The 68,156-nt window shown below is 48.6% G+C and overlaps 1 protein-coding gene across 2 annotated transcripts; it reads right to left on the minus strand.

The window, feature by feature from the left end:
• Positions 1–231: 231 nt before the first annotated feature.
• LOC134346670 (pre-B-cell leukemia transcription factor 2-like) lies at positions 232–47,152 on the minus strand. 2 transcript variants are annotated; one of them, XM_063048166.1, is made up of 9 exons: positions 46,257–47,152; positions 45,955–46,028; positions 16,526–16,770; positions 15,384–15,574; positions 11,606–11,741; positions 10,006–10,054; positions 5,161–5,249; positions 4,213–4,296; positions 232–2,454 (listed from the first exon to the last, which is right to left on the minus strand). In XM_063048166.1, exons 1-9 carry the CDS (start codon positions 46,541–46,543, stop codon positions 2,362–2,364), a joined length of 1,248 nt encoding a protein of 415 aa, XP_062904236.1. In that variant the 5' UTR covers positions 46,544–47,152; the 3' UTR covers positions 232–2,361. The 2 variants fall into 2 exon arrangements, with proteins under 2 accessions (XP_062904236.1, XP_062904235.1); XM_063048165.1 differs by having other exon boundaries at positions 235–2,454; positions 9,898–10,054; positions 46,257–47,147.
• Between the last annotated feature and the right edge of the window lie 21,004 nt (positions 47,153–68,156).

The raw sequence follows: 68,156 nt of genomic DNA on the forward strand, positions 1-68,156 counted from the left end.
TAATCATGTACAAATACTTCTTTCTACAGTATATACACTGTGCCCGCGAGTTAGCACGACTAGTTCGCAGTGTTAAAAACGTCACTGTAAAACCCTAGTCATCAATGCGTGGCAGACAGAAAGAAAAAAAAGTATTAAAACACTGAGAGAGATAGACCTGGAGAAAAGGAGGTCTTCTCCCCGATTCCCCCGAAACCCGCGACGCTAAACCACCCTCCCGCCCGACCCCACCAAACGCAAAACGTATAAAGTGTTCACCTCAGAGGAGGAGAGATTGGCCGAGGATTCCCCTCAATAAACCATGGGGGTTGCTTTACCAGTGACACCAAGCAGATGGGAGGAGGGTGAGGGGCTTTGGAGAGAGGAGGCAACGTCCACTTCGGAAGGTTGGAATTTTTCCTTGAAATATGGAAGATCTGGTACCATTGACCTCAATGGAAGCAGGGTATTGGGAGGAAGGGGAATGGGTGAAGGTGATGCGTGCTTAGCTGATGCAAGCACTTGAGGGATTTCTGCCCCTCTTCTATTTCTCTTGGCTCCTCCAAGGGCTCCACACCTGCTTCCAACGCAACAGGCCTATTGAGCTACCAGCTCATGAAGCAGTCCTATCACCCTGCCCCCACCACCCCAAAAGTTTTCCCTGCCAGGTAATCTCCCTGCATTCATATCAATTCCACCCCTCAGCCACACTCTTGGAGGCAATTTTCAGATTCCATTAAACCTACTCTTTGGGATGTGGGAAGAAACCGGAGCAGCTGAGGGAAACCCAAGTATGTGCCAATGATGAGCAGGACCTGCGGAGAAACCGAGGCCCAGAGGATACCGTATGTTGGTGATAGAGTCAGTGGGACCTCAGCACTAACCCTACACACTTGCCTGCCACCCATTCCGCCTCTACCACTGGCTGCCATTCCTGTCAATCTTACAGATTATGCAAACAATTGGTTGATTCTCAGGTCTCAAGGAAGGGGAACTGCCAATGAGCAATATAGGTTGAGGAAACAAGCTTCTTTTGAGTGTTTCTGGCAGTTGCAGCAACAGGATGGGGCCGGAAACCTGGGCAGATGTGAGTTGGACAGGGACAGCCAGGGCACAACTGGTGCCCCGGTCCCTCCTTCAGGTGAGCACCCCACCCTGGGCCCAGGGTCATGGGGCGCTCCCAGCCCTCTGGCCTGGGTGAGTGTGACTGTGACTAGGGGGAGGGGGCCTCTATCATTCAGCTGGCAGGTCGCAGGCCTGGACCAACACAGGAAGCCACTCAGCCCATCAAGCTCTCATTAGCTCATAGAGGAACACCATCTTTCTTTCTCTTCCACTCTAATTTTCCCTGTAAACTGATCTCTCAGCATCTACCAATCCCGCACTGTTCACGATGGAGAGCACACAGAGGTTGTCAATCACACCACACACTCACCACACTGAAAAATAACACACACTCATACAGACCGAAAAAACACGCAGCACACACAGAGAAAAACACAGATAAACCCAGACCACATACATGCATAGAAAAATTACATATGCACACAGAAAACTCACCACACACATACAGAAAGCACACAAAAACACACACACACATACATACACCCTGAGGGAGAAGCAGAGAAAGTGTGGTGGGGTTGAGGGAGAGAGGAGTGGGGGAGAGGCAAGAGAGCATGGAAGAGTGTAGGGTGAGAGGGTGGCGGGACAGTAAGGGGAGAGAAGAGATCGCAGTAAGGACAGGGAGAGTGCAAGGGAAGAAAAACAAGGGGGGGGACAGTGGGTGGGGAGGGGGGGTGGAGGGGGAGACACTGAGCTGAGAGGTTGAACCATACCACACAAACTGTGCATGGGATAACCATAAATTGACTCTGTCCTACCTGGGCCAGGTCTACAGAAAACCTTCCCTCAAACTCCTCCCCCCAACAGAAAAGACAAAGGCCAAGGTGAGGTGCACCCACGTGTGCCTCCAATCTGCAAAGCCCACACTCGCATCCCACAGAACCACACACCTCATGTGTAACTGCACATCCCAGTGGAATGGTTGCCTTCCTGGACAACAGAGGGATGGGGCGATCCCACCAACGGTCCGTGTGTCATGAGCAACCATTTGTAGGTACAGGACAGGATGGAATGTGGGAGGGGTGGTGGTGAAGTGGCCCATCCTGGGAGTGACATCCCTCTATAAGGGTTATTCCTCCAACACCTGCCACCCTCTGTACACTGAGGTCCAAGGTTTTACAGTGAAACACACAAGGAGATAGGTTAGTATCAAGGTCACCCCAATGTCTGAAATCATCCTCTCATCTGTCCTCTTCTTTCTTATTGGTCAATGCTGGAGACAAGCCCATCGGATCAGGGAAAGGTCCGGTTTCTCAGAGATCAGTTGGAGGTATCGGAGTGCACGCTTCCAGGCCCTTCTGTGGGAGATGTTACAGAGGACGGGGTGGCTGCATCCTGCCAGCCTCCATTAGCCTGGAGTCAGAACGGAAGCAGAGTTAGATCCTGGGTGGCACAGGAGGAGGTCACAAAGCCTGCAGGGCCAAATTCCAAACACTACCACTGAATTCATGGTGACCCCCAACCCCTGACCAAGTCCCATCAATGGCAAACTGCAATCCAACCCCAAGGCTTGACCAAACCCTAGTCCAACTCCTGATCAAAACTTAAACCGCCAACTCCCCAAGACCCAACCCCTGTCCAAACCTCAAACTAAACCCTCATCAAACCCCAAAACAAAACTCCTGTCCAATCCCCAGTCCAACCCTAACCCCTGGACAAACCTTAAACCCAACCCCTAACTAAACTCCAAACCACAAACTCTGACCAAACCCCAAAAACCAATGCTGACTAAACTGAAAATCCAACCCCTGACCAAACCAAAACTCTAACCCCTTAACAAATTCCAATCCCACTCCTGACCAAAGTACAAATCCCACTTTGGCCTGAGCCAAGCCCCAAGGTGACTACACTTCAAGCCACCCCCTTCCCCCAGGATGCCATCTTCTCCACCACCTACCGAGGTCTCAACCCTTTTCCAACCATCCAATCCAACGAAAACGTTGGTCTCTCCCAACAGGTAATCTGCCCTGAACTCTGCACCATGTTCTGGCCTCTCAATGTGTCCTCTTGGACCGATCTTTTTAGCTCAAAGGGAGCAGCCTTTTCCTTTCCCCTCACAGTCCCAGCCCTAATGCTCTCCTAAAGGGCAGGGACCCATGCTCCAGCTGTAGCCTCACTGGTAGCTCACACAGTGTTAGCAATGACATTTTTCAGGGCAAGAACAAGATCGCCCATTGCTCATGCCAGTGGCATCAGGAGCCCAGTGCAAGGGCTGGGGGTGACCCCAAACCCACTGCCTTGTAACTCACACTGTGTCCTGCACACCCACCAGGCACCTCTCTGTAGCCAATGGTGTCAATGTCCCTGTTGCCATATGGGCAATCTGATGGAATAGCAAGATCCACAAGGACATTAGTCGGCATTTTTTGGTATTATTCACAGCATCAAATTATATGGTGAGAAGGCAGGTGTATGGGGTCAAGTGGGATCCAGGATCAGCTATGATGGGCCAAATGACCTAATAATGCTCCTATTTCTTATTGTCTTATGGACAGGCCAGGGTGACGGTGATCTGTGGGGTGTATATTGAGCAGCCATGGGCTTGTAGGAAGCAGAATTCTTTAAATCAGGGGCTATGGGATTATCCCGTGCACCTGAGGGTTTTGGTCCTGTGACCCAGCTGAGAGATAGTAGCCCAGTCAGAACAGGAACCCTCCAGATATCCGGACTAAGAGAACTTCTGTTATTTTTTCCCCTCATCTCCTAAGTTTCCTCCTTCCATTTCTGGAGTTCCTTCCTCTATCCCTCCACCTTTGTAGCTCGCTCCCTCCCTCATTGATGGAATTCCCTCTCTCCACATTGCCCACCTCCTTATTCCTTCCTACTCTTCCTCCAACCAACGGTTCATCTGAAAATAACCTTCCTTCACACAGGAGTCACCCAACATCACCCAGTCACTGCCCCTCACACCTCTTGTATATCCTGACACCCAGACCTCCCACCAACAGCCACCCCTCTCCCCCTCCCCCCACTGAGCTCACACTAGGCTATGGGTGGGCAAGACATGGAGGTGGTGGTGACTCCCACCCACACTCTGTGTTGCACCCTCAATCACTAGCCCGACCTCCCCTCCACCGTTCCGTCACCCTCCCCCAATTCCCTATGACTTACCCTCACGTCCCGTGGGCTGTACATCTGGTTGGCGGCCAATCCTTCCCCGTAGGGCTGGTTGAGGGAGTGATGGAGGGTCTCCACCTGCAGGAGGGAAGACTAACCCATAAGTGTCACCCCAAGAGTCCTCCCTCCTTTTCACCCCCACATCCCCAACCCCACTGCCACCCCTCCAGTACCCCAGCATCAGATGGGGCCTTGCCTTCTCTTCACAGCCCACTCCCTCCCTTCTGTCAGACTGGGAGCCCGGTGGGTGGAGTGGGCACAGACTGGGAGCCCGGTGGGTGGAGTGGGCACAGACTGGGAGCCCAGTGGGTAGAGTGGGCACAGACTGGGAGCCCAGTGGGTAGAGTGGGCACAGACTGGGAGCCTGGTGGGTAGAGTGGGCACAGACTGGGAGCCTGGTGGGTAGAGTGGGCACAGACTGGGAGCCTGGTGGGTAGAGTGGGCACAGCACTATGGTGAAAGGGTTCCGCCCATCCATAGGTCTCATCCTCACCCTCATCTCAAGGCTTCCACCCCAGGGTGCCTTGCCAGCAGGCCGCAGGAGGCTCACACCTGGGAAAGGATGGGACGTCCTTCCTTCTCCAGATCAGCTCAGGTCCTGGGGTGACTCGAGAGTCCACAAGGCCGCCAAATTGATTATGGGTGGGGGAAGGAATGAATTGGGGTGGGAGGGAGAGAGATGGAAGGAACGGGTACGATCAGGGATAGTAAGGAGGATGGAAGATGGGAGGAGGACAATCGTGATTATGAAGGACAGATTGAGGGTTGGATGGGGGTGCAATCGAGAGTGAGGTAGTGTCGAGGGAAGGAGATGGGACAATCATGAGAGGACGATAATCACAGGTGACATTTGCTGCAGACCGCACCCCTTCCCCCACCCCAGTAGAGCAGCTGCACCCATGAATCGCGAGACCTCACAGGGTGAGGCTGCGAGTTACTGACCTGTGCCCCTGGGTAGGAGTCTCCGTTTAACCCCTGCATCCCCATGAACATGTCTCCGGAGGCAGACAGATTGAATGAGCCAGAGGAACCTGGAGAGGGAGAGAAGGGGAGAACGAGAGCACTCGAGGTCAGCGGCAGATCTACACAGGGCACGGGACTGGAGCAGCCAGTGACAGAATATTGCAGCAATAACCCCATTTCCGGTAAGTACCCTCTTCCCTTCCCTACCCACCAGCTTCTGCAACAAGAGCAAAGCACCAGCAGTTCAATCCCAGAGCAATTCTCAGTGAAGTGAAGATCCTGTCACCGTGGTACCATGGACAAGTGCACACAGGGAAAAGTGGCCCCAGGCACAAGGACGCACTCAAAGGCAAAGGCAGACTGATACACACGGACACACAGAGCCACCCAGTCCTTGTTGACTATCAAGCACGCACTTACACAGCTCCCATTTTTATCCCCTGACATTCACAGCCAACAGCCCCACCACCAGATCCCACCTGTTATCCCACACCCAGGGTGACTCACACTGGCCAATTAACCCAGCTACCCGTTCATCTTTGGGATGAGGGGAGGAAACCTGAGCGGTCAGGTGAGCGGGGACAAGCCACACGGTCATGCAGACACCGTGCAAACTCTATGCAGGCACCATAGTTTCAGACGCTGGGTCTCTGGGGCAGCAAGGCACTGTGCTGACAACTGATGATGTCAAGGGCCAGAAGACGTGCAGGGACAGCGCACAGGAGTGCACCAGGGTCACACAAGGGCCGTCACTGTGAGGGCGCAATTTGCACACTGACCAATTGCTGGTTACTTTGGCGGAATTTGATTCAGAGAGGCAGTTGCAGCAGCCAGCTGAACAGTTGGGTAAGTTTTGGCCGAGGACCCGAACTCATTCTGTAGTAGTGGCTCATGGAGTGGTAACGACCACTGGTCTGAACAGAAGGACCTCACCCCAGCCCCCATGCTGATGCAATCTGCGGGGAGGAGAGCGGGACAAGCACAGGGTGGCCTTGAGCTGGGAGCTCCTGAGGGGCTGAATGGCCTCCTCTCACTCCCATCCCTTGCACTGGTGATGCAGTGTTCTGTGTTCGTCCGTATTTTCTGGAACTAACCAGCAGAAACATCAGTGGAACCAGGTTCATGAGGCAGGAAGCAGAACGAGAGTCTGAGGTTGGTGGAACCAGGTCATGTTAGGGTGAGACTGGGGGTGTGAAGTCCTTGCAATTTTGAGAGTCAGATTACATCTCCTGGAGCGGTGGGTAGCAGCCCACTCAGTCAGAAAACCAGGCTGAGGTGTTGGGAGGCAAGACTGACAACTGGACCAGAGCCTCCCACAGGTTCAAATTCCAAGCACAGCAGCCCCAATGTGGACCCCAGACCAGGGAAATGCTGAGAACCAGCTCCTAAACCTGAAATAGTGCAGCCATTCATAAAATGTGTGAATGCATAAGTTATTTTATCCTGGAGTAGCATAGTTTCTTTAAGCTGAAGCATACTCTGTTGCATTCAAACTGGTGTCGATGGGACCGTAGAGCCGTGTGGTGTGTGAGCCTCAGAATGCAATAAAACACCCTGCACCAACAGCTTAAACACAGACCATATCAACTGTTTTCAAGGTATAGGCACAAGATATTTTGCAGATGCTGGAAATCCGGAGCAACACACACAAAACGCTGGAAATCTCTGCGGGTCAGGCAGCATCCATGGAGAAGAATAAGCAGCCAATGTTTCGATGAAGGGTCTTGGTTCCAAATGTTGACTGTTTATTTTCTTCCACCGATGCTGCCTTACCTGTGGGGCTTCTGCAGCATTTTTTCAGTTGCTCAACCCTTTTTCAGTACCTTGCAAATAAACTTTTACCATTCTGTCGATATATATAATTGCAAAATCAAGGAATAATTTAGGAACAGCTCCTTCCCTTCCACCACCAGGTTCCTAAATGGACAATGAACCCGTGAACAACATCTCTCACTAGTTTTGCTCTCTTTTGAGAACAAAATTACTTATTAAAATTTTTTAAAAATTAAACATTTCCTACTGTAATTTATAGCATATTTTTATGTATTGCTGTCATGAAACCAAGATCATGACATATATAAGTGATAATAAACATGATTCTGATTATTACTCCATCTTAAGTGAACGACCCCCAAATTCTGAAATGGTGCCCCGTGGTTCTAGATAATAAACTTGCACAATATATCTCCTTTCAACTATCCCCCTCTCATCTCAAATGTCCCCTCTCATGTCTTCCAGTACTTGACATTTCTACCCAGGGAAAAGATTCAGTCCACCCTATAAACTCCCTTCATCCTCCAACATGCCAAAGAAAACAACCTAGGCGTGTGCAACCTCTCCTTTGAGCTCATACACTCAACTCCCAGACAAATTTCTTCAGCGCCTTTTCTAAAGCCAGTATATCCTCCAGTTAATCCAATGACTACAGACTCCCCAGAGTTGAGTGTGAAGCAACAAGGTCACCTCTGGTTCTTCTGAACTCCATCAAATGCTGGTTCAACCTGCTCAATCAGTCCACGTGAGGTGGCCTCTTCATTACAGGGAACCCTGATCCCTGACAACCCACGATCAGAGGCTGGACCGAAAGAAGGGTCATTCCAGCCCTTGGGGGACCACAGGAGCAGGGGTTAGCCACTTGGCCCCTCAAGCCTGACCCATCATTACTTAATCTACAGTTGATCAGACTGTAACATCAGCTTGATGCTCCCATCTAACTCCAAACATTTCACCTCTCGGTTCATTAAGAATCTGTCCAGCTCTGTTATAAAAGATATTCATGGATTCTGTTTCTTTGGGGAAGGCTGCTGAGGACTCTCAAAGAAAATGATGGCTCTCATTTCTGCCTGAAATGGGTAACCCCTTGCTTTTAAACTGTTAAGTGCCCATGATGCTGCCGTAGGCAAGTTTTTCATTACACCCCTGTACACGTTCTTGTACATTGACAAGTTTCAGATTTCCCCCACACCCACTCTATTGAGAATCCTTGGGATCTCAGCAAACAGATGACTGGAACACAGATCTCCCAATTGGAAAATCACTGCTAGTGTCCGGACACAAGTCCTGCACAAGAACCAGGGGAGCAGGTGGAGGGACATTTGGTTGGCCTGGGAATGGGACTGAGCTAATTCCTAGCAGAACCTGCATAGTCTGCCTTAAAGTCCTACAGCGATATAGCATAGAAACAGGCCCTTCGGCCCACTGAATCCATGCTGACCATCAATCACCCATTTACAGTAATCCCTTCATTCTCCTCACATTTGCATACCACCAGTACTACCAACCACTTACACACTCAAGTCAAATTTACAGTGGCCAATTAATCTATCCTTGGGACATGGGAAGAAACCGGAGCAGCAGGGGGAAACGCAGGCGGTCACAGGGAGAATGTGCAGACGCAGGCTCCACATGCAGGCGGTGCTCGAGGTCAGGATCGAACCTGGATCTCTGGAGCTGTGAGGCAGTGACTCTACCTACTGTGCCAATGTGCCGCTCTCTCGCCAGAAAGTTAAAACAAATAATTTTAACCACCTAGGATTCCACCTCCACCTCTGGATCACTACGTAACATCATCCTACGACATGCACACTCAGCAAAGCCAAGATGGATGTGTGATGCCCCTATGGTTAAATAGTAACCACTGGCCAGCCCCAGCCAGTGAAGCCACACACTGTACAGTGCTGAGCATTGGCCGGTCCACAGTGGGGATTCTGTTAACCGCAGGCTGGAAGAAGGTGTGAGACAGCCAGAGACAGGGCACCAGAGAGTGCATGGGCAAGAGAGAGAACCTGAGAGCGCGAGCGAGCGAGCAGGAGAGGCTAAAGTGGGGATCAAGGGAGCAAGACGAGCAGATGTACAGAAATCATACAGAAAGACAGAGTGAGCTCGACAGAGAACGGGAGAGATATAGAGCCAGAGAGCATGAACAAGAATGCATGAGTGTGGGAGTGGGAAGGGAATGATATGAAGAGGGAGGGAACTAGTCTGGGAGAATGAGGGGAGAGTAAGGGGGTGAAGAGGTAGAGTATATTTGGTGGAATGGTGGGGAGAATGATGGAGAATGAGGGGGATCATGATAATGAGGAGCATGATAATGGGAATAAAGGGAAACAATGTGTAGAACAGGGATTTCCAACCTGGGGTCCACAGATCCCTCCGTTAATGGTAGAGGTCCATTAACAGAGAACCCCTGAGGTAGAGAGTGAGGGTGGGGGGAGGGGGGGGAAGAAGAACAAGCATTTGAGCGAAAGGTCGAGGTGCAAGGGGAGAGCTCTCAACCAATGACTCAGTGACTTCAGGGACTCATTGTCTTGGGTGGGACAACAATGTACAGTCCCTCCTACGTTCCCTGAGCTCCACTGGGCCAGTTCAAAGCAGAGAGAACTACCCCAGCACCATCCCCAGGGGTCAGGAATAAGGGAATAGCATTGGAAGTGAGACAGGAATATATCCCAGAGGCCACGGAACCAAGCCCCAGAGTACCAGCAAGCCCCATTCCACAAGAGAAACACCAGGAAATACTCTCAGCAAGGAAACAAACATCAAACCCCAGGAATACCAGAAAAGCACATACGGACCGGCAGGTACGGTTAAAGATATTGCGGGAGGAATCCTTTCTTGTCTTAAACCAATTGGGTTATCCTTTTAATTTTTGCCCCACCCCTCCCCAATGACAGAGCCAATCAGTGCAGAGGAGATGTTGCTCAGTTAGCAGCCTACCTGCGGAGGTGGGAGTGGTGGGCGAGTTTGCTTGACTGTTCTGAGAGGCAGCAGTCGCATTGACGGCGGTCTTAACAGCGTAAATGTTAGCCTCCTCCTGGAACTTACCAATGTTCTTCTTATATCGAATGCGCTTGTTTCCAAACCAGTTGGACACCTGCAGGGAAAGACACGAGGTGAGACAGGGTAGCAAAGGGGGTTGGGCAATGGGAGAGAGGAGGGAGGGAGGAGGATGGATGGAGGGAGGGAGGGAGGAAGGATGGAGGATGGATGGAGGAGTGAGGATGGAGGAGTGAGGGGGATGGAGGAGTGAGGATGGAGGGGGGATGGAGGAGTGAGGATGGAGGGGGGATGGAGGAGTGAGGATGGAGGGGGGATGGAGGAGTGAGGATGGAGGGGGGATGGAGGAGTGAGGATGGAGGGGGGATGGAGAAGTGAGGATGGAGGAAGGGGTGGGGATGATTAAAGAGAGGAAAGACTGAAAATGGAGGAGAGGGAAGGGGGATGGAGGATAAGGGAGGGCGGCGATGGGGGAGAGGGGAGGATGGCGGACAGGTGTTGAGCAATGGAGGGGAAGGCAGGGGTGATGGAGGTGAAATGGAAGAGGAAGATGAGAAGGGAGAAAGATCAATAAAGGAAGAGGGTGTAAAGGAACAGAGGGAGGAAATGATGGAATTGGAGAGAGAAGTTGGAGATAGGGAGGAAGGGGATGGGAAGAAGAAAGAGAAAGAGGAGATAATAGGAAGGAGGGGCGAGGCTGGAAGGGAGTAGGGGGAAGCACTTGGGGAGGGAGGAAGGTAACATTCCCAGGCCCTGATTACAGGACCCGGGAGCACTGCAGCCCCAGAGGTCTGCACTGACCTCAGCCACCCCATTTCTCCCGCCCCCACAGCGCTCTGGTTCTATGGGGCTGAGGCCCACAGGAAACTATTGAAAACTTTGGGTCGGCTTCCACCCTCCGAGGAAAAGCCTTCCCTCATCGACTCGTGCCAGACAAAGTAACCCTTTCCTATCTCCCCTCCAACGTTCAGGCCTTCCATTTACTCTCCTTATTCCATTGCCCTGAACCCCTGGATACTAGTTACTGCTGCCAGGTTTGATCTGCGGCTCTCAGACCCTCACCTTTGGTCCAAACCCAACCTCTCCCCTTTCTCGTCCCATGGAGAGCCCTTCCTGGTGCACCATCTCCCTCGCCCCCACCCGTGCCCTCTTGCCCAGTGCTGTCTGTGTGAATCTGTAGGTTAACTGGCCGTTGTAAATTGCCCCTAGTGTGGGGTGAGCGGTAGAATCTGGTGGATTTGATGAGGGAGTAAGTGGGGAGAGGGATGAGAATGCCTGATAGGCTAGTTTCGACTTGATGGGCAGAATAGCCTCCATCTAAGCTGTGAGAAATAGGAGCAATAAAACAGAATCTAAAACGCAACCAAAATGACAGGAGTTCCAGAAGTCCAGTGTTTCCTCCCCAATCCTGCTCTAACTCAGCAGCTGCTAGCTCTGTCAATCCCTTCTTGTAGTGGTCACCATTTGACCTAGCACCGATCATCTTGATGCACCTCACCTTGCCCTAGAGCAGGGAACGTCTGAATACCTCATGGGACCAACAGACCCTAGCATGGCCTAAAATCCCCTCCATGGCTAGCCCACCAGCAGGACACGCACACCGTATACCCAGAGAAGCTGAAACGGGCCTAACCTGGGATACACTGACCTGCGACACAGTGATGCCACACTTCTTAGCCAGTTCCTCCTTGGCCTCCTCGCTTGGGTACGGGTTACTGAGGTGGGAGTAGAAGTACTCATTCAAGATCTCCGTGGCCTGCTTGCTGAAGTTGCGCCGCTTTCTCCTGTGGAAAGAAGGTTTGGAGATTACTCCTGTGGGCTCAGACTGTGTCAGATAAGAAGGCCGCTCAGCCCATCTAGCTTGCCTGTATGATCTGGCACATCTACTCCAGACCTCAATTCCACCAGATCCCCCACTGCTCATTTCAGTGCTTTATCTGCCCCAACCAGTGACTCCTCCTGCACAACACGTCCCGGACAGAGATTCACTGACCTCTGCCAAAAGAAATTTCTACATGCACGGTTTTAATTGATTCTAGTTTAATAACAACATTCCCTTGCTTGAGATTGTCCTGCTGGTGGAAACAAAGAGCCACTGGATCCAGCATGAATCTAAAACAAGCTGGAAATCCAGCATGCGTTACTGTTTGTGGTACTAATCTCATCCCCCTCACTTCCCCTCCACGAGCTGTACAGAGGGCCCAGACCCTAGGCTGCCCACAAACTTAATTCTCCAAAATGAATTAATCAAATATACCCCTTAATCTTCCACAGGAAAGATGGCCATTGCTTGTCTAATCTCCCTTGGAGTTTTGTCTCACTCTGATCAGCCTCCACAGCAACATTACCACTGCACTCTTCACTCCGTCTGCCTCTCATGGTATCTTCTCCTCGCTTTGCCTGCCTCCACCTGTCATCCACCTGCTACTGCATTCAACTCTAACCCCCCCAACCTCCACAAGCTGCCCATCACCTAAAGTCTCAACCCTCATCACTCCACCAATCAACTTGTGCTCCTCTCCCAGTCCTTCCCCTCTTCTCTCTATACCAGCAATCTGTCCTCTCCGCTCTCATCCCTCATGCAAGATGTCCACCCGAAACGTTGGCAATTCCTCTTTCCTCTGCTGCTCAACCAGATGAATTCCTCCAGCGGATTGTTTGTTGTTCAGTCTGGTTAGTCTGCTCTAGTTGATCCAGGTGTGGGTACATGGGGCTAGGTAGTAAAAGAGGAATGTGTGGACTGTGTGGGCTAAAAGGCCTGCCTGCTTCTGTGCAGTAATGCTCAATGACACTTCTGACTTTTTGACTGTTTTAGATGCTTGTGTGATTTTCATCACACAACAACCCGCAGGCCCTTGTTTGCCACTGGTTCCAGCTACCCACACTCTAGAATATACTGTGCCCCACCCTTCAACACAGCCATGAGCTTGAAGACCTGCAGAGCCTCTCCCCAAGCAGGGGAGCCTTTCATGCACTCAGAATCACAGGACTGATCACGCTGATTGGCACTTCTCTAACTCTTCTGGGTAAGGCTAATTCTGGATCGGGCACCCAACTGGGATAATCAGGGGCCAACGCATTAACAAGCCAGACGGTATTTGGCAAAGAAGTTTCATTACTGTATGCCAGAAAGTGACAAATCATCTGGAAATCGACTAAGTAACCTCAGGGAATACTGAAATATACTAAATCATAGAGAATAATTGGAGAATAGCTGTGAGGGAAGCACATTGTTTTGGAGGGATATCATTGAAAATCAGGGTACTGTTGCATTATTGAGATGTGATTTCAGAATGGACACTTTTTTTAAGATGCACTGTATTACCACTGGTGGAACTACCACTGGAAAAGGGCAGCACATTCACTCCACTGTGGGACTCCAGAGAAAGGGTGTCAACCAAAAATGCCTACAGTCCATTTAATTAAAACCATAAGGCACAGGAGTAGAATCAGGCCATTTGGCCCAACGAGTCTGCTCCATTATTTCATTATGGCTGATCCATTTTTCCTCTCAGCTCCAATCTCCTGCCTTCTCCCCATATCGCATCATGCCTTGACCAATCAAGAATCTATCAACCTCTGCCTTAAATATACATAAAGACTTGGCTTCCACAGCTGCCTGTGGCAATGTATTCCACAGATTCACCACTCTCTGGCTAAAGAAATTCATCCTCATCCCCATTCTTACAGACACCCCTCTATTTTGAGGCAGTGTCCTCTGGTCTTAGACACTCCCACCATAGGAAACATCCTCTCCACATTCAGTCTTTCAAGGCCTTTCACCATTTGGTATGTTTCAATGAGGTCACCCCTCATTCTTCTGAATTCTAGTGAATATGGGCCTACAGCCAGCAAACACTCCTCATTTGACAAGCTGTTCAAAACTGAAATCATTTTCGTGAACCCCCTTTGAACCCTCTGCAGTTTCAGCACATCCTTTCTAAGGGATCCAAAACTGCTCACAATACTCCAAGTGAGGCCTAACCAGTGCCTTATAAAGTCTCAACATTACATCCTTGCTTTTATATTCAGTTCTCTTGAAATGAATGCTAACATTGCATTTGCCTTCCTCACCAAACTCAACCTGCAGATTAACCTTTAGGGAATCCTGCACATAGACTCCCAAGTCCCTTTGCTCCGCAATGTTTCGTATTTTTTCTGCATTTAGAAAATACTCAAACCCTTCATTTCTTCTACCAAAGTACATGGCCATATGCTTCCCAACACTGTATTCCATCTGCCACTTCTTCACCCTTTCTCTTAATCTCTCCAAGTCCTTCTGAAGCCTACTTCCTCAAAATTACCTGTCCCTCCACCTATCTTCATATCACCTGCAAACTCTGTAACAAATCCAGTATTCAAATCATTAACAATATAACGTAAAAAGAATCTGTCCCAACATAGACCTCTGTGGAACACCACTAGTCACCGGTAGCCAATCAGAAAAGGCTCCCTTTATTCCCACTCTTTTCCTCCTGCCAGTCAGCCACTGTTCTATCCATGCTAGAATCTTCCCTGTAATACCATGGGCTCGAGCTTGCTAAGCAACTTCATGTGTGGCACCTGTTCAAAGGCCTTCTGAAAATCCAAGTACACAACATCAATTGATTCTCCTTTGTCTATCCTGCTTGTTATTTCTTCAAAGAATTCCAACAGATTTGTCAGGCAAGATTTTCCCTTGAAGTAATCATGCTGACTACGGCCTATTTTATCATGTACCTCCAGGAACCCCGAAACCACATCCTTAACAATCGACTCCAACATCTTCCCAACCACCAAGGTCAGACTAACTGGCCTATAAGCACAATATGCTGGAGAAACTCAGCAGGCTAGGCCGCATCTATGGAAACACGTATAGTTGACGTTTCAGGCCGAGACCCTTCAGCAGGAACCATTCCAGAACCTAGTGATTTTTGAAAGATCATTAGTAATGCCTCTACAATCTCTTCAGCCACCTTTTTCAGAACCCTGCAGTATACACCATCTAGTCAAGGTGTCCTACCTACCTTCAGACCTTTCAGTTTCCCAAGAACTTTCTCTCTAGTTATAGTAATTTCACACACTCATGACCCCTGACTCGTGGAACTTCCACCATACTGCTAGTGTCTTTCACAGGGAAAACTGATGCAAAATACTTATTCAGTTCATCCACCATTTCCTTTTCCCACCTCGCCGGTATAATTTTCCAGTGGTCTGATATCCACTCTTGCTTCTTTTTTTACACTTCATGTATCTGAAGAAACTCCTCAGATGTTGCTTGACCTGCTGAGTTCTCAAATGTTTCATGTGTTGCTCCAGATTTAGAGCACCTGCAGACATGTGCATCTATTCTGGGCTATCCCAGCCTGGTTTCAGGACCCTAGCAGTTCAAACTCCTCACAACCCCAACAAGCCCCCCTCCCCCACCTGACCCCCCCGACACTGACCTGGCGTCGAGGAACCTTGACCTCAGGATCATGACCGCCTCGCATGTGCTCTGCTTTAGCTGCATCTGGATGGAGCTAAACTTCCGATGGATGATCCCGACCATCCTCTCGATCTCCTTAGGAGAGATCGGCCGTGTCCGACTCTGCTCCCGAAGGAGGTTCATCACATGCGTGGTAAATTCATTGCAGGCCTACGTATGGACAAAAGCCAGTGGAGAGTCAGGAGGAGTGGCCTGTGCTACAAGCGAGTGCGCAGCCCGGGAAAGACAGGGCTGAGGTGGTGGGGAGGGGGAGAGAGAGAGTTTCAAACACCCCTGATGAACACAGGGCAGATCCCCCGGAGAGGAAGGAGGGTGGAAATCTTCATAGGACAACAAGTAGAAAGAGAGGGGTTGTGCAAGAGAGAGGGTCAAAGGCACAAAGGATGTAGAGTGAGGAGGGAGAACAGGAAGAGGGTGGCTGGAAGAGAAAGAGGAGAGAGAGAAAACAAAAGTGAAAGGGAGAGAGTGAGAGACAAGAATGGAGAGGGCAGAGAGAAGACAAAGAAAACCATAAATGATCTCAAGCTCTCACTCAGAGTACAGAACCACAAAGGCACAGAATGAGGACAGGAAGGCTTCATTTCATCCCCTCCACATTTCAAAGTATTATTACCAATAATGTAAGAGGAGGCTTTACTGTGACCACGCTGTAGTGTCCCTTGTCCCAGGAGCATGTGATGCAATGGCATGGAAGGACTTCACTCTGTCCTCGCCCTGGGAGTGTGAGATACGACACCGTGAGAAAGGTTCACCCTGTATAAAACCCATACTGTCCTGCTCGTGTGCGAAAGGACAGTGCGGAGGAAGCTTCACTGACTGTGCTGCTCCCATCATGGGAGCGTGGGACACGACGATGTAGAGGGATCTTCCTGATGCGTCTAACCTGTGTGGTCTCTGCCCTAGGAGTGTGAGACAGGGTGGCATGAATGAAGCTTTGTTCTTTTAACAAGTGCACCTCCAGTCACCATCGTAAGATTTTGCAGTGACACTGGCAATGGCATTTCATAGTGCAGCCCAGTAACCCAATTCAACTCTGTGCACTGTTCCCCACCTCGGCAGACAGCCCCCACCCCTCCTCGCGATCCCAGAGCCCCCCACTACCTGCTCGTATTTCTCCAGCTCCGTGTGGTAGATCTGCCGGATCTGGGCCAGCTTGGCCCGGTAGTCAGAGTGCTCAATGGAGTTGTCGGGGGAGACCCCGCCCGAGGCAGCTGCCGCTGCTGCCGCCGCCGCCGAGCCCCCGCCCTTCTCGGGGCCAGCCACGCCCTCCGCCAGCAGCATGTTGTCCAACCGCATCAGCTGTGGGTCCACGGGCTCCTCCTCCTGGCTGCTTCGGATGCTCAAGCCTGGAATGGGCAGCAGCCGGGTCAGGTCATCCCTGTCAGGAACTCCCTTCACCCACCACCCCACCCCAGCCATAACCGCCCGAACAGTCAGTGTCTACATCGACGCCGCGCTTTAAGGGCTGGACATCTCATGTATTACAAGGCAATCAGGACACATTGGATACTCCATCATTCCAAGATCCTGATGGCAACTGGCTTCGACTCCACAATGGGGGCCAAGTGTCCCAAATCAAATTTATGGTCCAATGCACAAGTACCAAGTATCTTGTACAATAACATAGACCCTTGATCTCACAATCTACCTCATCATCTTCCACCTTATTATTTACCTACACTGCACTTCGCTTGTAGCTTTTACACTTTATTCTGCATCCTGTTATTGTTTTTTCTTATTCTACCTGAAAGACAACATGCAGGGGGAGGTGGGGGGAAGAGAGAGATTCACAGTAATTCATGCGGTGGTCTGTAGTGTTTTATTGCTAAGTTACAGTGAGGTTTGTGAGGCTCATTTCATGAACCTTTTGGTTGCAGGAAAGTAGCTGTTCCTGAACCTCTGGGTGTGGGACCAGGCTTCTGAACCTCCTGTCTGGAGGTGGCAGTGCAAAGAGCACATGGCCTGGATAGTGGGGTTCCCTGGTGATCACTGTCACATTCTTGAGGCAATGTTGTCAATGGTAAGGGGGGGGGGGAGTGTGCTCATGATGGACTAGGCTGTGTCCACAACTCTCTGCAGCCTTTAGTGCTGCTGAATGTTGGAATAGCCACATCTGGCTGTGATGCAGAGAGCATACAGAGTGGGACAGAGGCCAGGGTCCAGGATGTGGACTGGACAGAGTTTCAGAGTCCACAACTTAGGAACAAGGAACATGGGGAGGTTTGCAACCAGAGAAAAGGTCCAGAGTACCAGTGTGTTCCCTGCTCCCTCTAAACTCACAATGCTCTCTAGAAAATCTACTATCCCACTGCGTTAAAAGGAAGTGAAATAAAAGGCTATCTGGGTATAAAAAGGAGACAAATCCAACAGTCTGGAAAACCAACCAGTCTGGCACTTTCATAGTCTGGAGAGAGCTGAGCCAGATTATCGGAGTTACACACGACCTCCCTGCTCTCCACACCTTTTGCTAAAGAAGTTCTCTGCCACAAAATTAGATAAGTGGCATCTAATCAGTGCACGGCAAACCCCAGGATCAGCGATGAGGAGGACCAAAGCATTTAGAGGTTGGCAATGCCCAGCCAGTAAAGCAGCATCAACAGGGCCAGAAGGCAGGAATGTGCTGGGCACATGGCCTCATCAGTGACATACTTCTGTTCTGCAATGATGAGGCTCAGAGGTTTACCCACGGAACTCGACCAACATCCATTGGTCATGGCCCCATGGGCACAGGGGTGCAGGCTGGGATGAGGCAGATGAGTAAAAGGGGATTAGGGGAGGTGAGGCGAGGTAAGTGGGAAAGTGGGGAGCAGAGGACAGGTAGATGAGAGGGAGATGGAGTGGTTGAGGACAAGAGGAAATGGGAAACACGGGGAAATGACAAGGGAATGGTGGGGGTGGTGAGGATGGCAGGGAGGGCTTGACATGGGTAGAATGCATGTAAACGGTGGGAACCGAGGGGGAGGTGGGGAGGTAAGGTTGGAGGAAGGTGAGAATGGAGGGAGGTGGGGGAGAATGAAGGGAGGCAAGGACAGGGAGGAGAGGACAAGGGGAGATGAGAACAAGAAGTGGGGTGGGGAGGGGAGGATTACAGCAGAATCGGTGAGGATGGGAAAAGTGAGGTGGAGGAGGGCAAGAAGGGGAGGTTCGGTAGTTGAAGGTGGGGGGGGAACAAGGTGAGAGTGATAGAGAGCAGATTAGAGTGAAGCTGGGAGGAAGGCAACAGATGCAGGTGGGGAAGGCGAGGACGAAGTGCCCTATTGAATCAAGGCGCCCCCCCCCCACACAACCATACACCATCATGGAGGACCTAATCATCGATCCCGTCCCATCCATATTCCAGCGTAGCTCTGCCACTCCCGGCCCTGCCAGTAATCCCCACAGGAAGTAGTGGTAGTGGAAGGGTTGGGAAGGCTTTACGTCTTCCAGACTCTCTTGGTGCCATAGATCCATCCGCACTCCCCAACCCTCCACCGAGACTGTGCCCCTGTCCTTCAACAACCGCCAGGAGCGACCGCCTCCCCTCCCCTTTCAGGTAGGAGGAGGGGCTGGACATTTTTTACTGGGGAAAAGATTACTGCCCCAACCGCGAGTGGTCGGGAGCTGGGGCCTCGGAACGGAGGCCAGCCCAGCTCTGGGAGGGGGTAGGAACCGAATCTTCTTCCCATCGTTGCCGTAGGATGAGGCGGGGAGGGGCCGAGGCAGAGGCAGCGGAGCGAGGCCAAACTGCCCCCACGGTGCCGCCGCTACGCCCAGGTACAATGCACTGGGGAAGGCCGGCCCCGCACTGCTTCACTCCAGAACTGTCGCCATGGCGACAACCTAGCAATGACCTCCTTCCCTCGTCGTCCCGCGGAGTGGAGTGGGGGGAGGGTCGGGGAGCAGCCGCCACCGCAGCGCAGAGGAATTCCTCGAATGTCCGCAGTGGGGAGGGGAACTGGGGCCTGCGAGGCTGCACGGCCTGCTGGAGGGCGGCCGAAGGGAGGCAGGCAGCTCCTCCTCCTCCTCCTACTATCTTCCACCCCCCGGACTCTCCCCACCCCACACCTCAGTCCTACAAATTCACACACACCCCTTCATCCACCCCAGTATCAGTCACACACGTACAAATGCACTTTCTCTCTCACACAAACACACTATTGTGCTCTCTCGTTCTCGCTCTCTCTCTCACACACAAAACTGCACCCTCTCACAAACACACTATTGTGCTCTCTCTCACACACAAAACAATTGCGCATACACACAGATCACAAACAAGAGAAAATCTGCAGGTGCTGAAAATCCGAGCAGCACACACATTTCAGCAGGCCAGGTGGCATCAATGGAAAAAGCAGAGACCCCAGCCCTGCAGAAGGGTTTCGGCCCGAAACGTTGACTGTACCTTTTTCCATAGTTGCCGCCTGGTCTGCTGAGTTCCTCCAGCAATCCTGCCACACACACACACACACACACACACACACACACACACACACACTCTATTTGATATTAGTTTATTATTGTCACATGTACCAAGATTCAGTGTAAAGCTCATCTTACATATTGTTTTTATAGATCAGAACATTACATCCTGCATTGAGGTAAAATAAGGTAAAACAATAATCTCTCTCACACACACACTTTGATACACTACACACCTGCCAACTCACGGCAGAACTTGTTCATCCAGAAACTTTACACCTCAGGAACGCTGAGCCCAAAAATAAAATCCACCACTGTCACAGCCCCATACAACTCCAGCTCGCCCATCCCCCATCAACCTCAGTGCCCAGTCCCATTTTCCCTCCCGAACCCCTCCCCCTGCAATAGTACACAGCACTGCCTCCCCACAGAATCAGCCCTCAACCATGGGGTACGTGCACTGACTGCAGATGGGAGGGAGGGAGATGGACTGGCACCAACCCTCGCAGAAACGTGCTTCTCAATGTCCCTGCAGTACGCCCTCCACCCCCAGCCAACTTCAGGAAACCCTTTGCCAATTTTTCCTCTGCCGGAGAGACCACTATTTACATATGCACAGCAAGGTCCCAAGGCCAGTAATGTGATAATCAAACATACACCACTTTCCCTTTAAGAGATATTTGAGAGAAATCAATCCTAGGCCACCCCTCCCCCCCAATGCCATGAACTTCACAAAATGGCAGGTAGATGCTCGGCTTAGCCCCTCACCTGAGCGAGTGCACCCTCTGACACTGTGGCACTTCCTCAGCGCTGTCCGCTCTCGTCCCCATATACCCAGGTCCGCCAAGGCTGTCCCATGGACCTGTTCCGCCACTCTGAGCAACGACAACCAACGCAACACGAGTGCGGGGAGGATGCAAGTGGAGGAGGGTGTTCACGCATCTTCCAGACACCCCAACGTCCTGGAGCACCATTTCCATCCAATCTCCCATGGGATCAACCTGTGCCCCTGGCTGTCACTCCAACGTTCCCTCCCTCCCCCAACATTCCTCAGGACACTCCCTCATTGGAGGGTTCAAGACCAGGGGTCCTTTTTCCAGCAAAGTGCCACCCCCCCTTTTAGAAAAGGGGAGGTTGGCTGCAATTACCTGGAGGGGAGGGAGTTATCTGAAGGAACTAGATTTATCCACAACCCTACTGCGGGCAGTCAGGTGCTTACTCCAAGGGATGTTTAGTCCACTCCAGTGGAGACCCAGTGGGGAACTGGATGCCCTCTCTCCCTCCTGTGGAGGGACCTTCCGGGGATTAGCCAGCCAAGTCTGGTCTTACTCCCTCCCCAAACCTGGGCCCCGGCACAGGCTGCATCTCTGGGAAGGAGCACTACATCTTGTTTGAATGCAATGCATGGATGCAGCATGTAAAGCACCTTACCTGATGCATCACTGGTTCATATGGCAATTGCTCTGCCTGGGACTGTAAGAAACTGCAGAGTTGTGGACACAGCCCCAAGCTTCACAAAACTAGTCTCCCATCCACTGGCTCTGTCTACATTTCTCACTGCGGTTAACATAATTAAAAAAAAACTTTCAACGTGGTCATTCTCTCTCCTCCCTCTCCCTTCAACAAAAGTTTGTGGACGCAACCACAGCTTCTAGCCCACTGTTTCAAGACTTGCTACACAAGATCTGTATGATAAAGATGAGCTCGTGATCTCTCAGTGTCATGTGGGAGTTGATTTCGTTGCCAGCCGAAAGCCACTCCCACCCTTTTGGTCACCAATTGACCCGTTTAGAAGTTGTGGCCGCTCATTCCCATTGGCTGGTTTACGCACCCACGAAACCAATTTCTGGTTTGGGGTGTCTCAGGGGTACGAGACTAACATGTGAGGGAGGTTCGTGCTCTTTCTGCTGTCCCCTGGCCCGCTTCAGCGAGCCAGTGCTGAAAGAGTGCTGCAGACTTAGGCACCACCCCCACCCCGCAGTTTGTTTAGTTAAGTATCCACTCATAAAATGCTTAGTTCTTCGGTTTTATAATTTGGGGAGATTGAGCGGAGTACCCGTTCAATTGAAGGGCAACTGAATGTCCAGTATTGTGGGTTTTGAGTAGTTTGAATGAACACTTTTTCACTTAGAGGCCTGGTTTATTGTTTCACTGTTCATTTTTAAATTAACAGTTAATGCGCCTATTTTAAATCTGTATGCTGTTTCACTCACTGGATCCTCAAACCTGCCCCCCCCATTACACTCCGTCTACCTCATCATTGCCCTTGCGCCATATTTATCTGCCTGTGCTGTTTTCTCTGAGACCGTAACACTATATTCTGCCTTCTGTAATTAGTTTTCTCTTCATACCACCGAAATGTACCTGTACATGAAGTGGTGTGTCTGAAGTGTTCCAAATAAAGCCTTTCACTGTAACACAGTACATGTTACAATAATAACCAGTTACTAACCTGTCCCTGACTGTTTGAATCTTGAAAAAAAACCTCTTTAACCAGACCAGTTAATGACTGGAGAGATGGCTGGTGTCAAAATCCACAATCAGCCCTGGTGAGATTGTGCCTGACGGTAACAATTGCAATACCTCACCCACCCACCCTCCACCGCCAACCCCAAATTCTGCCCACCCCTGCACAGGTCAGGATCCATTAGAGTCTGCTACCTCTGCAGGTATGTGTCCCCAGGCAACCGCAAATGAGTTGGGCCTACTTGCTCAGGCCTCAACAGGCCCCGTCTCCAGGCAACGAGTGATCAGGTTAGAGCTTCAAGCTGAAATAACACAGCTCCTAGGAGTTCATATTATACTGAATCTGGGCTGCACCTGGAATACTAGGCAGGTAATGGACATGTTTAGGCAGGGAATATGGATCCAGCTTACATGTACTGAGAAAGAGTATTGGCCTGCAAAGTCCCTGCTATAGCTTAATCTGGCATTGCCCTTTGTGTTCTCAAATCTAGGGGAAGAGGGGCCAAAGCCCAACTCCAGACGTTTGGATTCCTTGCTGGAGCGGAGGAACTGCATGTTCCTGAGGCATCTGTACCTTCCACTGGACTAGAAAACAATCAAACCCAGCTGATGAAGTTGCAACATACTAAGTGGAGAAAGACCATTTGGCCCAGCAAATTCATGCAGACCATCAGTCACTCATTCACTCTAATCACATTTTGTTATATCCCCCAGTGCCATCAATCAGCCCCTCCCCACAGATCCACCACTCATCTAGATCCTAAGGCTAATTCGTCTACCAACCCAAACAACTTTGGGGTGTGGGATGAAATTGGAGTGTCGAGGGTCGTGTAGATCAGCCACGATCGTATGGAATGGCAGGGCAGCTTTAATAGGTCGAGCGCCCTTGCCCCACTCCTATTCCCTTGTGTTTCGGGGTGAGCAGAGGACTGGAGGAGGTGAAGGAGACAGGGAGGGGTCAGACCAGTGGGAGTGGGGGAGGGGGGAAGAGGCATTTAAATCGGGTTTGGGGAGGGAGGGGGTGTGTCGGAGGGGTGGGGAGGAGGGGCTTTGCAGGCCGAGAGAGGTGGCAATCCTGGGGAGTGGGACAGAGGCCTATACCACCTCACAACAGCCTGCTCCATCCTAGGGCAACAGAGCAGGCACAGAATGAGGTGGAGACTGTCCTCATTGCGGCCCCGAGCCCTGTCCTCTCTGATTCCTCCAAACCTCATCAACGAGGCGGGATTCCCAGACTATTGAGCCCATGACAGCTCACTTTGATTAAAGATTGTGTTAAACGTGGGATCCAGCATGCTGGCAACCTCCAGTGAGCAATACACTGTCAAACATGTTTAAAATTACACCCATCACAGGGAGCTCACACATTACTTGTGCTGAGGAATGAAATTATATCACTCTGGGGGTGCTGTAAAGAGGCAATGAGTGACTTGTGAGCTGTCTTGTTTTATAGGGCTGCTGTTTAATACTGTAATGCATTACAGCCATCCTGTCCCCTTCACCCCAGCTGCACGGAACAAGCCAGAATAAGCTCATTGCGATAAGAGGGCAGGAGTGGGCTCGGAATTGCTGATACTTTTCCCCGGCCACATCCCGGAAGGCTGCAAGAACACCAGGAATGCCAGCAGCACAGTGGAGCCTGTCCCACTCACTAAGTGGGACGGGTGGGGTCTCACTGAGCCTTCCTGAGAGATAGCAACAGCCTTCCCGCTGTTTCCACGGAATGCCAGGCCTGCAGTGGATCAAACTGCGGGGGGGGGGCCACATTCAGGAAGGGGGAAACGCGTCAGGGCAGCAGGCTCCGTTAACCCAGATTCGGTGCTGTCCGTGTGGAGATTACAACTTCTCCCGGTGGTTTTGTAGTCACCAGAGATACAGGACAGAAAAGGCTCTTCAGGCCACCGAGTCTGTGCCGACCACTGGACACTCATTTACGCTAAATCTATACTAATCCTTTTTTATTCCCCTCACATTCCCATCAACAACTCCACCACCACCTGCTCCCTCAGATTCAATCACCTCCCCGTACACCAGGGGGGCTACTTACAGCAGACAGTTAACCCCAGCGACCCGCAGGTCTTTGGAATGTGCAGGTAAACCGACGCGGACGAGAACTGAGATCTTTCTCTTTCAGTGGATGGAGAGTCTCTGCAACTCTCTCCCTCAACAGGTGGCAGAGAGACATGTGGAAGGGGGTGCAAGTGTCAATGTCACAGTCGGAGAGGTCATTGTATGGTGAAGCGGGTCCTGGGGCAAAATGCCTTCCTCTCACTCTTAAATCAATCATTGTAAGGTGACGGGGAGTGGTAGGTGCCAGGGGCAGTGGTGGTAGGAGATAATGACAACAGTGTTCAAGAGGCTTTTGGACAGACATGAGCGGTCAGGGAGTTCTGTAGGAATACACAGCAAGTACAACTTAAATTGGCAACATATTTGGCACAGTCATGGCAGTCCAAAAGACCTATTCTCGTGCTGGCACCGCACTGACACGACGAGGAGAGAGTGTCCTCTCTCGCCCAAAACCCTCCCCTCTCTCTCTGCGGGTCATGGTGTCAATGGCAAGATGAGCTTGTGTCGTGGGAAATATCAGGCTGAAGGCGTGCAAGGCACTGGGACACGGACCCCAGAGACCCTTGAGACAGCCAGTGCGGCCCCTTGTCACACCCGCTAAAAATAACCAAACGTAAAAATCAGCAGGAACCAGCACAGCAGAATCTCAAAATTCAGGTCAAATTCAGGACAAAAAAAAGTAGCAAAAAAAAACCAAGAATCTCATTGCTAATATATGCAAAAATAGATTTAAAAATAACACCAAAGGATTTGTTCCGAGATGACAGATATACTGGATGATAAATATGGCAGGAGAAGGCCACTCTGAGGCTCCAAACGGTTCCACCACTCAGGGAGATTGTGGATCGTACAACTCAAATCCACATTCACACCTCAGTGATATTTCACCCCTCGCTGGTCAGGCATCTCCCCACCGCCCCTGGGTTAAGGGAGTTTTAAAGGCTCACCACCCCTGGAGAAAGAGATCTGAATTTTGCAACCCCACCACCTGCAGTTCTAGTCACCCTCTCACCAAAAAAAGACGCAGAGGCTTTGGAGAGGGTGCAGAAGTAGCTCACCAAGTTGCTGCCTCAATTAGAGAGTATTGGCTGCAAGTAGAATTTTGGTACGTTTTTCTCTGGAGCATTAGTGGTTGGGGAATGACCTAATAGAAGTATATGAAGTTTAGGCATAGCTTTAAGATGGGAGAGGGGAAATGTAAAGTTTATATGACAATTTTTTTTTTTTTTTTAAAACACAAAGAGAGGTGGGAGCACGGAGGTGCTGCCATGGGAAGCATATATAGGTAGGAGCCATTTAGATAGACTGGACAACATAGCAGAATTTGACCATTTGGCCCATCGAGTCTACTCTGCCATTTGATCGTAGCTGATTTACTTTCCTTCTCAACCCCATTCTCCTGCTTTCTCCCTGTACCCCTTGACGACCTGACTAATGAAGAACCTATCAACATCCACGTTAAATATACCAAAGACTTGACCTCCATGGATTCACTACCCTCTGGCTAAAGAAACTCCTCCTCATGGACAAGCAGGGAACGGAGAGAGATGGGCCACATACAGGTGGATGCACAGTTCGCACAGCGCCTCATGGTCCGTACTGACACGTGGGCCTCTTCCCTGGTGTAGGATGGCACAGTACAGCAGCAGTTAGTGAACCTGCAATTAGGGTTCAATTCATGGCCGCTGTCTGTAAGAAGTTTGTCTATTGTCTCTGTGATCGCATGGGTTTCCTCCTATGTTCCGATGATGTATGGCTATGGCAAGTTAAGTTTTTGGCACTAGAAGCATGCTGATACATGGGTTGTGCCCTCACATCCTCGGACTGTGTCGGTCATTGATGTGAACAGTGCATTTTACTCAAACAACAGGAATTCTGCAGACGCTGGAAATTCAAGCAACACACATAAAAGTTGCTGGTGAACGCAGCAGGCCAGGCAGTATCTCTGGGAAGAAGTGCAGTCTAGGAAGAGTGCATTTTACTGTATGTTTCAATGTACATGTGACAAATAAAACTAATCTAATCTTTCTGTGCTGAGTTCTGAAACCCCTTATTTTCAAACAGGGACCCTCAGTGCTGCAAGTTCTCCCACTTCACCCAAGACGGGGAACACTTCAGTGCTCCCGACAATGCCTCTACCCCAGCCTCAATATAGTCATCAGCTGGGGGCATTTTCCCCACTTCCTTTCTCCCTCCACCCGCCTCCTCCTCTCTTCCTTCAGATGTTCATTACATCTGTTCTGTTCCCCGAGTTACTGCTCAGCAGCCCTGATGTTGCTTGACTGGATACGGTGTGGGTTACTCCCCCAGGACGCACTTTGGGCAGAGGAAGGCCACGTTTCTCTGGATGTGACTGCTGGTGTGGTCTGGGCAGAGGTTAAAGGTAGAGCAAGGACCACAGGGGATGACGCTGGGGGTGGAGTTCAACCGTCCCTGTGGGGCCAGGACCACCTCGTGTGGGGATGCAAGGTCAGGAGGGAAGCAGGACAGAGCAGAATGTGGTTAAAGATAGTTTAACCAGAGGCAAGTTTGTTTGTTTCTTTTTAACATAGTAATGGGTGCAGGGAACATGCTGCCAGGGGTGGGGATGGAGGCAGATACATGAGGGACATTTAAGAGATTCTTAGATATGCACGTGGATGAAAGACAAACCGAGGGTTAAGTGGAGGGAAGGGATAGACTGACCTTTAAACAGGTTATAGTGTCGGCACATCATCATAGGCCAAAGAGCCTGTAGGCCTGTACTGTTACATGTTGTACATTCTTTAACACCAGGCATGGGTGGGGGGAGATTGCAGGAGAGTGAAAGAGTGTAGAAGGAGGTCAGAGAATAAACAGTGAGAAAATGGCATGGAGAGACAGGGGTAGGGGAGAGATGAGGACAGAAAGTGGATAAGAGATGGCAGGATGGGGGAGGGAGAATGAGGGAGTGAAAGGGCTGCAAAGATCCCGTAACATCAGCACAAAGAGAAGATAAGAGTTACCTCTGGAACAACATTAACCCCTCAGTGCTATTTATTGCAGCTAGCCATCAATATATTTTGCCTTGTGGGTATCCCCCACAAAGCCAGCATTTATTATTGCCTCCTTGAGCCACTGCAGACCTTCTGAAGGAGCTCCTATGGTGCTATTGGTGGAGGATTTGTTCCAGGGTTTGGACCCAGTGAAGGAACAACAGTAAATTTCCCAGTCAGCAAAAACTGGTCCAGTTTGTAGACGTTGCACACTTCAGCCTCTATGACCCAGTAGAAAAGGGAGAGCGTGTTCAGGGTGGGAGAGGGGAAGCCAGTGGGGTGGGCTGCTTGCTTCATCCTGGTTGGTGCCGAGCCCCCTCCAGAGCTGTTGTGGCCACGATGACCCAGGAGGTGCCGAGTATCCCATGGTGCTCCTGACCTCCAATCCGTCCTGCCTCTGAGAAAGAGACTGCCTGGATGACCAAATATCCCAAGATGTCCTTCTCTAATCAAAGGGTCCAACCACATCCCAAATCAAGGTCCATCCCAAAGCTAGAGAAGGGCACCAATCTGACACAGGAAGGAAATTCTGACTGGCTGCTCCACAAGTCAAAGGGCACGAGGCTTTCCAACTGGGGACCCTCCCCATTTTACACTGCACCTCTCTGCACCCCTTCCCCAGCCTTCACTAAGTACAGCCAAGTGCACCTCATCTTTATTACACACAGCCCCCTTCCCCTGGCAGTCCATGTACAATGGCACCCACACCCCTTCCCCTCTCTGGAGCAGCAGCTGAACACTGGGATAAGCTCACGGTCTGTTCCCAGTGGACCATGTCCCAGGTTCTCCAGCGGCATGGCCTTGTGGATGTAAGAAAAATGCATTCTGTCCTGTGGGGAAGGCACAGCCAATCGCACATCCGCCCCTAGGGAAACATTAGCAGAACAAACCGGAGTTTGACCTGATCCGAGCAGCGCATCCATCGCAGACAGAGGTGCAGGCAGGGAGACATCGATCATACCCATTCCCCACAGCCACCAGCTGGCTCCGTGGGGAATGGTACTTGGCAATGCACAGTCACTCCCAGGATCCTGTAACCTCCCACTTCCAAATGAAGCAGAGTAGTTTCAGGAATTAATTCAATTAAAATCTTCAAAAAAATTCAATTTGGCTCCCAAACAAACTCAGGCTGAGTGTGAGGCTGATGGTGGGGAGATGGTAACAAATCAGAAAGCAACAAGACCTCACCAGGCTCTGATAGGAAACGGCGGGTGGAGCTGCTGTCTCATGGCCCTGGAGGGCCGGGTTCGATACCAACCTCCGCTGCTGTCTGGGTGCAGAGTTTGCACATCTGCCGGTCACCACATGGGTTGCCGCTGGATACTCCTTTTCCTCCTGCCTCCCACAGACACGCGAGCTGATGGACCTAATTGGCCGCAGTAAATTGCCCTTGGTCATCAGAATGTGAGGCGAATACCTTACAAGTAAAATCAGTGGAGAATTGTAGTCCTCTGTGAGGCAGTATAGGCTCGATGCGCCAAATGGTCTCACACCACAGAGGATTCAGGGTCACTGCCCACTAGCACCTGAGACTCAAGTACATCAGCCACTCAAGTACCATTTTTAAAGGTGCAGGTCAGAGGTGGTGTATCCTGTGGAGAGGGACACCCCTCCTGAACCCCTTGAGCCTTTCCACCATCGACAAAGTATAGGTCAGTAATCTGAAAGGACACTCTATACCGGCCTGTGTCCACCAACTCTCAACACCATCCAGAACAAAACAGTCCCCTTGATCGGTGACCAAACTTCTACGTTTGACATTCCCTTCTTCCACGACCAGCACGCAGAGACTGCAGAATGCAACGCAGTCACTCTGCCGGGCCACTCAGTCAGCATCTTGCAAACCTGCCACCTCCAGTGCCAAGACGACCAAGGGCAGAAGACACAGGAGCACCACCTTCTTATGGATGATCCAATGCCCAAAATCCCAAGAGACTGCCGAGTTTTAGACTCAGCCAACTCTATCACAGCCACGACCCTCCTCACCATTGAGAACATCTTCAAAATGCGGTGCCTCAGGAAGATGGCACCCTTCATTAAGGACCCTCACCTCCTGGGATGTGCCCTCTTCTCATTACTACCATCAGGGAGGAGATGCTGGAGCCTGAAGACCTACACTCAATATTTTAGTAATTGCTTCTTCCCTCTGCCATTAGATTTCTGAATGGTCCATAAACCCATGAATACTACCTCACTATTCATCTTTTATACTATTTTTATTGTAATTTATAGTGATTTTTATGTCTTGCACTGTACTGCTGCTGCAAAATAAATTTAAAGGCCTACACTCAATGGTCACTTAATTAGGTACACCTGCTCGTTAATGCAAATATCTAATCAGCCAATCATATGGCAGCAACTTAATGCATAAAAGCATGCAGACATGGCTAAGAGGTTCAGCTGTTGTTCAGACCAAGCATCAGAATGAGGAAGAAATGTGATCGAAGTGACTTTGACCATGGAATGACTGTTAGTGCCAGATGGGCAGGTTTGAGTATCACAGAAGCTGCTGATCTCCTGGGATTTTCACACCCAACATTCTCTAGACTTTACAGAAAATGGTGTGAAAAATTAAAATCATCCAGGGCGTGGTAGATCTGTGGGCATAAACACCTTGTTAATGAGAAACGTCAGAAGAGAATGGCTACACTGGTTCAAGCTGATAGGAATGCAACAGTAACTTGCATAATCGGATGTTACTACAGTGCAGAAGAACATCTCTGAATGCACACCTTGAACTTGAAGTAGATAGGCTACAACAGCAGAAGACCATGAACATACACTCAGTGGCCACTGAGTGCATTTCTCTGATAATAAACCCAATTCTGATTTTGTAGTTCCCCTCCATACCAGCCTGACTGGTAAATCTATTGCCAGTCCTTCACCGTCACAGGGTCCCAATCCTGGAACACCCCCTGACACCACGGTGAGAGTACCTGCACTGAAAGGATCACAGTGGCTCACAAGGCAGCTCAAACCCCACCCCCAAGTGTCAGCTGGAGATGGCTGGCAACGGTATCAATGCTCAGGTCCCGATCAAATGAATGGAATATGCTCCCTGCTCCTCTGAGAAGTTTACCAGGCAGCGAGCAACATCAAATTTCACATCCAATTCCCACTCCCAAAAGCGAGTGTTGGACAGTGAAACTCCAGGTTTGACGCACAAGAACACTTTGGAACCCTCCACTCCCTCAAAGCAGTCTCAGGAACTTCCTCGAAGTGGAAGAATGTGGCACTAAGGGATCAGGAGCGAGGCAGGGCACAGTCCTGTGCTCTATTCCTCCGGTTCTTCTGCACCCCACCCATGTCAGGTGCAGAGGTAAGAAAGCAGCTGGGAACTGGAGAACCTGTTCCAGTGTGATGGACTCAGCAGCCCCTGTAGAGCAATGGGATTGCTCTGCGGCCAGCATAGTCTCGATTGATCGAGTATTCATTCTCCTTCCAAGTCAAAGATACAGACCCTTCAGCCCATCATGTCCCTGCTACTCCTTTTACTCATCTACACTAATCCCATTTCATAGCTCCCTGAAAGTGGCCACACAGCTTAATAGGCTGGTTGCTTGCCCTTAATAGTCGAGGCACTGAATTCCAAAGTGAGGAAGTTACGCTGCAACTTTATAAAACTCTAATTAGGCCATATCTGGAATATTGCACGCAGTTCTGGTCACCCCATTGTAGGAAGGATGCCGAGACTTTGGAGAGGGTGCAGAGGAGATTTACCAGGATGCTGCCTGGATTAGAGGGCGTGGGCTATATTGAGAGGTTGGAGAAATGTGGATTGTTTTCTGTGGAGTGGCAGAGGGTGACGGGAGATCTGATGGGGGGGTTGTAAGATTATGAGAGGTCTAGATACAGTGGACAAACAGTATCTTTTTCCCAAGGTTGAAAGGTCTAATGCCACAGGGCATGCATTTAAGGTGAAAGGGGGTAATTTCAAAGGAAACATGAAGGGCAAGTTATTTTTTAAAACTCTGAGTGGTGGATGCCTTGAATACACTGCCTGTAGAGGAAGAATGCATTAGAGTCTTTTGAGAGACATTTAAATAGGCACACGAATGTGAGGAAAATAGAATGGTATGGACATTGTGGAGGCAAAGGGATTAATTAGGTTCTCCAATTGATTTCTAATTTAATTAGACTGGCACAACATTGTGGGCAAAGGGCCTGTTCCTGTGCTGTGTTACCCTTAGAACTAAATGTCTGTCTCAGTGCCTCCTGAATGTCTCGAATGGGTCTGATGTGAGAATCCTGCACTTGGAAACAGCAAGACCAAGTAGTAAAAACCAGTCTTTCCACCGAGAAACGGGATGGCCCAGTTTCTGTCATCAGACCTCTGATTGCCTCCAGCAGCCATTTCAGAGAAAGGCTCACCTGTTTTTCAGCATCCTGGGAAGAACACGCCCCTCTGGAATATCACTGAAATACCCGCCTCCTCCTTCCCAACTCTCCTCCCTGAAGGACAATTGGGTCTACCATGTCCCCAGAGGAAAGCGATTCAGACTGGAACTTCCCAGCATCACCTGTCCCGAGTGCAGTGGTGAGGACACACCTGGAGCATTCTGCATTGCTCTGGTGCTCTGGTGCCCTCAGTTATGAAAGGATATAACAGCACTGGAGTCTGTTCCAAAAGAGATTCACTAGCCTGGTTTCTGGGATGGAAGGTTTGTCCTGTCACCAGTGGTGAAAGAAGCTAGATCTACATAACTAAAGAGGTTAAAGATTAGCTATATTTGTAACATGTACATCAAAAAATAAAGTGAAATGCGTTGTTTGTATCAAAGCCAACGTAGTCCAAGTATGTACTCTTAGGTATTGCCATGCTCTTGTCGCCAACGTGGCATGCCCACAACTTTCTAACCTTATCTGTTTGTCTTTGGAATGTGGGAGGAAACCAGAGCACTGGAGGAAACCCACGCAGACATGGGGAAAAGTTGCAAACTCTTTACAGACAGTGGCAGGAATTGAACCCCAGTCGCTGGCGTTGTAAAGCATTGCGCTAACTGCTACACTACTGTGCTGCGCACTTCTTGGAATCGAGAAGCATTAAGGTGAGAGGGAGAATGTTCAAAAGGGATGCACGGGGCAATCTTCTTTTATTCAGATTGGTGGGTGCCTGGAATGTGCTGCCGGGGTGAAGGAGGCAAACACAATAGAGATGTTTTAACGCAGACGCACACAGAAAACACAGGACGAATTCAGAAGGTCAGGTGGCATTTATGGAGAGGAGTACAGAGTCCAGGTTGCAGGCCGAGACCATTCATCAGGACTGTTTATTCCCTGCTCTCGATGCTACCTGACCTGCTGAGTTCCTCCACAAACAACAGAAAATCTGCAGATGCTGGAAATCCAGGCAACACTCACAAAATGACACAGGAACTCAGCAGGCCAGGCAGCGTCTATGGAAAAGAGTCAACAGTTGACTTTTCAGCTGTTGAGAGGATCTAGGCCCGAAATGTCACTTCTTTACTCTTTTTCATAGATGCCGCCTGGCCTGCTGAGTTCCTTCAGCATTTTGTGTGTGGTGCTCAAGATATCCAGCATTTCCAGAATCCCGTGTCTATCTTTTGAGGGATAAGCAGAGGAATAATATGCAGAGAATGGAAGGTTATGGACCAGGAGCAGGCATAAAGAATTAGTGTAATTAGGCACCCCTTTACCCTACTCATTCCCCCTCCCTTTCTCTCCCTCACTTCATATCTTTCTCGTTCTCTCTCCCTCACCATTATCCCTGCCTCTCCACTTACCTCTCTTCCTCAGTATCCCCCTTTCTCTCCTAACGCTATATCAATCTCTTTCCCCTTCTCCGTCCTCCTTCTCTACTCTCTTTCTCTATCTTTCTTCCCGTTTCGTCTCTTGTATCCCCAAAACACAACGATGGGTCAATGGGTTTACTCCTCGGCACCTACCGAAATTTAATTTTTTTTCATCACCAGGAGTCTTTGGTCTCAGGGATCCAGCCTGAAGCTGCAGAAATAACTCCTCCCACCACTGTGTGAGATTTTCCTCCCACTCTATACCTCCTCCTAGGGTGGGAAGCAGGGCCTGGGGATGATGTTGTCCCCTATAATGAGCCTTGCGGATGGACCATAGGGTGAATTGGTGATGTGGAAGGGAAATACTCTGGGAAGTGGGGGAGGTGGCTTAGTTTGCTGAGGTGGGACATAATATGATTCATATTACACGCCAGCCCCCACTCTCCAGTGGGTCACTGGCAGAGCTGAGAGACCATGCATGGCTTGTTAATTTACAGGCTTCAAAAAAAAAGTTATGCAAAATCAGCTTAAAAGGAAAACAAAATAGCGAGCAGAAAAAAAAAATCAGGTCAAAGAGAGAAAGAAAATGCACCTGGGACGAAGGGGAGGGTGTTTGCTAAGGTACTAGATTCTGTCAGATTACAGAAATCAGAATCAGATTTAATATCCCCAGCATATGTTGTGAAATTTGTTGTCTTTACAGGGCAACAGTATAATGCATTACACAATAAACCAGAAGACCACAAGGTAAGGGAGCAAATGAGGCCATTTGGCCCATCGAGTATGCTCCGCCATTTCATCATGGCTGATCCATTTTCCCCATCAGTCCCAATCTCCTGTCTTCTCCCCGAATCCCTTCATGCCCTGACTAATCGAAAATCTGTCTATCTCTGCCTCAAGTATACCCAATGACCTGGTCTCCACAGCTGCCTGTGGCAACAAATTCCATAGATTCACCACTCCATGGCAGTAATAATAGAGAAAAAATGCAAATTACAGTCTAATTAATATATATAATATTTAAATTAAAGTAGTATTGCTAAAATGAAAAAGTATTGAGGTATAGTGTTCATGGGGTCTATGTCCATTCAGAAGTGGGATGGAAGAGCAGAAGAAGCTGTTCCTGGAGGGAATGAAGGGATTTCTTGGATAGTGAAGGGGGGACCAGCAATGTAGAATGGACTACACCCACATCTTTGGGATGCACAAGGAGATCAGAGCGCCTAGGGGAAGGCAGCATCAGAGGTTAGGATTGAACCTGGGTTTGTGCTGCTTTATCAGTTTTATTCTCCCCACACTCCATAAGCCCAGAAGACGTAGGAGAAGAATTAGGCAAACCAGCCCATCGAGTCTGCTCTGCCATTCCAGGACTGACGTAATCACCTCCGCCACCCCCCCCAAACCACATTCTCTTGCCTTCTCCCTGTAACACTGATGCCCTTACTAATCAAAAGCCTATCAAACTCTGCTTTAAATACACCCAATGATTTGGTGGTCTGTGGCAAATAATTCCTCAAATTCACCACCCTCTGGCCAAAGAAATTCCTCCTCAACTCTGTTTCATAGGGATGTCCTACCAACTCCACTTCCAGCCCCAGGTTATACCCCTCACCTACATGCTGGGGAATGAGCTCGGCAGTTTGAAGCCATTCTGCCACCGCACTGCATGTTTTCAAAATGTGATTACACGGGGAGAATATGCAAACTCTGCGCAGACAGCCCGAAGGGTGGGTGAAGACAGGCCTACTGTGCAGCAATCAGAATCAATGCAACTGGAATATGTTGTTCTGTGGCAGCAGTACATTGCAATAACAAAAACTATAAATTACTTTTATATACAAATTAAAAAGTAGTGCAAAAAGAGAGGAAAAAATAGTAAGGTAGTGTTCACGGGTTCATTGTCCATTCAGACATCTGATGGAGTGGAAGAAGCTGTTCCTGAAAAGGTCTTCACTCTCCAATAAGAAGATGGCATGTCCTGGGTGAAGTGGGTCCTACGTGATGGATACTGCCTTCTTAAGGCATTGCCTTTTGAAGGTGACCTCATGCTAGGGAGGCTCGTGCACATGAGTTTACAACTTTTCCAGCTTTTTTTCATCCTGGGCTGTGGCCTCACTCTATCAGACAGTGATGCAACCAGTTAGAATGCTCTCCAAGGCACACCTGCAGAAATTTTCAAGTATCCTTGGTGACATACCAATTCTCCTCAAAGCTCCTAATGAAATTAATTGTATGACCCAGGATTGATCTTCAGGGATGACAACACCCATGAACTTGAAGCTGCTCACCCTATCCACTGCTGGTTTCTCAAGGAGGACTGGTAGGTGTGCCCTTGACTGAAGTTCACAATGAATTCCTCAGTCTTACTGATGTTAAGTGCAAGGTCGTTGATGCGACCCCACTCAACCAGCTGATCGATCTCGCTCCCGTATGCTCTGCCAACAATAGTTGTGTCATCTGCAAATTTAGAGATGCCCTTTGAGCTGTGTCTAGCCACACAATCATGCAGGCAGAGAGAGTCGAGTTGTGGTCTAAGCACAAATCCATGAGGTGTTCCAGTGTTGATGGTCGGCCAAATGTTATTTCTGATCCACACAGATTGTGGTCACCCGGTGAGGAAATCAAGGATCCAGTTGCAGAGGGAGGACAGAGCTCCAAGTTTTGGAGCTTGTTGATTAGAACTGAGGGTATGATTGTGTTCCACGCTGAGCTACAATCAATAAACAGCAGACTGACGTGGGTATTACTCTTGTCCAGGTAATTCAAAGCTGAGTGGAGATCAAGTGAGATTGCATCCACTGTAGGCCTATTGTGGTGATAGGCAAATTGCAGTGGGTCTAGGTCCCCGATTAGGCACTGGATGCTGAATCTCTATTGATTCTAACTATGACCAACTTCTCAAAGCATTTCATCTCGGTAGGTGCAAGTGCCACTGTGCTCTGGTATGATTGTCGGCCTTTTGAAGTAGGTGGGAACATCCACCTGCAGCAGAGAGATACTGAAGATGTCCTTGAACACTCCCACCTGCTGGTTGGCACAGGTCTACCAAGTAGACCATCAGGGCCTGACGTTTTGTCCTCCTGACCTCTAACTCTCTTGAAAGATGTTCTGACGTCAGCCTCCGAGACAGAGATCACAGGGTCACTGGATGCCGCAGGGATTTGCACAGATGTAGTTTTTTACTACCTTTGAAGGCATGCATAAAATGCTCATCTGGGAGTGAAGCATCACAGCTCTTCATGATGTTAGACAATAATGGCCTACAAACACTGCCAGAGCATCCGATTCCATCTCTGACCTCAGCTGGAATTTTGCTCTTAAAATACCTTGCCATAGGTCTAGCCCTCAGAAGACTATGAATCTCCCGGTTCATCCAAGACTTTCTGGTACATTCTCAACTCATCCACACTTTGATGAAGTCAAATGTGACTGATCATTCAGACTTGAAGATGAATCCCTGAATACTGTCCAGTCTACCAACTCAAGGTAGTCCTGTAAATGCTCATCTGCTTCTCTTGACCCTCCTTGGCCTTCACCACTGGTGCTGTGACCTTTAATCTCTGACCATGCTCTGGGAGAAAAGTACAGCCAGGTGATTAGACTTTCCGAAGTGTGGGTGTGGGGATGGCACAGTAAGCTTTTTTGATGGTGGTACAAAAGTGGTCAAGTGTGTTGGCTCCTCTGGTCCCACAGGTGATATGTTGGTGGTGGTTATATCAAGCTGGCCTGGTTGAAATGCACTAGAAAGATAGGCTGCGCTCTTTCATGCGAGCTGAACACAATGCTTAGCTTCCCTAGTGCCTGTCTGACATTGGCCTGAAATGGAATGTACACTGCTACCAGGTCGATGGCAGAAAACTCCCTCAGTAGATAAAAGGATGCCATGTTCCAGATTGGGTGAGCAGGGCCAAGACAGATCGCCATGTCTGCATACCACGATGAGTTAATCATACAGCATATATGCCATCTCCATAGCCCCTGGATATCTCCTTCCCCTAATGCCCCCCACCCCTCTGAACTAGAGCCAGGAATTACCTTGGGGGAGGTGACCAATGTTTCCTCTAATTTGTAATGACCAGTGTGCAGAAAATCAAAGTGGTTTTCATTTTAACAGCTAGCAAAACACTGTCAATGAGTACTTCGATCACCTCTGGGTTCGATCATTTTCACTCTCATTCAGCTGCAATCTCACAAAGCGCACGTAGCAGGCCTGCAGCGGGTAATGAAGAATTTTCTCAGTGGAGCTTTTGCACAATGTCCAAATGTGATTTGCTAGTTAAATGATGCTTTAAAAAGTCCTATTTCCAAATATCACTTCTCTTCTTCCCACCTTCAAATTCTCCAACAACTTTTGCATCGTGACAATACACGCAGGTAACACCAGTTTCTGTACTGTACATAAACATTTCTCCTAGCTGCACGTTCCTGACCTCATGAGCTTTCGGTGTAGCAGTTTCTACTGCTTCCCTAAGCCATTCCGCTTTAAATGAATAGTTCTTTTGTGCTTCACCCCTTTGTTTCTTTGGAATTCAACACAGTGAATCAATAAATTCTTCAATAAAAACAGTACAAGTGCCAGTTCTATAAATCGACAAATCATCACAAATGCCACATTGTCAACACCACGCCCATCAGAAACCGGAAAAGGAAATGTGATTGTGTACGATCGTGAAATATACTTAACGTGTCAGAGGTAGAGGGCGACAAACTTTTGTGCGCAGTTTAAATTCCTTTGTGCGCTAGTAGCAAAAGACGTGTGCGCGCACACACCTCAGAGGAAACATTAGATGTGGCAAAGGACCAGGTATCCCTGCAACGGTAGCCCACATAATCAGAGAGTGGCTTACATCAACATTGTCTGCAAAACAGCCACAAGAGGAAGAAATTTAAGTAACTTCCACCCCTCGAGGGAAGGATTATTCATCCTATTAAAAGACAAGGACACTGGATAAAAATCCCATCGTAAAATACTCCTTCGAAGTCTTTCCCATCAACCTTCGAGGTGAGACTGCAGCAGGGCTCACAGACACTGCGTGTGCCCTCAGACTACAGACAGGGTGATCACAGCCCCTTTAAGATGTCAGGAGCACACACAGGCAAACCAGCTTTAATGGAGGCAGAAGGGGAATAAAGGAGACCCATAACATCTTATGAAGACATCGGTCATTTTAATGAGAGTTATAAAGTGCGCTCTCAGCCCATTTATAGAATGAATGAAAGATCAAATGTATCGAAAATCTCTACTTTAATGGAGTCTCATTTATTAAAAGGATACACGAGGTGTAATTATTGAACCACCTCCCTCACTGCTTCAAGAGAAAACCACCGCAGGACGTTGATGCTTCCTTACAATCTCAGTGGATCGCAACTCTTCCCGACACCCACACAATCCCAGTAGATTGTGGCCATTCCATCTCTGCCAAATGGATCACAATTCTTGCCCATTCCTATGGGCCACAGACAATCCCACCCCTCCCCTGCAATCCCAGTGGTTCACAAGGCTTCCCACTATTCCCAACAAATTTCACAACACATGCGAGCGAGTGGGTGGGTGGTGGTAGGGTGAGAAAGGGGCTTGTTATTCTGTTAGTGCCTTGTTTTGTTTCTACTGTTTGTTTTGTTCTGTGGAATATGGAGGGCACGCTATGTCGGCACTGGAATATGTGAGGGCACTTGTGGATTTCTCCAGCTCATCATGTTTGTTGTTAACGCAAGGTCTGAACCCGAATCTGATAGCAGACATCCCAACTGTGCCAAATGGATCACAATTCCTCCTACCCTCTCCTCATCTCTGAATGATTGTGCTGGTTTTCACTGGATGGCGATCATCCCCGTGATCGGCCAGTCACACAATCCTGATGGATTGTAGCCAGCCCCACCACCCCAAATGATCACACCAACACCCTCCCTTCCCAACAATCCCAACAGATCACACCAACACCATCCCTGCAAACCTGCTAAATTGTGCCCTTGCCCTGATGCACACCGAAGTGACCCAAGCTCTCTGCTTCCAGTCAGCGCATCCCCTTCCACATGTGCCATCAGTACTCCCCACACCCCCCCGACAGATCCCAAGCCATAAAAGTGACCAGAGCCTCGTTGAAGGGCCCTGTGTCTGCACCACACAGAGAGACGGCAGACACTGCCAGACTCACAAACCTCACGCAGGGCAGACACACGGCTGGTGCTGGAAATCCAGATGGAAAACCGGAGAGCAGTGAATGCCCAGCAGGCCGGGCGGCACCTGAGGAGAAGGGAATAGAGTCAACGCATCAGGCCTGTCACCTGACACACCGGCTCATTGTCCTTCCTGATACATTGGCAAGTGTCTCAACTGCCTGCACTTTGGAGCCAGAGTGAGGCGTGAGGCAGGTCGCTGGGGAGAGTGAACTGAAAGACACAGGAGGCTGTTTGGCCCATTGGTTCCATGCCAGCTCCCAGGTTTGTAGACCCATTGGTCTATCTGTTCCTCCAGGCGTGTCCAAATTCTTTCATCTACATCCCCACTAACTGCCCCCAAATACAATCTTTCATCCACACACGAGAGACAATTTCCTGTAGCCAACTCACCCATCGACCCGCCTGTTTTTGGGATGTGGGAAGAAACTGCAGCATCTCAGGAAAGGCTCTTCATCTCATGTTCTCAGTATTGATTGCTTACTTATTTATTCTTATTTCTTTCTCTTTGCACTTGCACACTGGTTGACCTCCCAAGTTGGTGCGGTCTTCCATTGATTCTATTATGGTTATTAGTCTATTATGGATTTATTGAGTATGCCCACAAGAAAATGAATCCCAAGGTTGTATACGGGAACATACATGTACTTCAATAATAAATTTACTTTGAACTTTGATCTGCAGCACTGCCTTCAATTCTCATCACCCCATTACAGCAAGGATGTGGAGGCTCTGAGGAGGACCAAAAGGCCCCGGAACGGCTTCTTCCACCAGGCCATTATGCTGATACAATTGTATTTCCATGTTATATTGACTGTCCTGTTGAACATACGATTTATTATACATTACCATAAATTGAACATTGCACATTTAGCTGCAACGTGAAGATTTTTACTCCTCATGTATATGAAGGATGTAAGAAATAAAGTCAATTCAAGAGGTTCAGCAGGTGCTGCCCGGATTGGAGGACATGTGCTACGAGGAGAAGTGGGACAAACTTGGGTTGTTTTCTCTGGAGCATCAGAAGCTGAGGGGAATCCTGACAGAATTTTATAAAATAGTGAGGGGCACAGATAGGACAGAGAACAGGAATATTTTTCATATTGCTGAAATGTCTCATACTAGAGGAAATGTGTTTTAGTCGAGAGGGGCAAAGTTTAAAAGAGATGTGCGCAGAATTTTTTTTTTAAAACAGCCGTGGGTGACAGTGGAGGCAGATACAATAGAAGCCTTTGAGAGGCTCTAAAATAGACACATGAATATGCAGAAAATGGAGGGATATAGAACGTGCAGAGAGAAGGGATTAGGTATCATTAGCTGAATTAGTTAAGCACACCTTGTGCACCGAAGGTCTTGTCCCTGTACTGCACTGCTCTGGGTGTACACTGAAGGGGCATCTTGTATACATGCAAATTAGGAGCAAAAGGCCACTCAGCCTCTCTCATCTGCTACGCCATTCTACAAGTCATTGGATAGTCTCACTGTAACCCTGTTCCCTCAGTCACCTCTCAGTCTCTTGCTTACTAACCAGACACCCAGCTCCAATCTAAAAACGTTCAACAACTTTGCCTTTACCACCCTCTAAGGAAGGAGTTCCAAAGATACACCACCCTCGGTGAAGACAAAACATCTCCTCAGCTCCTTTCTAAATGGACACCTTTTGTTGAATGGCCTCCGTGGCTGTAATCATCACAAGATACCTCTTCACTCGAGACATGGAACACAGAATAGTACAGTACAGGAACAGGCCCTTTGGCCCACAATGTTGTGCTAACTCTTTAATGAAAGTACATCTTTCGGCCCAATCCCCCACCCCTAGTTCTAGGCTGTCCCACTAGAGGAAGTGGGACTCTGTCAGATATCTTCAGAGGATCAACACGTCAACATCACAGGAGGTGGTGATTTTCCTCCAATGAGTTTGTAGTTCTACTGGGGGGAGAGCTGCAGAGGGTTGGTAAGAGCATGCAGAACTGGGAAGCCATTGATTCGACAGAGATGGGCATCCATTTCAGACGGAGGCCAGGCATTTCCTTGAGGTGTAAAATCTTCAGAACTCTCCTCAAAGGCAACATTCAAGCAAGGTGTTGAAACTTTCCGTCGACCATCCCGTCGGTAAGACGGAGAGAGAAAACATGGAGTTTCTCCCCGTGACCACGTGGATTTCCCTCCCACCCCCCGGTACTCCGGATACTTCTCAGGTGCCAGTGTTGTGCAAGCCGGCCAGTGAATTGTCCGCAACGTGTGAGCAAGGGGTCAAGGGGTAGAATCTGAGGGAGAGGTCAACGGGGATGTGGAGGAAATAAAAGTGATCATTGTAAATAGGTTGACACAGAATTAGTGGAGCAAAAGGCCTCTTTCCCTGCAGTGAATCTCTGAGAAGTTTGTTTGGGACAACTCCTGCTCCTCACCCCCATCCTGAGCTTGGAGGCCCCCTACCACATGAGAAAAACCCAACAGACTCAAGCAGCCCCACCCCATATATACCTGTGGTCAGTTTCAGTTGTCTGAGGGGACGTGGAGCGGGTTGTGATGGCGTGGGGGTGGGGTGTGGAGGCAGATAGTTCCACACTGTGGCCTGCGGCGGAGCCAAGAGCTGGGCACGGGCCCAAATCCAGAGTCAGATTTCTTGGCAGAACCCTTGTCTGTTTACCAATATATTCTGCCTGAATCCACTCCCTGCCTATTGTTGAGGGAGTTGCCCTTGCCAAGTCGAGTGTTGTCTGGGAGACACCGAAGGGTAGAAGGACAAGCCCGGGTTGGAGTCTCCCCTCCCACCTCCACTGAATGCCAGCAGCTCAGCATTAACGCCAAGGGGGTAGGGGGTGCTGGATGTTGAAGGAAGAACACATTCCCAGAACTTGTCCTGGAACCTGCTGCTGCAGCTGCTCCCTGCTGCACCCTTGTCTCACCGACAGATGGGAACCCCCCACCGTCACCTCGCTGCAGACCTTCCAGTGACAGCGGAAGGTCCAAGTGGGAAGTGACAGCAGTTTGTATTATCCAGTGAGTTTCAAGCAATACAGTGAACCAGTGTGCACTGTACAGTGATCTCAGAGCAACCCACAGATCCCAGAGACATACAGTGCAGTGTCATGCTGCACCCCCAAAGTAACTGATACAATGGCCCGGTGTACACGAGAGAATGGTTCCAGAGTCATCCAGTACTCCATACAAGGAAGGTCCCAGAGTGATCCAGCGCACATAGCAATGAAATTCCCCAGAGTGATCCCATTCAGATGACACAGGACAAACGATCCTGGAGAAACCCAGCGCACCCGGTGCAGGGGTATCCTAATGATCCAGCACATAATACACCCAGCTCAATGCATCAGTGATCCCCTGCACCCCCGTGCTATGAGGACTCCAGAGTGAACTCCACACCATTCAGCAAGGACGTAGAGACATCCAATGTGCACCATGGGGGGGGGGGGGTGGTCTCACAGTACAGTGTGGACCCAGAGTGATCTAGTGTGAACCACGCACTGCAGTTCCCAGCATGATCCAGTGCACACTGTAAATCCCCAGCAACTGATCTTGGCACACAGTATACAACCAGACATTCAACGCACGTTCTCCACCAAAACCCCTGAACCCAGTGTAGTTCACATCACATATATATTAAGAGCTACAGGCTCTGGTGACCAGTGCACACTGTGCGCTCATAGTAATTACTCCCAGTGAGTGCTGATCCTAAGGTGCACACTGTACACCCAGAGTGACCGACCCCAGTGCATCAGCCTCGTTGCATCTAAATCCCGGATCTCCCTCCCCGGAAGGACTGCAGCGGCTCAAGAAGGCGCCTCCTCCCCCACTGTCTCAAGGGCAGTTGGGGATGGCGATGGCAGATCGTGAGAAATTATTTAATTAGGCATAGGCCACCTCTTGCTCTCTCTCAGTGGCACTGAGAGAGATGGGGGGGCGGTTGGAGGTGCAATGATCCAGCACAGGAAACCCATCAAATATTTTGACCCCCTTCCTATCATCCAAGCCTCCATGAGGCAAGAAGAGGTACTTGCACCCCAGGCTCGGCCAGGAGGCAGGCGGGGGCTGGGGGGAAATACCCAATCACAGGTCAGCACTACAATTCAGCCACAGTTCCCAGGAAAGCTACCACCAACAATCTAAAGACAAAATATACAGCGATCAAACTGCCACTTGTCAAAGCTTTGGCCAGTAACAATTACTTATCCACCTCTCCTGGCAGAAGCACTCCCTTCAGTTGCGTAAGACTGTCACAAGCACATTCAAAGGAGATTCCTTGGTTTATCACCGCTCCTGCCACCTCAGCACTATCCAACACAGGACCCACAGGCCCTTACTCTGGCTCCCTTGCCAATATCATTCCAGGGGTCGTTCCCAGCCGGTGTGGAATATTCCCATCCACCTGATGGGACAGCAGAGGGCCCATTATTTTGTTTACCTCTGTCAAATCTCCCCTCATTCTCCGACGCTCCAGGGAATAAAGTCCATTATACGGAGCAAGACTGTCCAGCCCCCAGACCCACGCAATCCTCTGCGCGGAAACTGGCCCCAGCACCTCTTCCCGATTACAAAGGGCATGGGGCATGGAAGGGGTGGGGTACTATGTCGTCCGGGTCCAGAGCAATCCGGGGCACCCCAGGGCAAGAAAATAAATCTAATCTTCAGTAATGCATTCAGCACAAGCACATTTGCACAAGAAGGGTGACCACATGCACGGTGGGGGGGGGGGGTGTCCGTACAAGTGAAATGTGCATAAAGGGGTCACTCGCGAGGGACTTTGCGCCTGTGCGAGGGATGGATGTGCAGGGGGAAGGCCATCTGCAAGATGAGTGTGCAATTACACAAAGGTGTCAGAAACTGCTGCAGACATCAGAACAAGCCCACAGTGGCAAAAAAAAATTACGGCAACCGTTAACACACACAATCATCACCTGAACATCCAGTTACTGCATAAATTTCACATATTTATAGAAATACAATTTTTCCAGATCATGCAAAAGAGTTTTTCATCCATTACAAAGCTGGAGATTAAACTCACGAATCAACATTCCAGGGTATACCTGCCACACTAATTCATACTGACCAAATTTACTCCCAGAGTTTGGAGACCAAAATTTTAACAAACACTCCGAATTCAATCTGAACACCACCCTCCCTCCCCATCCACCCCCCCCCACCACAGCCCTTGCCCACAAAGACAGACACATATCCACAGACAGACTTTACACCAATGTTACAGCTACACACTGGGGTCAGGCAGCAGATAGAACAAATTCAAGAGCAAGCAAACGGTTTGTCAGACCCTCCAAGGTTAACACCAGTTGTGTTGAGTGTTCCCCTGGTGCAGCACAGCAGGGTGAAGGTTACATTGCCTGCGTGTGCGAGACCACGTGACTGGGCAAGACAGCCTGTGTCTCTGGGTGTAACTCTGTATGTATCTATCTTTGTATATAGCTGTGCATCTGAGTGCCTGTGTTTGTATACATGTGGGTGCGCATCTCTGAGAGAGCCATGTGTGCCTGTGTGTATGTGTCTCCATGTGCGCTTTTTGTGTGGTGTGTACGTGTGTGTCCTTGTGTGGGTGCAAGAGTCAGTGAGTGCAAAAGTCAGCATGTGCGTGTGAGAATCTGCTTGTGTGCGAGTCTGAGAGAGAGAGTGTGAGTGTGTGAGTGTCCAGGACTCTGTGTGAGTGTGAGTCTCTCTGATGGTCTGTCTGAGGCTGTGGACATGTGTGTGAGAGCCCAGAGTCTGCAGGTGTGTGTGTGTGTAGGTGTGTGTGTGTGTGTGTGTGTGTGTGTGTGTGTGTGTGTGTAAGTCTTAAGTGTTTGTGTTGAATACATATGTGTTTGTGTGTGTCTGAAAGTTTGTGTGTCAGTGTCTGTGATGTGTGAATCTGTGCGTGAGAGAAACAGAGTTTTTGTGTGTGGCCCAGTCTGTGTGACATAGTGCGTATGTCTTGAGTCTGTGTGTCTCAGTCTCTGTGTGTAAGAGGGAGGGAGGGGGGGAGGGAGGGGGGGAGAGAGAGAGAGAGAGAGAGAGAGAGATGGAAACAGTTGCGAATGGTGGGAAGATTGCCAAAATTGCTGAAATTTGCACAGTGTTGAGGAAACTAACCAAATAAACCCTTGCAACGCCGAACAACGATCCGAAGGAAGGAGGAAAGAAAGAGAGAGAGGGTGGGGGGGGGGGGAGGGAATGGCCAAGGCCCGGAGAGAGAGAGACAGAGAGGCGGGAAGACAACAAACTGGAAAGGGAAATCTACAGAGAAAGGAGACGGGACCTGGGACATGCACTGATCAGTTTCACATGGTGGATAGGACGCAGGAAAACGCTTGGCTTTCTGCCGTCCAAGCTGCTGATCAGTGATCGGAAGCAGCGTTGTGACCCTCCCGGGAGGAGGCAAGAGAGAGAGAGAGAAAAAAGAAGAAGAAAGTCACAAAGATTTGAGAAGGGCCCAGGGACAGGCAACATACATATACACATACACACACACACCCTGGGAAAAGCAGTCTGAGCTGGCCAAGATGGCGGGCAAGAAATCTTTTTCCTTTTTGTGTGTTTCTGAGTGAGTGAGTGTATATGAGTGAGTGAAAGAGGGAGACGGACGGAGGGTGATGATCATTTTACACCCTCCCCCCACACACATAGATCCACACAGAGAGGAAGCACTCACCCGTCTTTTCCTTGATCTCACATAAAACACTGAAGAGGGCAGGTTTCATTCTGTGACAATTCAGCGCGTGTTTCCTTAAACGGGAGAAATTCACATCAACACAAAAGGCAAATAAAAACTTCTAAACGCACACTTTCGTGTGTAAAATATTCAACAATATATCTACGTATGAGGCGTTTTTAAACACAAGCGCGCACAAATACAAACAAAATCTGCAAATTTAAAGTCACAATTCAATATTTTTGAAGATGTTCATTGTTTAAAAAACAAGGAAATCGCTAAGGATTAAAAAATGAACCAACTTGGCTTGTGCTTCGTCCAGACTTTGATCTGTGATGGTCATGATCTGGTGGAGTATGTCCCCGATGTCTTGCTTCCTCCCGTCCCCATTATCCGTGGGGCTTTCGCGGAGATGGGTCGTCAGCGGCTGTAGGCCCGCCGATGCCGGGTGCACAGACATCGTTACCCCGCTGCCGCCGCCTCCTCCTCCTCCGCCTCCGCCTCCTCCGCCTCCGCCTCCCGCTCCTCCGCCGCCTCCACCACCAGCCCCGGCTGCCCGGGCCTGCATCAAGCGGCTCTGCTCTTCCATCCGGACTCGCAGGCTGAAAACTGGCCGAGGGGGGTCCAGCGTGTTCCCGAACTCACGGAGAGAAGGGAGAAAGGATGGGGGGGGGGTGAGAGAAATTTCAGGCAAATCCCCTACAGATCCGGGCAAGCGGCGAGTTTTACTCTATGCCTTCTTTTTTTTCCGCCCTCTCTCCCTCCCTCAAATGAGGAGAGAGAGAGAGAAAGAGAGAGAGAGAAAGAGAGAGAGAGGGAGAGAGAGCGAGCGAGGAGTGCAGATCAACTGAAATGTTTACTTTCTATTTTGCTTGTCAGTTTTCACGGCCTTGTCAATTCTACTCAGTTCCCAGGTCGTCGCGGCCGCGGGGTGAAATTATCCAGGACACAAATGAAATACCTTTCCTTTCCTCCTACTCCTCTCCTCTCCTCTCCTCCCCCGCTGCCGCTGCCCCCTCTCCCTCTCTTTCTTTCTCTCTCTCTCACCCTCTCTCGCTCTCTCTCTCTCTCCCCCCCCGCACAGAAGTAAAACTATCGCCGCTTACACCGTTTCTCTTCCATAATCAACTCAGTTCGTAGCTCGGCGCTGCCATTTACTTTGTGGTGTGGATAGATGTTAAGAGGGTGGGGGGGGGGAATGAAACTGATCGGGCGGGTGGGGGGAAGGGGAATGGGCTTCTTAAAGAGACACTACCTCCCGATATCTTGCCCCAAAAGAAAGTTCTCATCGAGTTGCACGATACGGAAATGGGCCCTTTTGGCCCGCTCTGTCCCTGCCAGTCTTTCTGCTCCGGACCCTTGGATCGGAACTCGCGATTCTAGATGTTTTTTAAAAGCATTATGAGAGCCTCTGCTTCCACCACCATCCCATCTGGGGGAAGAACATCGTCCTCAAAGCCCCTCCAAAGCTCCCCGCTCCTTCCTCCGTGTCCTCTGGTTTCAGGCGCTACTATCCTTGGAGGGAAAGGTTTTTTATCATCGGCCGAAATCAGCCTCTCACTATCAAGGTTCAAACTAAATTTAGTATCAAAGAACATAAACTACATATTACTACTCGGGGATTTATTTTCTTACGGGCATTCAAAGTAAATACAAAGAAACACAATGGAACTAATGTAAAAAAAAACGCGCAAGACAGAGGCCCCCAACCCACCCCAATCTCCCGTGCTCCAGAGAAATCAACCTCCAGCCTATCCAGTCACTGGAGGCTCCCTCTCAGTCATTCTCCCCAGCTCTCTCTTCAGTGCAATCATGTCCTTCCTTTGTGAGGCGTCCAGGTCTGTGTTGCTGGGGTTTTGGGTGGGGTGGGGTGGGGCGGGGCAGGGTAGCTTTTCCACAGGTTGAGAGAGGTTACTCTGAGAATTCACCCTGGGTGTTGAGGAGGCGTATAAAATCGTGAGGGGCCCAAGCCATTAAGCGGGAAAGGGTGCAGAAAAGATACATGAGGATATCCCGAGGACCGGAGGCCTTGAGGAGAGACCGGATGGCCTGGGACTGTTTTCCCTGGAGCAAAAGAGGCTGAGGTGTGACCCTACGGAGGTTTGTAAAATCACAGATAAGGTAGATGGTCACAGTCTTTCTCCCAGGACAGGGGAATCCAGAACCCGAAAGTCAGCATTTAAGGTGAGAAGGGAAAGATTCAAAGGGGACCTGAGGGGTAGCTTCTTCACACAGAGGGTCACAGAATCACAGAAAAAAGACAACACAAAAACAGCCCCTACAGCCCATCCTGTCTGTGTCAAACCCTAATCCCATTGATCTGCACCCGGCCAATACTCCTCCCATCCATGTACCTATTCGAACTTCTCTTGAACGTTGAAATCAAAATTCCATCCACTACTTGCGCTGGCAGCTCATTCCGCACTCTCACTACTCTCTGAGTGAAGAAGTTTCCCCTCAAGTTTTCCTTGAACATTTCACCTTTCACCCTCAACCCATGACCTCCAGTTGTAATCTCACCTAACCTCAGTGGAAAAAGTCTGTTTGTATTTAACCTATCTGTACCCCTGATAATTTTGTATACCTCCGTCAAGTTCCCCTCAATATTCTACGTTCAAAGGAATAAAGTCTGAATCTATTCAATCTTTCCTTATAAATCATGTCCTCCAGTTCCAGCAACATCCTTGTAAATTTCCTCTGTACTCTTTAAATCTTGTAGGCATCTTTCCTGTAGCTATGTGACTGCACACAATACTCCAAATTAGGTCTCACCAATGTCATATACAACTTCAACATAACATCCCAATTCAGTGCTCAATACTTTGATATATGAAGGCCAATGTACCAGAAGCTTTCTTAACAACCCAGTGTAGCTGTGATACCATTTTCAATGAATTATGGATCTGTATTCCCAGATCTCCTTCTTCTACCAACTCCTCAGTACCCTGCTGCTCACTGTGTGAGACATACCCTGGTTGGTTCTCAAAGTGCAAACAATTTGGTCCTCACACTTGTCTGCAAAAAATTTGATGATTCAGTTAACCACATTTTCATCCAGATCTTTGCTATAGATGACAAACACAGCACCAATCCCTGTGGCTTCCAGTCAGAGAGGCAACCCTCTACTACCACTCTCTAGCTTCTCCCACAAAGCCAATGTCTAATCTAATTTACTACCTCATCTTGTGTGCCAAGTGACTGAACCTTCTTCATTAACCTCCCATGTGGGACTTTGTTGAATGCCTTGCGAAAGTCCATGCAGACATCATCTACTGCCTTGCCTTCATCAACTTTCCTGCTAACATCCTTGAAAAACTCTATAATTTTGGTTGGACAGTACCTGTCACTCACAAAACAATTCCGATTATCCCTAATGAATCCCTGTCTTCCCAAATACTCATACATCTGCTCTCTTAGAATATCTTCCAATAACTTTCCCACTACTGATGTCAGGCTCATGGGCCTATAATTTCCTGTTTTTTTCTCAGAGCCTTTCTGAAACAGCAGAACAACATTGGCTATCCAGCAATCCCCCAGTACCTCACCTGTCACTAAGTATGATTTAAATAACTCTGCTTCGACTCCTGCAGTTTCTGCACTTGTCTCCTGTGAGGTCCAAGGGAACACCTTGTCAGGCCCTGGGGATTAATCCACTCGGATTTGCCTCAGGGTAGCAAATGCCTCCTCCTCTTTAATCTGTATAGGGTCCACGAGTTTACTGCTGCTTTGCCTCACATCTATCAACTCTGTGTCTTTCTCCTGAGTAAATACAGATGCAAAAAATCCACTTACTATCTCTTTTGGCTCCTCATTTCGAATACCATTCTGATATTCCAGCAGACTAATTACATCCCTTGCAATCCTTTTGCTCTTAACATATCTGTAGAATCTTTTAGAATTCTCCTTCACCATGTCTGCTAGAGCAACTTCATGCCTTCCCTTAGCCCTCCCAATTTATTTCTTAAATGTTCTCTTGCATTTCTTACACTACCCAAGTACGTCATTTGTTTCAACCTGCCTATACCTACTATGCACCTTTTTTTATTAACTAGGGCCTTAATATCTCTTGAAAACATAGGCTCTATACCCAATATTCTTTCATTTCATTCTAACTGGCATATGCAAGCTTTGTATTCTCAAATTTTCAGTTTTGAAGACCTCCCACTTCCAAGTACACCTTTGCCAGAAACAGCCTGTCCCAGTCCATATTTGCCAGATCCTTTTTGATACCATCAAAACTGGCCTTTCTCCAATTTGGAATATAAACCCAAGGATCAGGCCTATCTGTTTCCATAATTACCTTGAAACTAATGGCATTATGATCATTAGATGGAAAGTCTCATACCCTAAGCAGATCATGTATGGTACACTCCCTCGTTGCCACTTCTAATGTATACACAAAGGAAACTTCCTTGAACGCATTTAACAAACTCTATCCCATCTAGTCTTTTGGGAGTCCCAGTCAATATGTGGAAAGTTAAAATCCCTTACAGGATGGTGGGTATATGGAACAAACTGCCAGAGGAAGTGTTAGGGTTGGGTGCATTTGCAAATTTTAAAAGGGATTTGGACAGGTATATAGATGGGAATTGTTAAGAGGGATATGGACCAAATGTAGGCAAACACTTAGGTAGGCACCTTGGCCAGCATGGATAAGTTGGGCCGAAGGCCTGGTTACACTCCGTGTAACTCCATGGTAGGAACTAGCCCAACGGAAGTTGCAGGAACGCCGAAATAAAAACAGGACGTGCTGAGTACACTCAGAAGGTCAGGCAGCATCCGTGGAGAGAGAAGCAATACCTTGTGCTTCCTTAGACAGAGAAGGAGGCCCTTTTAGCTCATGCTGGCTCACAGAGTAATCCCACTCACCACTCAGTATCCCTGTAACCTCCTCACCTTCCCATCCACTAACAGAGGATGAGTGTAAGTGGTCAGAATAGACTCAATGGATCAAAGGTCTTAATATGGAGTCATACAACAGGCAAACAGGCCCTTCAGCCAAGCAGGCCATTAACCAGCCATTTACACTATTGGATAATAATCTCATTTTATTCTCCCACATTCCCTGATTCTGCCCCTCACTCGGGACGATTTACACTGACCTATTAACCCACCAACTCGCACACCTTTGCTCAGAGCACCCAGAAAAACCCCATACTGCAAAGAGAAAATGTGCGAACCCCTCACACAGAGAACATCAGTGGACGGGATCGAACCTGCGTCTCTTGAGCTGGAAGGCAGCATCTCTACTCACTGTGCCGCCAGTGTTTCTGGTCAAAGGTCCTTTGTCAGCTGTGGTCAGCATGGACCCCGGACACAGATAGACACAGACCCAGGGTAGAGTTGGATTTAGGCCCTGGGCAGAGGTAGAACCTGAGTAGAGGAGGGTACAGACACTGTAGAATTGGTACTGATCTGGGGTAGAGCTGAGTAAAGCTGGGTATAGACCCCGAGGGCAGGTGGGTACAGACTGGGTAGATGTATGTACATTTAAGGTGGCTGCAGACCTTGCGTAGAGGTGGGTGCAGACTCTGGTAGAGGTGGGTACAGGTGTAGAGTAGAGGTGGGCGCAGACCCTGGTAGAGGTGGGTACAGGCATAGGGTAGAGGTGGGTGCAGACCCTGGTAGAGGTGGGTGCAGGCATAGGGTAGAGGTGGGTGCAGACCCTGGTAGAGGTGGGTATAGACTGGGTAGATGTGTGTACATTTAAGGTGGCTCCAGACCTTGGATAGAGGTGGGTGCAGACCCTGGTAGAGGTGGGTACAGGTGTAGGGTAGAGGTGACTGCAGACCCTGAGAGGTGAGTACAGGCATAGGGTGGGGGTGGGTGCAGACCCTGGTAGAGGTAGGTACAGGTGTAGGGTAGAGGTGGGTGCAGACCCTCGCAGAGGTGGGTACAGGTGTAGGGTAGAGGTGGGTGCAGACCCTGGTAGAGGTAGGTACAGGCATAGGGTAGGGGGGGTACAGACCTGGGCAAGAGGTGGCTGAACACCTTGGGTTGTGATGGGTGCAGGCACCGGGAGGAGGTGGGTCCAGAACCTGGAGAGAGGGGGGCGTGGGTGATGGGTAGAGCAGGATATAACAAATACGAGAAATTCTGCAGATGCTGGAAATCCAAGGCAGCACACACAAAATGCTGGAGGAACTCGGCAGGTCGGGCAGCATCTATGGAAATGAATAGACAGTTGATGTTTCGGGCCAAGACCTTTCATCAGAGCATCAGGTCATCCAGCATTGTGTGTGTGTGTGTGTGTGTGTGTGTGTGTGTGTTGCTAAAGGAGGTTATGAACTGTATAGAGCTGGGTACAGAAATTGGGTACAAACCCCCGGATAGAGGTAGGCACAGTCTCCGTCACACAAAAAGGCCAACAACCCCGTTAATCCCATTACTCTAGGGTTTGTGTGTGTTTTAGGGGATCACCATGGACTCAGTGGGTGAAGGGTCTGATTCCATGCTGTATTTCTTCTGTGACGCTACACTGCTCCCAGCTTGAGTGCCGTGACGATACACTGTGAGGGCCAGGCTGAGTGGAACCTCGACTCCTCACCAGGAAGGCAGCATTTCTGACACTGCAACACTCTGTCAGAGCCACATTGGCCACTGTCACCTGACATCGGCAGGGTCCAGACACTGTCACTGTTAGACTCCCCTGTCAATGTGATACTAGCACTGTTAGCCCTCTCCTGTGTGAGTCTGGGGATGAACAACAATTTCTCATTCAATGTCAGCAAAACCAAAGAGACCATAAGACCTAGGACCTTATTGATAGAACACAGAACATAGAATATACTATATAACACAGAACACAGAACATAAAACATACTGTATATCAGAAAACACAGAACGTGGAACATAGAACACAAAACATAGAATGCAGAACAGAACAGCACAGAATGGGCTCTTTGGCCAACAATGCTGTGCAGACTTTAACCTACTCCTTGGAAAGTAGGAGAGGATGTCCTTATAGAGGTGTATGATATCGAAGTTCAAAATTCAAAGTAAATTTATTATCAAAGTGCATATATGTCGCCATATGTCTCAACCCTGAGATTCATTTTCTTGCTGACATACTCAGCAAATCGAAGAACCATAACAGAATCAATGAAAGAGTGCATCCAACAGGGGCACAGATAGGGTAAGCATTTATCATCTTTTTCCCAGGGAAAAGAGAACTAAAATGCCAGATGGCATAGGTTTAAAACGAAGCAGGAAAGATTTAAAAGGGATCTGAGGGGCAGCTTCTTCATGCAGGAGGTAACACACACAGAATGCTGGAGGATCTCAGCAGGTTCTTCCCACCTCCCAAAGATGCATGGAGTCAGCGGGTTAAGTTGGCAGTTGTAAATTTGCCCCGAGTTGTTATTTGAGGGGTAGGACCTGGGGTAGTTGCAGAGAGAACAAAATTGTGGGGTGGGGGAAGCTGAAACAGAATGGGGCATTGGAGGCATCAGCATTGTCGACCACACTGTACAGTTAATACTAGAACAATCAGCACTGCCTACTGTACTGACATAGATGGCACTGGATCTATAGGCACAGTCCACTACTCTGGCACTGTTAGCCCTGGAACTATCAGCACTGTCCACTGCACTGGCAGTATCAGCACTTCCAACTGGTAATTCGTTATTGGTTTATCATTTTCACATGCATTGAGAGGGGCAGAAAATCATCGGTTTTGCGTGCAGTCCAGAAAGATGAAGCCATGTATTTACATATATATTGAAGGCAGAGTTTGATAGATTCTTGATTGGTCAGGGCATGAAGGGATGTGGGAAGAAGACAGGAGATTGAGGTCAAGAGAAAAATTGGATCAGCCATGATGAAATGGCAGAGCAGACTTGATGGGCCAAATGGCCTAATTCTGCTCCTATAGCTTATGGTCTAATATAAACTCATCAGGGTATTAACAAGGAAACCAGCATTGAGAGTATAGTATAGTATTTACAGAGAAAGGAAGGTGCAAGGCCATATTGAGGTATATTGGGAGATCTATAGTTCATCTCAGTCATACAAGAGGTCCATTTAATAGCCTTACAATAGCAGGGTAGAATATGTCATTGAGCCTGGGTAGTATGTATTTTCAGGCTTTTGTGTGTTCTGCCTGATGGGAGAGGGGAGAAGAGAGGATGTCTGAGGTGGGCAAAGCCTTTGATTATGTTGGCTGCTTTACTGAGGCAGTAGGGAAGTGTAGACAGAGTCCACAGAGGGGAGGCTGGTTTCCATGATGTGCTGAGCTGCGTCCACAACTCTCTGCAGTTTCCTGTTGTACCAATACATCCAGATTGAATACTTCCTTTGTCCAGCGCACTGCTGCCATCAGCCCCGCCACTGCTACACTGGGACTATCAGCACTTCCAGTGTTACAAAGAAAACTAATGGTGGGGTAATTTCGAGTGCCTGGTGTTGGTGTTGAATGAGCATAAGGTCCAATAACAAGCGGTCAGTAGGTTAATTGAAAATATGAATTGCAACCCCCCCCCCGACTCCGTGTGTAAGTAAGCAATTGAATCTAGGGGACGATAGGTGTCAGGGAAAATCACTGGGAGGGTGGGGTAGATCACTGACTCGATGGGCTGAAAGCCTCACACACTGTAAGGAAGAATGGAATATGGAAGCTTACTCTCATCCCCAAGACAGAGTCTGCAGGCAGAGACAATCGATCCATAAATAAAAGGTTGTATTGTTTTACGACTCCAGGACTCAATGGACTTTCTCTTCAAAGCAATTTAATCCCATCAGGTCATTAGTTTACAGTTCAACAATGCTGTTCTATTTTTATTGTATTGTGCATTGCTTCACTCCATTGGCATTAAAAGGAGCTCGGCTTTTATCAAATGAGACGCCGTTGCAAAATTTGAAAACACTGAATCCCAATATTTGGCATTGTGGGAATAGATTCAGGGTTAGATTCAGCATCAGTCTCCATCCACACTGTCCTGTCGCACTCTCCCAGAGCAGAAACAGTATGGGATAGATATAGAACAAAGCTCCTGCTACACCATCACACTCTCCCACGGCATGAATTAGACAGAGACTGAAGCTCCCTTTACTCTCACCCATTATATACTCCCAGCACAGGGACAGCAGAAAGCTTCCTCTACACTGCCCCATCACACACTCCCAGAAGGTGGACAGAGGGTTATGTCCGTGCCTGGGTAACCATGGAGAAGGAACACGCCATGTCCATGTCCACCATCTAAGTGCTCTTGCGTCACAGGTAATAAACTTCATCTTAGATAGTGATGGGAACATTTTAATGTAGTTTGTGTTATTGTCTCTGGGTTTGTGGTAGTGCAGAATGGTAAGGGCTAGACACAGAGCCGGGCTGCTTCCACTCTGTCCCATCGCATGCTCACAGGACAGGAACGGAGCAAAACTTCCTCTACTCTGTCCTGTCATACACTCACAGGACAGAATCAGTGGTGTAGTGGCAGAGCACTGGACTTTGAGGCAAATGGTCCTGGGTTCAAATCTGGCCAGATCCTTGCCTGCTTTCCATCTGTGCTGTGTTGAGCATCAAGCAAGCAACTTGGCCTTAACAGAGAAATGCTAAGGAAATGGCAAATGCTACCTGATGCATGAAAAGGAACAACACGCACCTGCATAGCTGCTAGACACTATCCCATGCTTAGCGAGATCAGTTTTACTCTACTCTGTCCCACTACACACTCCCAGGGCAGGAACAGAGCAAAGCTCCCTCTACTCTGTCCCAACACACAGTCTGAAGACAAGGACAGAGCGAAGATCTCTCCACACTGTCCCCTCAAACAATCCTAGAACAGGGGCAGTTCAGGATAGTAGATAAGAGGCGTAGATAGATTTGATAGTCAAAATCTTGTACCCTTGATGGGGTTATCAAAAATGAAGAGGCTTGTGTTTATTGTGAGACAGAAGAGTTTCACAGGGAATCTGATGGGAAGCTTTTTTCATTTATTTATTTAGGGATACAGTGTGGAACGGGCTCTTCCAGCTCAACAAGCTGCACCCTTCGGCAAACCCACCTATTAAACCCTAATCACAGGATAACTTACAATGACCAACTAACTTACCAACTGGTATGTCTTTGGCTCGTAGAAAGAAACTGGGGCACCCGGAGGAAATACACACACACAAACACACACACACACAGGAAGGGCGTACAGATTTCTTACAGGGGACGCTGGAATTGAACTCTGAACTCCAACACCACGAGATGCAATAACATTGTGCTAAATGCTACACCACCATGGTGTTTTTACAGATCCTGTTGGATACGTGGAACTTGCTGCCCAGGGTAGTGGTGGAATCAGGTACAATCGCTTTGTTTAACAGACACTTAAAGAGGCAAGGCATAGCAGGAAACAGTCCTAATGCAGTGCAGGGAGGCAAGGTCAATATGGACATGATGGGCTGAATGGCCTATTTCTCTTCTGTACAACTCCATGACTCCTGACACAGAGTGATGCTCCCTCCACACTGTCCCACCACATATTCTCAGGGCAGAGACGGTACGGGTTAGACTCAGAGTGAAGCTCCCTCCACACTGTCCCATAACACACTCTCAGGGCAGAGACAGAATGGGTTAGACACAGAGTGAAGCTCCCTCTACACTGTCCCATCACACACTCCCAGGGCAGAGACAATACGGGTTAGACACAGAGTGAAGCTCCCTCCACACTGTCCCATCACACACTCCCAGGGCAGAGACAGTACAGGTCAGACACAGAGTGAAGCTCCCTCCACACTGTCCCATCACACACTCCCAGGGTAGAGACGGTATGGGTGAAACACAGAGTGAAGCTCCTGCCACACTGTCCCTCACACACTCCCAGGGCAGACTTGATGAGGATGGAAATGTGTTAGTTTAGTCTGTGTTAGTCACAATTTGTCTGTTTTTTCGGTTTGGAATATTATTGTACAATCGTACTGTAGTATTTTGAATTAATAATAAATGTATTTTTGTTAAAAAATCGGACAGTGACAGAACTGGTAGGAACAGGGTGAAGCTCCATCTGCTCTGTCCTGTCATACACTCCCAGGGCAGGGACAGAATGGGTAGGACACAGGGTGAAGCTCCCTCTACATTATGCCACCACACTCCCAAGGCAGGGACAGCAAGGATGAGACACAGAGCACAGCTCCCTCTACACCGTTGCATCACACGCTCCGAGTTAAGGGACAATAGGGCGTTGGCCATCGCATGGTCATTGCCAGGGTCGAGTCTAAACCGATATCCTCAGTGTTACAACTCCTTCTCAGTACTGTTTTAACTTGCACATTGATTATTTATCAGTCTTGTTTATGTATAGCTCGTAAATTCGATTGCATTTATTTTCTTGTAAACGTCTGCAAGGAAATGAATCTCAAGGTATTATACGTACTTTGATAATAAATTTTATTTTGACTTTGACGCTGAACAGACCCTTCTACCAGACAGCACCTGAAGCCACTCGGTCTGGGCGTTTGACCGTGCTGGATGTCGAACAATTAGTACCGACCACTGCAAAGTGGAGTGAGTCTGTACTCCGAGTGTCCTATAGCCCCCTGTATCAGGGTGGGCTTCTGGTTAAACCTCCTTCCTGCGGGATTACAATAAAAACAGCAGAAACCGCTGTCTGCACCTCGAAACCTCCTCCAGCTTTCCACAGGACCTTTTCTGACGCAGCATCATTTCCCTACGGCATCCCCATCTTCCTCAATCCCCCAAAAATCCAGAACTCCCAGAGTGACCCTGGGGGTAGAGAGTTTCTGTGACTCACCAGCCTCTGAGTGAGCAAATTTCTCCCCATCGCGATCCTAGACAACCAACCCCATATCCTGAGATGGTGCACCCTGATTCTGCACACCCCAGCCAGGGGCAACTCCGGTCTCCCCCAGGTCCACCCTTTCAAACCCACTCGGTATTCTGTGCACCTCAAGGAGATCTCTAGCTGCTCCTTCCTCCTGAAGTCAGCCAGTGGAATGCCAGTCGGTGGAGAGTGGTGGCTGGGGATGTCCTGGCACCTTGCCCCCTCACTCTGACCTGACCCCTACTGGCCAATTATTGTTGGCTCTCCCTCCTTCCAGGGTACAGCTGTTAGCACAACACTGCAGAACCAGGTACACTTCCACCGCTGACCGTCAGGAGTTTGCATGTTCTCCCCGTGACTGCGTGCTCCAGTTTCCTCCCACATTCCTACGACGTAGAGTTTAGGGTTAATAAGTTGTGGGCACGCTATGTTTGTGGCAGCAGCATGGTGACACAAGCGGGCTGCCCCCAGCACGTCCCTGGACTGCGTTGGTTGTTAATGCAAGTGGCATGGTTTGATGTACATGCAACTAACAGAGCTAATGTTAATTACTTATTAATCTCCCTCCCTCCAGTGGGGGGGGGGCGGGCGCACTCAGTGAGACTCTGGATAGGCACAAGGGAGAAAAGGTTGCTTCAGTTGATAGGATAAAGTAGGAAGTGGGGAGGGGGGAGCAGGAGAGGGACGGCTCAGACTCCACCCTGACCGCTATCCCTATCCCCTTTTTGCCGTCTTTTCCAAAGGAAGTTCATCCAATAATTACAAGACAATAGCCTCCCACAATTCATGCTAGTTGCAGTCTCTAGTTTCAAATTATAACATGGTCATCGCTGTCCAGAATGCGTGAACTCCTGTGCCATATTCAAGTTTGCTGAGGACACCACTGTCGTTGGCTGAATGAAAGATGGTGACGAATCTGCATAAAGAAGGGAGATTGAAAACCTGGTTGAGTGGTGCCACAACATCAAACTCTCACTCAACATGAACAAAACCGAAGAGCTGATTATGGACTACAGGAGGAGGAAATCAGAGGTCCCTGAGTCGGTCCTCGTCAGGGCATCAGAGGTGAAGAGAGTCGATAACTAAATTCCTTGGCGTTGTTATTCCAGGGGATCTGTCCTGGATCCAGGATGTAGGTGTTATTATGAAGAAGGTACGCCAGCACCTCTACTTTTTAAAAGTTTGCAAAAATTCAGCATGACATCTAAAACTTTGACAAACTTCTATAGATGCACACTGACTGGCTGCATCATGGCCTGGTAATGAAACACTAAAGCCTTTGGACTGAAAAGCCTTTGAAAAGTACAAAGGGTAGTTAATACATCCAAGCCCATCACAGGTAAAGCTCTCCCCACCATTGTGCACATCTACAAGGAGCTCTGTCGTAAGAAAGCATCATCAAAGTTCAGAGGTTCAGTGGTTCAACTTAATGATGATGATTATGAGGACACGCAGTCCCCTTTTATTGTCATTTAGTAATGCATGCATTAAGAAATGATAAAAATGTTTTTCCAGAATCATATCACGAAAACACATGACAAACTAACAAAACTAAACTTAAAAACTAACAAAAACCACATAATTATAACATATAGTTACAACAGTGCAAAACAATACCGTAATTTGATAAGAACAGACCATGGGCACGGTAAAAATCTTAGAGTCTCTCGAAAGTCCCATCATCTCACGCAGACGATGAGCCTCCAGCACCGCCAACTCGCCGATGCAGCATCCCGGAAGCATCCCACCACAGTGCGACTCCGAGTCCATCCGAAAAACTCAGAGCCTCCGACCACCTATTTGACACCGAGCACCGAGCACCATCTCTGCCGAGCGTTTCGACCCCGGCCCTGGCAACAGGCGATACGCAAAGCCGAGGATTTGGGTCCTTTGTCTCCGGAGATTTTCGATCGCACAGTAGCGACGGCAGTGAAGCAGGCATTTCAGAAGTTACTCCAGATGTTCCTCTGCGCTTCTCACGGCTGTCTCCATCAAATCCGGATTGATGCACGGCCCCCTAGTTACACATAATTGATATTCATTCGGAACGGCCGCGCGCGCTGCGTCGTGCCGCCATCTTCTCCTCCCTCGCCACAGAATGTATACAGTATACAAACTGAAATCCTTACTGTTCGCAAACATCCATGAAACAGAGAGAAAACAAAACCCAAAAAATGAATGATGGATAAACCGCAAAGCCCCCCTCCCCATCCCACGCACAATCAGCAATGAAGCATCAACCCTCCCCCCACTTGTTCTAGCAAAAAGTATTAGCTCCCCCCACCACCCACCAAGCAATAGCAAGCCCCCAGAGACCATGACCTACAGTCCATCAAAATCTACGGTCCATCCCAATGCTTCGACATCTCAACAGGCCCTCTCACTAATGATGGAGAGAGAGAGAGAGATATCACTCCTGCCACAGTGGAGGCCAACAGCTTGCTGTTTTGATGTTACAGTCTACAGTGCCAGTTATTTTGAATTTCCCCCAACACGAGAATCGGTATACTCTCTCTCACAATCAAAAGAGAGAGAGAGAGAGAGAGAGAGAAATCATTCGAGTGCAGAGGCCTCCGAAGGCCTCAACTGTCTCAATATTTCGATCTCTCACGACACTTCAATTGGGCAACATCGGTGAGGATTCGGGTCGTCCACGGGGCTGCACCCCAAATACTCATGTCTTCCAAGCTGCTCCTGAAGATCCCGAAACGCCAGGCCGCTTGGAGGGTTCCGAAGAGCGAGAACCCACCATCCGTGAAGAACGCAGTTTGAGATTGGGGTCATATACCGTGTGTGGTGCCCCCGGTGTGGCCTCCTGGATGTTGGTGAGACCCAACGTAGATTGACCCTGAACAGCCCTTCCAGGTGAGGTGACACTTCACCTGTGACTCTGTTGGGGTCATGTACTGTGTCTGGTACCCCGAATGTGGCCTCCCATATATCAGTGAGACCTGATGTAGATTGGGAGACCGCTTCGCTGAGCATCAACATTCCTTCCGCCAAAAGAAGCAAGATCTCCCAGTGGCCACCCATTTAATTCCAGTTCCCATTCCCATTCCGATATGTCAGTCCATGCCCTCCTCTACTGTTGTGATGAGGCCTCACTCAGGTTGGAGGAGCAACACCTTATATTCCATCTGGGTAGCCTCCAACCTGATGGCATGAACGTCAATTTCTCATACTTCTGATAATGCCCCCCCACTTCATCATTCCCTATCTCCTTTTCCCTCTCTCACCTTTTATCCTCCCTCTGGCGCACCATCCTCCTTTTCTTTCTTCCATGGCCTTCTGTCTTCTCCTATCAGACTGCCCCTTCTCCAGCCCTGTATCTCTTTCACCAATCAACCTCCCAGCTCTTTACGTCACCCCGCCTCCTGGTTTCACCTATCACCCCTCCTTTACTCTCTGTATACCCATGACTGTGTCGCCACCCACCATTCCAATATGCTAATTAAATATGCTGATAACACTACACTGATTGGCCTAATCTCAAATAATAGTGAGACAGCCTGTAGAGAAGTCATCACCCTGACACAGTGGTGTCAAGTAAACAACCTCTCCCTCAATGTTGCAAAGACAAAGGAGCTGGTTGTGGATGACAGGAGGAATGGAAACAGATTAGCCCCTATTGATATCAATGCATCTGAGGTTGAGAGGGTGAACAGCTTTAAGTTCCTCAGCATAAACATCACCGAGGACCTCACATGGTCTGTACATACTAGCAGTGTGGTGAAAAAGGCAAAACAGCGGTTGAAAAGTTTGGTGTGGGCCCCCCAAATCCTTAATACTTTCTGTAGGGGCACAATTGAGAGCATCCTGACTGGCTGCATCACTGCCTGGTATGGGAACTGTACCTCCCTCAATTGCAGGAGTCTGCAGAGAGTGGTGCGGACAGCCCAGCGCATCTGTAGATGTGAACTTCCCACTATTTACAAAGACAGGTCACCCTAACCACACACTGTCCCAGCTGCTACCATCCGGGAAACGGTATCGCAGCATAAAAGCCAGGACCAACAGGCTCAGGGACAGCTTCTTCCACCAGGCCATCAGATTACTTAACTCATGCTGACACAACTGTATTTCTATGTTATATTGACTATCCTATTGTACATGCTATTTATTATAAATTACTATAAATTACACATTGCACATTTAGATGGAGACATAACCTAAAGATTTTTACTCCTTGTGTACATGAAGGATGTAAGTAATAAAGTCAATTCAATTCTCTCCACCTTTTAAATCTATTCCTCATCTTTTTTTCTTCAGTCCTGCAAAAGGGTCCAAAACGTCGAGTGTACTCTTTTCCATTGATGCTGCCTGGCCTGCTGAGTTCCTCCAGCATTTTGTGTGTGCTGCTTGGATTTCCAGCATCTGCAGATTTTCTCTTGTTTGCAGCTTGAGTACTTCATGGTCTCTGACAAGGGCCCAGCCACCTTGAAAGGGAAAAAAATGATATGAGAACAGACGATTCAAACCATTTCATGGATGAATTCGAAGAAGTTACCCTAGCATTCTTCTAGGGTGCATCACAACCTGGTATGGAAGTTGTCCTGTCCAAGACCGAAAGAAGCTGCAGAAGATCGTGAACACGGCGCAGCACATCACACAAACCAATCTTCCGTCCTTGGACTCACTTTACACCTCACGCTGTCGGAGCAGTGCTGCCAAGATAATCAAGGACATGACCCACCCAGCCAACACACTTTTCGTCCCTCTTCCCTCCGGGAGAAGGCTCAGGAGCTTGAAGACTTGTATGGCCAGATTTGGGAACAGCTTCTTTCCAACTGTGATAAGACTGCTGAACGGATCCTGACCCTCCAAATATCCGGACCTGCCTCTTGGTTTTTTTGCACTGCCTTACGTTCCATTTTTCTATGTTCTATTTATGATTGTGAATTTAATTTTTTAATATTTACTAATTTTTACTATTTCTGATATTTTTAATATTTAATATTTGTAATCCAGGGAGTGGGAAGCGTAGAATCAAATATCGCTGTGATGATTGTACGTTCTAGTATCAATTGTTTGGCGACAATAAAGTATAAAGTATAAAGGTCTGTAAAAGCCTCTGGTGCCATCTTTAACTCCTCCCACAACCTAGGCCATGCCCTCTTCTTGTTGCCATCCACAGGAAGGTGGTACAGGAGCCTCAGGTTTCACACCACCAGCAACAGTTATTACCCCTCAACCATCAGGCTCCTGAACCAAGGAGGATAACTTCACCCGTCCCAGCTCTGAACAACCTATGAACTCACTTTCAAAGGCTCTACAACTCATGTTTTCAATACGTATTATTGATTTATTTATTAACTTGTTTCTCCTTTTTGTATTTACACAAATTGTTGTCTTTTGCAGATTGGTTCTTGGTCAGTCTTTGCAGTTTTTAAAAATTCTATTGTGTTTGTTTTGTGTTTACTGTGAATGCCCACAAGAAAATGAATCTTGAGATAGTATATGGCGACGTATACAGTACGTACTTTCATAATAAATTTACTTTCAACTTTGAACTTTGTACTTGAGCCCCTGAGGCACCCAGCAGCCCCAGAAATTCCCACTGTTACCCTGGGCACCATGTGCCCCTTCTCCAGGAATACCCAAGAACAGACATGATCCCAAGAAGAGCGGCAGGGGTAGTTCAGGCATGAGCCTCGACTGCCTGCTGCCTGGATCTGTGAATGGCCTCCTTGGCCAGCCACAGCAGCAAACCCAACAGGTACAAGTGTCTGAAGACACAGAGTCAACATTTTGGGAGCAACTTCTTCCCCTCTGCCATCATATTTCTGAATGGTCCATGAACCCATGACCACTATCTCACTATCTTGCTCTTTTTGTACTATTTATTTACTTTTTACATATTCTAACTGTAATTTATGGTTATTTTTAATGTACTGCACTTGTACTGCTGCTGCAAACAACACAATGTTTGTCAGTGTCAATAAACCTGATTCTGACTCTGACTATGAGGAGATCCCACCGATCATCCCCACCAACACCCCCTCCCACACAGGGTGACTAACGATCAGGGTCGTGAGGCCGTGGGGTTGAAGGGCAGCAATACCTGACCTGGGAGTGTGTGATGTGACAGCGTGGAGGGGGTCTCACTCTATGTCTAAACCACACTGGCCTCCTTATTCCTGAGGAACAGTCAGTGGAGATTAAGGGGAAACTCATCCTGCACCCAGTCCAGGGAATGTGTCACCCAGGTGCGTTCTGTCGTAAGTCTCTCACGGGTAGTCACAATCTTTGTCCAAGCTCCTAGCTACATCCATGGCTGTCTCCATGACTCCCTCCAGACTTCTCCCCAGTTGGAACCCACTGTGGGTTATTGACGACTCTATTTGCCGACACCTCTCCCGCCATCCCTCCAGCTTGCTCCTTGCTTAACGACGTACACAAGGCCTCCCTCCTCACTCAAGAAGTTAGTCATCTTGCTCAATCCCAGTCCCAACGGCTTGGTATCCACATTGCACCCAGTGAAGCCACAATGAAGTTTGTTAGGGCCATGGCATCTCACAATTTGGATGAAGACATTAAATAGATACTGAAAAGCCTGGTTAGAGTGAACGTGGAGGCAATGTGTCAATCAGAAGTACAGTCTAGGATCAGAAGGCACAGCCTCAGAACATAGTTGGCTGCATTGATGTCTGGTGCTGTGTACGTCAGTTCTGACTGCTCTTTGCTTGCTTTATTCTTTGCACATTTTATTTTTGTTTCTTTCTGCTCAATGGGTGTTTGACAGTCTAATATTGTTTTTAATGGGTTCTATTGGGGGTCCTTGTTTTGTGACTGTAAGGAGACAATCCCAGTGTCATATAAAATATACATACTTTGATAATAAACATACTTTGAAATTCAAACATCCCTCTAGTACTGACACGAAAAGAAATTTCTCAAGATGGTGAAGCTATGGAATTCATTGCCACAGACAACTCTGGAGGGCAATTCATTGGGAGGTACCTAAGAAAGAGATAAAGCTTTTTGATTGGTAAGGAGGAATCAGGTTGCATGGATAAGATGGGAGAATGGGGTTGAGAGGAAAAAAAATCAGCCTGGATTGAAAACAGAGCAGACTCGATGGGCTGAATGGCTTTATTCTGCTCTTGCATCTGATGGTCTGATTGTGCTTCACTCGTCCTAAGACTAGGGTGTCGTAGTGGTTCGGGCAATCGTAGTGGTCAGCAGTCACAGACTGGGGTTCGATTCCTGCTGTTGTCTGTGAGCAGTTTGTACATTGTCTCCGCGACTGTGTTAGTTTCCGCTTAATGCTCCAGTTTCCTTTCACAGTTAGGATTAGGGCTAGCGAGTTGTGAGCGTGCTATGTTGGCACCAGAAGCATGGCGACACTTGCGGGCTGTCACCAGCTGATTTGATTTGACACAAACAACGTATTTCACTATATGTTTCGACGTAAGTGTGAAGGTCGTGAGTTCGAGCCCCAGCCGAGGGAATGTGTTGTGTCCTTGAGCAAGGCACTTAATCACACATTGCTCTGCGACGACTCTGGTGCCAAGCTGTATGGGTCCTAATGTCCTTCCCTTGGACAACATTGGTGTCGTGGAGAGGGGAGACTTGCAGCATGGGCAACTGCTGGTCTTCCATACAACCTTGCCCAGGCCTGCGCCCTGGAGAGTGAAGATTTTCCAGGAGCAGATCCATGATCTCGCAAGACTAACGGATGCCTTTATTTATTAAGTGTGAGAAATAATGAAAATCTTAATCTTCACCTGAGGCTGGAGGCCTGTGCTGTGGTATGTGCCTGGGTGGGAGGGATGAGTGTGGCTTAATTTGCTGTTGTTGCTTATTGTGTTCTATGTTTTTCTGCCAGACATTGTGGGTACGCTATGTATGCACCAGAATACGTGGCAGGCTTGGGATGTGAAACATCAACTTTAACGCCCACAGATGTTGCGGTAGTAAGGAAGCCAAATGCAATGTTAGCATTCATTTCAAGATGACTAGAACATACTGTATACTGTTCAGGCTTCGGAATAATACAACTACTAATAATAATTTCATCTATAGATCACACAGCAATGAGGATAGGAATAGGATACAGTGGCAGATAACTGCATGGCTGAAGAATTGGAGCAGAGGGCAGGGATTCAAGTTTCTGGATAATTGGGACCTCTTCTGCGGCAGGTGTGGTCTATACAAAAGGGACAGGTTGCACTTGAATCCAAGGGGGACCAATATTCTTTTGAGCTGTTGGGAGTGGTTTAAACTAATGTGGCAGGGTGATGGGGAACCAGGATGATAGAACTGAGGATGAGCCAGCAGGTTTACAAGTAGATGATGGGTGTAACATGAATGTAAGGAAGGACAAGCCAATGACCGGAAACAAATGCAGACAGAGCAAAGAGTTACATTGTACCACAGAGGCAAAATTCAAAAGGGTGAAGAATGCAGGACTGAAGGTGCTGTATTTAAATGTGCATAGCATTCAGAATAAGGTGGATGAACTCGTGGCACAATTAAAAGTTGTGGGCATCACTGAGTCGTGGCTGATAGAAGGTCATAATTGGGAGCTTAATATCAAAGGGTATACTTTATATCGAAAGGACAGGCAGGAAGGCATAGGCAGTGGTGTGGCTCTGTTGGTAAGAGATGGAATTACATCTTTAGAAAGAGGTGACACAGGGTCAGAGAATGTTGAATCTTTGTGGGTGGAGTTAAGAAATTGCAAGAGTGAAAGAAACATTATGGGCATCATACCTAGGCCTCCAAACAGCAGCGGAGGTGTGGGGTTGAGATTGCAAAGGGAGCTGGAAAAGGCAAGTAACAAGGATAATGACACTATTGTAACAGGGGACTTCAATATACAAGAGGATTTGGAAAACCAGGTTGGTGTTGGATTGCAAGAGAGGGAATTTATCGAATACCTATGAGATGACTTTTTAGAGCAGCTTGTGCTTCAGCCTGCTCAGGGAAAGGCTCTCTTAGACTGGGTGTTGTGTAATAACCCAGATCTTATTTGGGAGCTGATTGTAAAGGATCTCTGAGGAGACAGTGATTATAATATGATAGAATTCATACTGCAATTTGAGATGGAGAAGCATTACTCACACCTATCAGTATCACAAGGGAATAAAGGGAATTCCAAAGGCATGAGAGAGGAGCTTGTCCAAGTGAATTGGAGGAGGATACTGGCAGGGATGACGGCAGAGCAGAGATGGCTAAAGTTTATGGGAATAGTTCACAAGGCGCAGGATAGATATGTCCCAGAGAGGAAGAAGTTCTCAAATGGCAGAGATAGGTAACTGCGACTGACAAAGGAAATTAAGGACTGCATAAAAGCCAAGGATAGGGCATTTAATGTAGCAAAGGTGAGTGATACGTTGGGTGATTGGGAAGCTTTTAAAATCCAACAAAAGGCAACGAGAAAAGCTATAAGAAGGGAAAAGATGAAATATGAGGACAAACTAGCCAATAATATAAAGCAGGATACTGAAAGTTTTTTCAGTTATATAAAGAGTAAAATGGAGGTAAGAGTTGATATTGGCCCACTGGAAATGATGCTGGTGAGGTAGTAATGGGGGACAAAGAATGGCAGATGAACGTAATGGGTACTTCACATCTGTCTTTACTGTGGAAGACACTAGCAGTGTGCCAGAGGTCCGTGAGTGTCAGGCAGCAGGAGTGAGTGCCATTTCTATTACAAAGGAAAAAGAGAGAGGAAAACTCAAAGGTTAAGGTGGATAAGTCACCTGGGCCAGATGGACTACATCCCAGAGTGCTGAGAGAGGTTGCTGAAGAGATAACGGATGCATTGGTGAAGATCTTTCAAGAATCTCTTCTTTCTGGCATGGTCCCAGAGGACTGGAAGATTGCAAATGTTACTCCACTCTTTAAGCAGAGAGGAAGGCAAAAGAGAGAACATTATAGGCCAGTTAGCCCAACCTCAGTGGCTGGGGAAGTGTTGGAGTCTATTATTAAGGATGAGGTTTCGGGGTACAGTACTTGGAGAATAATGATAAATTAAGTCAAAGCCAGCATGGTTTCTGTAAAGGGAAATCTTGCCTGACAAATGTGTTAGAGTTCTTCGAGAAAGTAACAAGCAGGGTGGACAAAGGAGAGGCTTAGACAAATTGGCAGAATGGGCAATAAAGTGGCAGATGGAGTATAGTGTTGGGAAATGTATGATGATGGATTTTGGCAAACGGAACAATAGTGCGGACTGTTATCTAAATGGGGAGAAGGTTCAAACATCAGAGGTGCAGAGGGACTTAGGAGTCCTCCTGCAAGACTCCCAGATGGTTATTTTGCAGATTGAGTCTGTGGTAAAGAAGGCAAGTGCAATGTTGGCATTTAATTCAAGGGAAATAGAATATAAAAGCAAGAGGTAATTCTGAGCCTTTATAAGACACTAGTCAGGCTGCACTTGGAGTATTATCAACAGTTTTGGGCCCCATATCTCAGAAAGGATGTGTTGTC

This window comes from Mobula hypostoma, chromosome 5, assembly GCF_963921235.1.
Source record: "Mobula hypostoma chromosome 5, sMobHyp1.1, whole genome shotgun sequence".
NCBI classification, from domain to species: Eukaryota; Metazoa; Chordata; class Chondrichthyes; order Myliobatiformes; family Myliobatidae; genus Mobula; species Mobula hypostoma.

Coding starts and splice junctions, on each gene's coding strand:
- LOC134346670 (XM_063048165.1), bottom strand. CDS start 46,543: ATGGAAGAGCAGAGCCGCTTGATGCAGGCCCGGGCAGCCGGGGCTGGT. Junction 16,771..45,954: donor TGAGATCAAGGAAAAGACGG/GTGAGTGCTTCC, acceptor TGCCCATTCCAG/GCTTGAGCATCCGAAGCAGC. Junction 15,575..16,525: donor AGCTGGAGAAATACGAGCAG/GTAGTGGGGGGC, acceptor GTCCATACGTAG/GCCTGCAATGAATTTACCAC.